The 72,089-nt window shown below is 39.7% G+C and overlaps 1 protein-coding gene and 1 long non-coding RNA gene across 40 annotated transcripts; one reads left to right on the top strand and one right to left on the bottom strand.

Annotated features, from left to right (window-relative positions):
• Window positions 18,771-65,927, bottom strand: LOC100516957 (adhesion G protein-coupled receptor E2-like). Of its 39 annotated transcripts, none has more exons than XM_021083636.1 (21): window positions 65,229-65,667; window positions 61,703-61,759; window positions 61,265-61,384; window positions 58,593-58,742; window positions 57,615-57,668; window positions 57,192-57,326; window positions 50,379-50,534; window positions 49,637-49,906; window positions 48,712-48,758; window positions 48,515-48,592; window positions 47,925-48,102; window positions 44,197-44,304; window positions 43,795-44,015; window positions 43,433-43,612; window positions 29,582-29,779; window positions 29,062-29,297; window positions 27,875-27,941; window positions 27,379-27,470; window positions 26,422-26,590; window positions 26,226-26,336; window positions 18,774-19,324 (listed from the first exon to the last, which is right to left on the bottom strand). In XM_021083636.1, the coding sequence occupies exons 1-21, from the start codon at window positions 65,278-65,280 to the stop codon at window positions 19,097-19,099; spliced, it is 2,907 nt and encodes a 968-aa protein (XP_020939295.1). In that variant the 5' UTR covers window positions 65,281-65,667; the 3' UTR covers window positions 18,774-19,096. The 39 variants fall into 39 exon arrangements, 35 of the variants coding, with proteins under 35 accessions (XP_005661284.2, XP_020939321.1, XP_020939301.1 ...); XM_021083634.1 differs by lacking the exon at window positions 65,229-65,667 and adding an exon at window positions 65,163-65,186; XM_021083658.1 differs by lacking the exon at window positions 65,229-65,667 and adding an exon at window positions 63,704-63,874.
• On the top strand, window positions 26,464-27,528 carry LOC110259332. Its single transcript, XR_002341614.1, has 2 exons — window positions 26,464-26,594; window positions 27,383-27,528. It is a non-coding gene; the product is annotated as an uncharacterized LOC110259332 (long non-coding RNA).

Below are 72,089 nucleotides of genomic sequence, written 5' to 3'. Positions count from 1 at the left end.
TAAACTGTGATGCAATAGAGCCTACCTTGAGTCTTAAATTACGACATCTTTTTAGTTAATTTATTGTAGCATAACAATATGCAAAAATTTCACATGTTAATATACTAAATTTGCTGATGAAACCTTACAAAAATTACGTATACATATTGCTTATTTTCATTGACATATAATTCAAGAAAATGCACAAGAGTTTTAATTAACTGGTTTTATTATATAAAGGGATACCTCATTTTGCTATGGTTCACTTTATCTTGCTTCACAGATACTGCTTTTTTTAACAAATTGGAGATTTGTGGCAATCACTCATTCAGTTTTGTTAGTGCTATCTTTCCAATAGCACTTGCTGATTTTGTGTCTCTGTGTCACATTTAGGTAATTCTCACAATATTTCAAATGGTTTCATTATTATTATGATGTTATAGTTATCTGTGATTAGTGATATTCAATGTTATTATTGCAACTGTTTGATCCATGAACTACACCCATGTAATACCATGAATAAATGTGGGTACTGACTGCCCAAGACAACATATATTCCCTGATCTCTCTCCCTCTCCTTCTATCTTTCTATTTGCTGAGACACAAGATAATGAAATTAGTTCAGTTAATAACACTACAGTGGCCTCTAGATGTTCAGGTGAAAGAAATACTCATGTCTCTCAGTTTAAATCAAAAGATAGAAATTAATAAGCTTAGTGAGGAAGACATGTCAAAAGCCAAGACAAAAAAAAAGTTAGTGTTCTTGCACCAAATACCCAGCGTATTTATTCAAAGGAAAATTTCTTGAAGCAATCAGAAAAGAAAAAGAAATAAAAGGAATACAGGTTTTTTTAAAAAAGTAAAATTCGTACAGTATTTTTCATGTAAAAACATCTAGTTTTTATATTCCTATTTTGAATCAGTGGGTTTAAGAACCTAACTAATATCCATGAGGATGCAAGTTCGACCCCTGGTTTCACTCAGTGGGTTAAGGATCTGGCATTGCCACAGCTGTGGCATAGGTCACAGATGTGGTTCAGATCCTGCATTGCTGTGGCTCTGGTGAAGGGTGGAAGCTGCAGCTCCAATTCAACTCCTACCCCAGGAAGTTCCATATGCCACAGGTGTGGCCCTAAAAGGAAAAAAAAAATCTATTTTCCGCAAAAAATAATTTGGTTGTTTTTCAGATGCATTGTTGATTTTGTAAGCCAAAGATGCCAATATCCAAGCATCTTAAAAGCATAGGAAATGTCTTTCTCAGACAAATACTGTATGATACCACTTATAACTGGAATCTAATATACAGCACAAATGAACCTTTCCACAGAAAAGAAAATCATGGACTTGGAGAATAGACATGTGGCTGCCCAGAGGGAGAGGGAGGGAGTGGGAGGGATCAGGAGCTTGGGGTTAACAGATGTAAACTATTGCTCTTGGCATGGATGTACAATGAGATCCTGCTGTGTAGCATTGAGAACTATGTCTAGATAGTTACATCCCAACACAACAATGGGAGGAAAAACTATGCATACATGTATGTGCAACTTGGTCCCCATGCTGTACAGCAGAAATAAGTAAATAAATAAATAAAAGAAAAAAGAAAATGCAAAACAACCCACTAGCAAATTATTAGAATAAATGAGAAAATAAAAAAAATGTCTTTCTCATCCAAAATTATAAATGCTCTCATCATGGTCTTAATGATATTTTGGGAGTATTGTCTTGCTTCAGAAATACATTAAAACAGATGACAGTCAAAAGATTTCTTGGTACAATGAAACAGTAATCAGTGCTCAATTTATTGCTAGATTTTTTTTGGTCTTTTTAGAGCCACGCCCATGGTATATGGAGGTTCCCAGGCTAGGGGTCGAAGAGGAGCTGTAGCTGCTGGCCTACAGCACAGCCACAGCAATATGGGATCCAAGCTGCATCTGCAACCTACCCCACAGCTCACAGCAATGCCAGATTCTTAACCCACTGAGCAAGGCCAGGGGTCAAACCCATGTCCTCATGGATCATGGTCAGGTTTGTTAACCACTGACCATAATGGAACTAAAAAAAAAAAAAAACCTAGATTTTAAGGCACCCTGGTATATATGAACATTTTTTTAATTTTACGTTACGTATTTCTGAATCCATTCTCCTGTGTGTATGTTGTTTTATTCTTTGGTTTATAGATTTGTGCAATATCTGGTACTAATGGGTCATCATCTGGACTAGGGTCACAAAGTAGAGAACACACAGACAATGAAACTTTTGATACAGCCAGGGGCCGGTGACCTCTGTGACCTCAGGATATTAAGCAAATGCTTCCATTACTCTTTGAGTTTGGATGGTAAACTTTTGTTGTGAAAGAAATCTTTGATGCTTTGAAAGAATAGTCTGTCGGTGGATGTACAGTGAGGAAAGGACTCTGCCTTGATATGTGCTATCAGGAGGCGCCATAATAGTTTCTTGCCTGTAGAACAAGTCATCTCCCACAAGTCCAGTGGAACAATGAGTAGGTGGGTCACTTTGTAGATCACTTAATTACTTCCTGAATCCACTTCAGTGCCATGGGTCAGGGAGGACATCAGGGACACTGGCCAACACTGGGGCAGCTGCAGAACTCAGGAGCATGGGACCATCACAGGTTCAGCTCATCAGCTACCAGGCTGGCTCATCCTCTTGGGTTCCTGGCTTCCTGCCCTCTCACTGGCTCAAGGCATCAGTGCTTGTTTTTAAGGAAAAATACTGTATGTGTTGCCTAAGATGTCAGTTTTAAAAACCTGTATTTAGATTTCATTCTCTTTAGGTCACTTTATAATTCATATTTTTTACTCTAAAGACTAAATATATTCTATTCACATGTGTGTCAACTTATTAATTTTTCCCATGAACAATATTGAAAAACCCCAATAGCTAAGAATGAAATGAATTAATTCTCTCCCTTGTCTTAGGGTATTTTGTAGATTGGCTATAGACTTCTTAAACCTGAAATGATCTTTACACTGTAATTCTCATTATACTGATTATGGAGAAACACTTGTTTTGAATTTGTTATGCTTAACTTTATTACATGTGAATTATTTGCACTGCTAAGTAGAAAGAAGTGACATGAAAACAACCCAAATATCCATTGACAGATGATTGGATTAGGAAGATGTGGTATATATACACAATGGAATATTATTCAGCCATAAAAGAGAACAAAACAATGCCATGTGCAGCAACATGGATGGAACTGTAGACTCTCAGAAAGAGAAAGACAAATACCATATGATATCACTTATATCTGGAATCTAATATATGGCACAAAGGAACCTTTCCACAGAAAAGGAAACAATGGACTTGGAGAATAGTCTTGTAGTTGCTAAGGGGGAGGGGGAGGGAGTGGGGTGGAATGGGAGCTTGGGGTTGAGGGATGCAAACTATTGCCTTTGCAATGGATTAGCCATGAGATCCTGCTGTGTAGCACTGAGAACTCTGTTTAGTCACTTATGATGGAGCATGATAATGTGAGAAGAAAAGAATGTGTACATGTATGTGTAACTGGGTCACCATGCTGTAGAGCAGAAAAAAAGTTGTATTGGAGAAATAATTTAAAAAATAAAATAAATACCAAAAAATTAAAAAAAGCAAAGTTGGATGTCTCCCATGTATTTATTTCAAACCACATTACAAAGCTATAGTAATCAAAGTAGCATGGTATTAGCATAAAGATGGAATATAGAAAAAGGGAACAGAATAAGCACCCATATATTAACCCAAGCATATGTGGTCCAATGATATCCAAGAAGAGCCTCAATCTGGGGAGTTCTCATGTGGGTTCAGTGGGTTAAGGATCTGGCATTTTCACTGGAGTGGCTTGGGTCACTGCTGTAGTGTGGATTTGATCCCTGGCCCTGGAATTCTGCATGCCACGGGTACAGCAAAAATAAATTGTTTTGAATCACTCAATTTGAAAAGAACAGTCTATTCAACAACTTGTGTTGTAGTAACAGGGTGTGGGCTCCTACATTACAACATGCACAAAAATTAACTGCAAATTGACCACTTAACCACAAGACCTAAAACTATAAAACCCAAGAAGAAAACAGAGAAAAAGAGTCTTTGTGTTATTCTTTGCAATAATTTCTTGGATATTGAGAAATGCAACTCAAAACTACAAAGAGATATTACGTCACACAACCTTGCAAGGATATAAAGAATTGGAACACATGTGAAGTGTTGACAGAGTGTAAAAGGTGCAGCCACTATAGAAAACAATATGAAAAATTCTCAAATATTAAAAATAGTTACTATGTGATCCATAAATCCAATTCTGGATATGTATCCAAAATAATTAAATGCAAGGTTTTGAAAAGATTTCTGTACACCTTTATTCATGGTAACATTATTCACAATAGTCAAGAGGTGGCAGTAACTCAGGTATCTAATGGAGGACGAATGGATATACAAAATATGATATAAAAATGCAATGGCATATTATTCTGCTTTAAAAAGGAAGGAAATTCTGTCATATGCTACAACATGGACGAACGTTGAGAATATTATCCTAAATGAAATAAGCCAGTTAGAAAAGGGCAAATGCTGAATGATTCCACTTATATGTGATATCTAAAACAGTCAAATTCATAGAAACAGAAAGTAGAATGGTGGTTTCCAGGGACTGGGGAAAAGCGGTTATGGACAGTTGTTGTTTATTCAGTGTAGAGTTTCAGTTTTGCAAGATGAAAACTATGAGGATCCACTGTCAAACAAGAAATATATATATATATATAATATATATATATATATATACAACACACTTATTTTAAAGTTGTATTTAAAAAAGATAAAACTACAAAAGTAAATGTTACTCATTTATTTTTTTTAGGGCCACACCTGCAGCATATGGAAGTTCCCAGGCTAGGGGTCAAATCAGAGCCACAGCTGCTGACCTATACCACAGCCACAGAAACACCAGATCCAAGCTGTGTCTGTGACCTACCAGACCTTAACCTCTGAGCAAGACCGGGGATTGAAACTACATCCTCATGGATACTCGTTGGGTTCATTTCCACTGAGCCACAACAGAAACTCTGAAATGTTACTCAGTTGTACTTTATTAAGATGAAGGATTTCTTCGACTCGTCAAAACACACCACTGAGAGTGAAAGAACTAGGATGTAGTTTCAATGCCAATATCCAAAATAGAACACCAAAATACACAAATAACTCCTGTGAACATAAAATAAATACAACCAAAGGGAAAGTTGAGAAAAGCCTTTCTTCACAAGGAGGATATACAAAAGATGAATATATGTTTTAAGAAAAATGTGAAACATCATTAGTCATCAGAAAAGGGAAAATGTAAACCGCAAGGAAAGCTCTAAATGCAATGTAGCTTCTTGTATTTGATTCTGAAAGAGGAAATAAAATCAGTGGGAGGAAATGGTGAAATCCAAATTAGGTCTGCAGTTTACTTAGGGGTAACATATTTCCCATGGTTTTATCAATGTTCATTTATTTTTTGCTTTTTAGGGCTGCACCCATGGCATATGGAAGTTCCCAGGCTAGGGGTCAAATCGGAGCTACAGTTGCCAGCCTACACCACAGCCACAGTCACAGCATCGAGGGATCCAAGCCACATCTTTTACCTACACCACAGCTCAGAGTAATGCCAGATCCTTAACCCACTGAGGTAGGCCAGGGATTGAACCAGCATCCTCATGGATCCTAGTTGAGTTTGTTAACTACTGAGCCATGAAGGGAACTCCCCAATGTTAATTTATTATTGACAAAATTATTATAGTTATGTAAGAAGTTACACAAAAAAAACCTGAGTGAAAGACATATGGGAATTATTTATACCCTCTTTGCAAATGTTCCGTACATGTAAAATTATTCCAAAATTATGATTATTTGAAATTTTAACAAAATGAGAAGCTACCACACACCCACTACACACCCAAAAGGATAGATAAAATTTTAAAGATGGAATGTAGTAACCATTAGAGAACATGTGGGAAACTAGTACTCACATATTGATGATAGAAATAAACACTTGTAGGACCTCTTTAGAAAAATGTTTAGTGCATTTACCAAAATTACATCCACCCTCTCATCAATCAATTTCAATATTTTTTGTTGGAGTAGGGTTGCTTTACAACATTGTGTTAGTTTCAGGTACGCATCAAAGAGATTCAGTCATACGTATACATATATTAATTCTCTTTCACCTTGATCTCCCATATAGGTCATTACAGAATAGTGAGTAGCGTTCCCTGTTCTATACAGTAAGTCCTTGTTGGTTATCTATTTTATACATAGTAGTGTGTATATATTAATCCCCAACTCCTGGTTTAGCCTTTCCCCACATTTCCCCTTTGGTAACCATAAATTTGGTTTTAAAACCTGTCTGTTTTGGTATTGTAAACAAGTTCGTTTGTCCCATTTTTTTTTAAATTCCACATATATGTGATGTCACATATTTATCTTTCTCTGCCTCATCAGTTTTACTCTTATAAACCAAAAATAACTGAGGGAGTAAGTGCACAAAAATGATAAATGAGTGTTCATAGCAGCTTGATCTATGAAAATAAAAAGTAAAACTGGAAAAAATCTTAATGACCATGGACAAGATGAATACATAAATTGTATTGTTTTCATGGAGTGTTACACTGCAAAAAGGGGGCAAACAATAGTACATGTTAACACATGGGTAAATCTCACAAACATAACACTTAATAAAAGAAACCAGACACAAGAAACACATTACATTCAATTGTAATAGGTTAAACAAACAGGCATATTCTATGGACTTAGAAAGGAAAAACATGGTGACCTTTGTGGGAAAAAAAGGACAGAATATGCATTAAAAGGAGGAATAAGGGAGTTCCCATCATGGCACAGGGGAAACACATCTGACTAGGAACCATGAAGTTGTGGGTTCAATCCCTGGCCTCACTCAGTGGGCTAAGGATCTGATGTTGCCGTGAGCTGTGTTGTAGGTTGTAGGTTGCAGACACAGCTAGGATTCTGCATTGCTGTGGCTGTGGGGTAGGCCAGCAGCTGTAGCTCCAGTTGGACCCCTAGCCTGGGAACTTCCAAATGCTGTGGGTGCAGCCCTAAAAGGCAAAAAAAAAAAATTAATTAAAAAATAAAAAGAGGAATAGGAAGGGCTTCTTGGATAGTGTCCATGTTCTTTTCCTGAAAGAATTTTGATTATGTATGTTTATGATGTGATAACTTGTTAACTTGATACTTATAATACTGACACATTTAAAAATGTAGGATATATTTAAATTAAATTTATTTTTATTTATTACATTATTTTTATGTGTACAATATTATATTTCCACTTCTGTATATACTACAATGTGATGACCATTTGTTCTCCACACATTACCGCACAGCTGACTCCCTTTACATACTGCACCTCCCCTCCTCCCCTTGGTAATCATTACTTTATTGTATGTATCTATGTGTTTATGATGGTATTAAACTTTATTTCAATAATTTTAAAAAAATAAATAAATGAAATAGGCAAATCTTAGAAACCATGATTCATTACAATTAATACAAAACAATATAGAGAATTTGCAGCACTATAATTTTCTCCAAACTTATTGAGATATAGTTGACAAATAAAAATCATATATATTTAAAGTGTAAAACATTACACTTTGACATATATGTACATTATGAAATGATTATCCCAATCAAGGTAATTAACATATCCATTGCCTCACATAGTTCCTTTTTGAGAACAAATAAGATCTCCTCTCTGGGCAAATTCTAGGTGTACAATTATAAAAAAACCATAGTGTACATCACAAGAACTTATTTTCCCTGCATAACAAAAACTTTACACTCTTTAAAAAACAAGATTTCTCCATTTCCACAATTCCCAGTACCTGGTAACAACCAGGAATTCCCTGCTTCTAGGAAGCGGAAATATTTTTTAATTTCATGTATAAGTGAGGTCATGAAACACTTATCTTTCTGTGTCTGGAATATTTCACTGAGAATAATGTCCTCCAGATTCATCCATGTTGTCAAAATTGACAAAATTTACTTTTTAAGGCTGAATAATATCCCACTGTGTACCACTGTGTGTATGAGTGTGTGTGCCCAACCTCTGAACAACATGGGTTCAAAGGCACTGAGCTCACACAATCAAAAAAAAGAAAAATGAGAAAATGAGAAGGCAAAGGAAGTGTCAATTAAAAGAGCAAGAGAAAAGCCCTCTTGAAGAAAAAAAAATAGAACACAAATACGAAATCTGCCAGATAAAGCATTCAAAACATTGGTAATAAAAATGTTAACTGGGGGGAAGAATCAAGATGATGGAGTAGTCGGACATGGAGCTCACCTCTTCCTACAAATACAGTAAGAATATATCTACATATTACAACATTGTAAATCAGCTATACTTCAATAAAACTTCTAAAAATGAAGAAAAAAAGCATATGTCTACAAATGGGACAATTCTCCACAGAATACCTACTGAACACTAGCAAAAGACTTCAAACACCTCAAAGGATAAGAAATAGTTCCGTGTAACCAGGAAGGATGGTAGGAAAAAGAGGAGGAGGGGAGTGGGATGCATATCTGGGAGGTAGCTGAAGGAGATAAACTCATGCGCCCTGGGAAGCCCTTTCTCTGATGGGGAAAACAGCTGGGACAGAAAAACAGCTTTGGAGGCTCAGAGGAAATAACAACAATTTGTTTGTGGCAGGCAGGACAGAGTAAGACCTACACAGATGGCCCATGCCACTAACTTGCACACACAAGCCTAAGATGCATGACCACTGGTACAGGCAGGGCCTGGGTGTTGGAATGTGGGGTCAAGAAAACAAACCTGGTGAGGAGGGATTTACCATCATGGCTCAGTGGTAAGGAACTCAACTAGTATCCATGAGGGTGCAGTTCAATCCCTGGCCTTGCTTAGTGGGTTAGGGATCTGGCATTTCCATGAGCTGTGGTGTAGGTTACAGATTTGGCTCAGATCTTGCATTGCTGTGGCTGTAGCATAGGCCAGAATCTATCTACAGATCTGATCTGACTCCTAGCCTGGTAACCTCCACATGCCATGGGTGCAGCCCTAAAAAAAATAAATAAATAAAACTGGTGAGAGGACTTCTGTTGGCTGCATGGAGACAGCCTGGAGGAGCAGGAGTGTGGAAAACTGCAACTAGGAATGTTTGCAGAAGTCTGGGCTGCCTTGTAAACAAAGCACCATTATTAAGTGGCATGCAAAGAGTGTGACCGCCATTGGATCCTCTTTTCCCATGCTCCTGCCCTGCCACCAAGGTGTCTAGAAAAGGCTCCTGCCTGGGTGAGCATGTGCACCCCCAGGCGCTGCCCAGTTGCCTCCCACAATCTGCTGGGGTCCAGCCCCAGCAGCCAGGAGACGAGGAACAGGAGGAGGGGCTACAAACAGGCGCGGAAAGAATTGGAGCCAACTCCCTCAGCAAGTGCTGCAGATGACCCGTTTATTGAAAGGAGAGCATCAGCTTTTATACATTTTACTTTTATGCATGATTATACAAACAACAATATATGTTAATTTATTATTCCAAACTATTCTTTTAGTTTTAGATTTTAAATGAAGATTACGTACAAACTGTACTTTTATTCTTAAAAAATAAGTAAATAGCAAGCAGAATAATAGGTATCTAATTTTTACTTTAACAATGATTTGGCATAAGGTGATAAATATTCTTGCCTAAGCTACCTATTGTGCTCCTCTAGCAGGCATGAATAGCCATTGATGGGGAGCAGGGTATTCACACGTGGCTTGCTTTCGAGGTCAGGCTGACCTCAGACCATTAGCAGGTTGTGCGAACATAAACTGTCTTAAATAAACCTTATCTATTATAAAAAGCTTTATTAATTATAAAATTTATATATCAAAAGAATCTTGCCAATTATAATAATAATTTCCACCTGCTGGGTCCCAACAGGTAGCGTTTATTGTGAAAAAACAATATGTCTGGTCTTATAATATCCACAATTGTTGGGCCATGGGCAACACCCAAACCACCCCCTAATCTGTCTCCATGGGGACGGACCAGAGTCCAACAAAGATCTCCAGGCCTACGTGGCAGTTCTGCATAATATTTACTATTACTCCTCTGAAGGGAAACTTCCCATTCTTAGGAAAGTTCTTTATGCATGGTTCAATTGTTTTCAACCTATTTAACAAGGGCTTAGGTTTATAAGTAAATAATGGCCCATACTTGGGTGGAAGCTCAGGAATTTGAGAAAGTTCCCACATTATGAGCCAAGAATGACTCACAACACACATAAGCATCAGACAGAAAAGAAGCGCAAGAATAGAAGAGGAAACATATTTCAGAAATTTTTACTAAACAGGATCAGCTGGGGGATTCTTCGAAACTGCTTTGCAGCTTCAGTTTCTTCAGCATCTGCTGTAGCTTTGCTTACAGTTAGGCCTCACGCAGGATTATTCTTCTTAGCCACTTTGTGGCTCCCAGCAACAATCTCTGGCTGCTGCCACTTACATACTCCCACCTGGGTGGGCTGAAGCATGCACCCTAGATGCCACTTTGCTCCCTCTCACCTGGGCAAGAGAGCTTCAGTTATATCAGAAGCAGACACTGCTGTTAGGTTGCCCATGCACAGAGGTGGGAAGGAAATCACACCGGAGTCTCAAGGACCAAGTGACTTGGGAAGAAGTGTTGAAATCTCTCCTTGTGGATACGTGAACTATAGATTTTTACTTTCCCTGCTGTCTCAGTAAATTCAGTGCCTGTGGCGTATCCAAATGGCCAGTGAGTGCTCCCACAGCTGGGACAGGTCTAGCATTAGCAGCTGTGGGTTTCATGGGCATGTACACATGGAGGCTGGGCCAGGCAAGTGTCTGAGATGCCACCATCATGCCCACAGTGGGCCCAGGTCCATGAATACTAAAGTTCTGTGACCTGACCTCAGTGGATCTGTGCTGGTGGCCTGGTGAAAATGCCTGAGAGACACGAGGGCTCATTGTCAGCATAGACATGGTTGAGGTGGGGCCAGTGGCAGTGACAGCAGTGTATTTTATGAGTTCAGATAGCAAGTGAAAGTTGAGAAAAGAGAGCACATTCACAGCTCCAGTGAAGGAAGAGTCAGTAGCTCCTCTCCCAGGGGGAGCACTCAAATACCACCTACTTGCACCACCAATCACGGATGCACCTCAGAAACATCATTTCTGAGGGTTTCTACACTCACAATTAGGGAGAAGATGCTGCCCCTCACAGGCTGTGACAACCATGGAGCATAGAGGAGCCCCACTTAACATCCAGTGCAGGCTCTGTTCACAAAACCTCAGTCACATGTTGTATCAAGGGGATAATGTCCAGCATACACTGAGGAAAGAGATGGTAGGAATCCATGCTAAAAACAGCCCTCATGGCAAAAAATATAAAACACACGCTGGCTACACACTGACGTTCCACGTAAAAATAGCCCTCTAAAACAATCTGATGGTTTGGTATTGGGAGAAGGAACTCCCAGAGCACTTAGTGTTGCAAGCTGGTGGGACTTGAGTGTAGGACATCCACAGAGCTGGGGAAAGCAGGGACTTCACTCTTGGAGAAGCCACACAAGATTTCATGAGACACACCACAAAGCAGTAACTCAATAGGAGCCTAAGCTAGATCTTCTTACAGGTCCAGGAGGATCTCCTGGGGAGGAGGTTCAGCTGCAGTTCACCGCAAGGACAAGAACACTGGTGCCAGAGGGCTCCAGGGATTGCTGATGAACATGAGTTCTCTCAGATGTCTCTGTTATGGCAAGTAAATCTGGCCACATCCAAGAGACGGCAGACTCCAGTGCTGGAACACTTCAGGCCAAACAACCAGCAAGATAGAAACACAGCCCCATAAATCAGCATGGCTGTTCAAAGTTGACCTGAACTCACATCCACTTCTTCTTTTTTTTTTTTTTTTTTTTTTTTTGTCTTCCTGCCATTTCTTGGGCTGCTCCCACGGCATATGGAGTTTCCCAGGCTAGGGGTCCAATCGGAGCCGCAGCCGCCAGCCTACGCCAGAGCCACAGCAACTCGGGATCCAAGCCCTGTCTGCAACCTACACCACAGCTCATGGCAACGCTGGATCGTCAACCCACTGAGCAAGGACAGGGATCGAACCCGCAACCCCACGGTTCCTAGTCGGATTCGCCAACCACTGTGCCACGACGGGAACTCCTCACATCCACTTCTAAACACACCCCTTGAAATGACCCAGCTCCACCCACAAGTGGGCAGGAACCAGTCCCTCCAAATAGGAAGGCTAAACAAGCCTCTGGAAAAATCTCACCTACCAAAAGGAAGACACCAGAAACAAGAGGAACTATGACTCTGCAGCCTTTGGAAAGGAGGTCACAAACAGAGAAACTTAGACAAAATGAGATAGCAGAGAAATATGTTTCACACAAAGGAACAGAATTTTTAAAAAACCCACAAAAACAACTAAATGAAGAAGAAATAGGCAATCTACCGGAAAAATAATTCACAGTAATGATAGTAAGTAAGGATGACCCAAGAATTGAAAAAAGAATGCATGCACAAACCAAGAAGTTACAAGAAATGTTCAGCCAAGAGCTAGGTTTAAAGAAAAAACACATATGAACAATGCAATAAGTGAAAGGAAAAGTACACTAGAAGAAGTTAATAGCAGAAAACTGAAAGGGAAAAATGAATAAGCGAGCTGGAAGACAGAGCAGTGGAAATAAATGCTATGGAAAATAGTAAAACAAATTAAAATAAATGAGGACAGTCAAAGAGACCTCTGGGACAACATTAAACATGACAACATTCACATTAGAGGAGGACACTGAAGGAGAAGACAGATAGAAAGAATCTGAGGAAATATTTGAAGACATCATAACTGAAAACTTCTGTGACATGGGTAAAGAATCATTCACTCAAGTCCAGGAACTGCAAAGTCTCACACAGGATAAATCCAAAGAGGAACATGCCAAGACACATATTAATCAAACTGACAAAATTAAAGAGAATCAAAGAGCATTCATTCTAAGATAAGGAACAAAGCAAGGATGTCCACTCTCATCACTTTTATTCAACATAGTTTCAGAAGTCCTAGACATGGTAGTCAGAGAAGAAAAAGAAATAAAAAGAATCCAAATTGAAAAGGAGAAGTAAAAGTCAATGTTTGCACATGACATTTTACTATACATAGAAAATGCTAGAGAAGCGCCCAGAAAACTACTACACCTCATCAATGAATTCAGCGATGTTTCAGGATATAAAATTAATACACAGAAATCTCTTGCCCTCCTATATACTAAAAACAAAAGATCCGAAAGAAATTACATCAACAATCCCATTCACTCTCACATCAAAAATAAAATGCTTAGGGGTCTCTTCTTCTCCTTCCCAGCTGTGCTGGGAGCTGTTTGCTTTCCTGTTATGAAGACTTGCTTGCTTGCTCCCTGTGTGTTCATGAAGTTCATTCTTTGGCTCCCTGAACAAGAACCCGGATTCTGGTAACATCTTCCAGTGTCATATTTTGGGGTCTCGTCCAGGATCCAGATCCAATACACCAGCAAGCACAGGGTAAGCAGCAGTCAACTTGTGCTTTTGCTTTCTGCTTTATTCAGTTTCATTTGCCTCTGAAAGGAGGGTAAATGCGTGAATGAGTGTGCAAGCCTGAGATGTGTCCTGGACACAAAGCAAATGTGGAGTCCCCATCCGCAGTTCTGTTTTAGCTCCTGAGGGACCTCATAGGGCTAAAAGCAGCCCTCCTGAGTCCAATTGAGCTAGGAGTCTGGTCATGGTTTTATACCATCCTGCCACATGCCAAAAAGCACCAAATGGAGTGTTCCGAGAGAGATAGCCAGAGACGGATGAAGCAAGTCATGAGGCAAACTTTGCTTCCCATTCCCCCACCCTGAAATCTCCTCTCTATTTACTCTAGCCTTTGAAAAGCATTTGTGAAATTACAGGTCACCATATTTCTGAAGGTTAGCAATTTTTGAAGTGCATGTGAGAAACAAAAATGTTGTTTTTGTGAGTTCTTGAAGGGTGAGTTAAGAGTAACCATCTCTGACCCCTTACAAGACTCTTGACTCCACCTTCACTGCTTCCTACAGCATGTTAGAGACAGCATTTCACAGTAAATTATGTTAGTTGAGTGGCTGGGGTCCAATTTTTTTATGGAAATCCATCTTTTATTGGGGTCCCTAAGAGGACAAGATGCAAGGAGACCTCTTGCACTGTGTGGGGGAGGGGGGAGACATAAAAGGCTTTATGGCCAAAAGTCCTCATAATCCAGTTCTGTAAGCTTAGGGATTTTCCCTGGGCATGGTCAGTCTTGCTTTTTGCTATTTACTTTCACCCTGGTTGGAGAAACTGACAATGGATTCATCCAATATACCTATTAACTCTAGCTTAGGAACTTTCCTAACATTAATAGAGGGACGTCACAGTGAGCGTCTTAGGATTCCGAACCTTGGGACACCTGCATGTCTGGGTTAATTCACCTCTGTCCAGAGAATGGTAATGGACCGACACTATGGGAGAAAAGGCTAAACTGGTAAGGGAGTGGTTAATTCCAGCTAAGCTAAGGTTGGATGGGACATTTTACCACTAATGTCTACCTGCTCCTTACAAGAGAGGGGATGCCCTCACATAACTGAGAAAGGACAATAGGCGCTGGACACTGGTCTTTTCTCTTTTTCAAATGGGAGCCACATCCTCGAGCCTGACTTAAGGCTCAACAGCAACTCCTCTGACATGTGCCTTGAAAAATGGGAAAATTTGACCCTCAGGCTCCAAGAAAGAAATGTTTAATTTTCTTATGCATGAAAGCCTGGCCTCCATATAACCTGTCAGATGGAGAGTGATGGCCATCTGAGGGCTTTCTGGCTTATAAAACTATTCTCCAATTAGACCTATTTTGTAGATGAGAAGAGGTGCTTTATATTCAGATCGTCTTTACAATGAGGGAAGACACTAAGCTGAGGAAGGCTTGTGGATATCCCCAGTGCATTATACCAAATCCCTCAGGGCCAAGGTGCCCACCGAGTCCTGGCTAAATTGGGTCAGACCCTCCCAAAGTTAATCGGCCTTCTACAATACTACTCAAGGCTCCTCTTCTCCCCTTCCAGTGCCAAAGTTATATACCTCTTTACTCCCTTTGCAAGAGGTAGCAAATGGACAGTGGGGACCAATGCAGGTCCATGTGCCTTTTTCTCTTCAGGATTTAAGGCAGATAAAAACAGATTTGGGAACCTTTCCTGATGATCCAGATAGATACATCGAGGTGTTTCGGGGTCTCACGCAGTCCTTTGAGTTAGCCTGGAAGGACATCATGTTACTACTAAACCAGACATTGACTCTAAGTAAAAAAATAAATAAATAAGGTCTTAGGAAATGCTCATGGCTGGGGAGATGAGTGGTATGCTGTAAATGCCAGAGGCAGATCAGAAAAGGAATGAACCGGATTCCCCACGGGGTGTCAGGCAGTTCATGATAGCATGCCTGGATTTGATAAATCCATGTGTTTCAAGTGCTCCTACTCTTTAAGTTTACATTACCTTCCACCTTCAATTATTTCTGACAAGAAGTAGACAGAAATCTGTTGTTTCCCTGCATGTGACATATCAATTTTCTCTGGCTGCATTTGAGATTGTCTCTTTATCTTTGATTTTCAGCACTTTGATTATTATATGCTTAGTTGTGCTTTTCTTTTCTTTTCTTTTTGTCTTTTTTTCCTTTTCTGGGGCTGCTCCTGTGGCATATGGAGGTTCCCAGGCTAGGGTTCGAATTGGACCTGCAGCCGCTGGCCTACGCCAGAGCCACAGCAACGCAGGATCCGAGCCGTGTCTGCAACCTACACCACAGCTCATGGCAACGCCAGATCCTTAAGCCACTGAGCAAGGCCAGGGATCAAACCCACAACCTCATGGTTCCTAGTCAGATTCGTTCACCACTGCACCACATGGGAACTCCAGTTGTGCTTTTCTTTGTATTTATTATGCTTAGGGTTTCTGAGCTTCTTGAGTCAGTAAATTACGTCTTTCAATAAATGTGGAGAATTTTTCCATTTTCAACTATTTTCCACTCTGTTTCTCTCTTCTCTTTGAATACCAGATATTTGGAGTCTTGGAAAAACTCTAAAAAACATTACTTTTAATGCAGAAATATATATTTTTCCTTGCACAGTAGATTATTTGTAATTTTCTAATTTAACTGGCATGAATGGCTATCAATGTGCACTCATATATTCATAAAAGGGCTTATATTTTGGACTGGGTTATGGTCTTTTGTAAAGACTCTGTGAGCCTGGTGGTGGGATCACAACCAACACAAGAAAGACCATGTTAATGCAGAAGTTTCAGGGGGCAAATTAGGGGAGAGAAGAGAAAGTGGGATGCCACAAGAGAAGATGTGGGCCCCAGCCAAATTGCTCTACTATTTATTTTTTTAAATTCTTTTTTAAATTTAATGATTATTATTTTTTCCCATTATAGCTGGTTTACAGTGTTATGTTAATTTTCTACTGTACAGCAAGGTGACCCAGTCACACTTACATATATATACATTCCTTTTTCTTACATTATCATGCTCCATCATAAGTGACTGGATATAGTTCCCAGTGCTATACAGCGGGATCTCATTGCTTATCCATTTGTTCTACTTTTTTAAAAGGCTAATATTTTAAGAGAAGTTTAAGATAAATAGCAAAATAGAGAAGAGTACAGTGATTTCCCATATCCTCTTGCCTCTAGACATGTATAATCTCCACTGTTATTAACATCACTAACCAGAGTGGTACATTTGCTACAGTTGATGAATGTATATTGAGACATCATAATTACCCAAAGCCCATAGTTTATATTAGCGTTCACTCTTGGTGTTCCACATTTTATTGCTTATATTTTTTTTAGCCTTTTACTCTTGTAAATTTACTGCAAAAAAAAAACCTTCTTGTAACGATCTTTCTATGAACAAAAAAGTTTTTCTTAAAGGTATATCAAAAGAAGCAGGAATTTGGGGTGTGTGTGTCTTAAATTTTTATAGGAAGTAAAAATTGCTGAATAAAGTGTTTATATCAGTTTATCCTAGAGCCATATGGGAATATCCATTTCACCCTGATCTAACCAATACTGAATGTTATTCAGCCCTTTAGATTTTTTTTTTTTAGTAATACATTTTTAGATTTTTTTTCCCACTGTACAGCAAGGGGGTCAGGTTATCCTTACATGTATACATTACAATTACATTTTTCCCCCACCTTTTGTTCTGTTGCAACATGAGTATCTAGACATAGTTCTCAATGCTATTCAGCAGGATCTCCTTGTAAATCTATTCGAAGTTGTGTCTGATAAGCCCAAGCTCCCGATCCCTCCAGCTCCCTCCCCCTCCCATCAGGCAGCCACAAGTCTCTTCTCCAAGTCCATGATTTTCTTTTCTGAGGAGATGTTCATTTGTGCTGGATATTAGATTCCAGTTATAAGTGATATCATATGGTATTTGTCTTTGTCTTTCTGGCTCATTTCACTCAGGATGAGATTCTCTAGCTCCATCCATGTTGCTGCAAATGGCATTATGTCATTCTTTTTTATGGCTGAGTAGTATCCATTGTGTCTATATACCACTTCTTCCGAATCCAATCATCTGTCGATGGACATTTGGATTGCTTCCATGTCCTGGCTATTGTGAATAGTGCTGCAATGAACATGCGGGTGCATGTGTCTCTTTTAAGTAGAGTTTTGTCCGGATAGATGCCCAAGAGTGGGATTGCGGGGTCATAAGGAAGTTCTATGTATAGATTTCGAAGGTATCTCCAAACTGGTCTCCATAGTGGCTGTACCAGTTTACATTCCCACCAGCAGTGCAGGAGGGTTCCCTTTTCTCCACAGCCCCTCCAGCACTTGTGATTTGTGGATTTATTAATGATGGTCATTCTGACTGGTGTGAGGTGGTATCTCATGGTAGTTTTGATTTGCATTTCTCTTATAATCAGCGATGTTGGGCATTTTTTCATGTGTTTGTTGGCCATCTGTATATCTTCTTTGGAGAACAGTCTATTCAGGTCTTTTGCCCATTTTTCCATTGATCGATTGGTTTTTTTGCTGTTTAGTTGTATAAGTTGTTTATATATTCTAGAGATTAAGCCCTTGTCCATTGCATCATTTGAAACTGTTTTCTCCCATTCTGTAAGTTGTCTTTTTGTTTTCTTTTGGGTTTCCTTTGCTGTGCAAAAGCTTTTCAGTTTGATGAGGTCCCATGGGTTTATTTTTGCTCTAATTTCTATTGCTTTGGGAGACTGACCTGAGAAAATATTCATGATGTTGATGTCAGAGAGTTGTTTTGCCTGTGTTCTCTTCTAGGAGTTTGATGGTGTCCTGTCGTATATTGAAGTCTTGTATCCATTTTGAGTTTATTTTTGTGCATGGTGTGAGGGTGTGTTCTAATTTCATTGCTTTGCATGCTGCTGTCCAGGTTTCCCAGCAATGCTTGCTGAAGAGACTTTCTTTTTCCCATTTTATGTTCTTGCCTCCCTTGTCAAAGATTAATTGACCATAGGTGTCAGGGTTTATGTTCGGGTTCTCTATTCTGTTCCATTGGTCTGTCTGTCTGTTTTGATACGAGTACCACACTGTTTTGATGAGTGCGGCTTTGTAGTATTTCCTGAAGTCTGGGAGAGTTATGCCTCCTGCTTGGTTTTTGTTTCTCAGGATGGCTTTGGCAATTCTGGGTCTTTTGTTGTTCCATATAAATGTTTGGATTGTTTGTTCTAGTTCTGTGAAAAATGTCCTGGGTAATTGGATAGGGATTGCATTGAATCTGTAGATTGCTTTGGGTAGGATGGCCATTTTTACAATATTGATTTTCCCAATCCAGGAACATGATAATGTTTGGCAATATTATCTCCTTGTTTTATTAATTTCATTATTTTTATTACATGTATTTTTAGCATGTTGCTTTTCTTTTTCCAATAATTACCTATGAATTTCTGTCTCCAATATTTTGTTAGCCTTGTTATTATTGAATTTTAGAAGTTCTTTGTACATTGTAGATATTCATTACTTATTAACATTGAAAATATTTTACCTTGCCTCCAGGCTTTGTTAATGGTGTTTTTTTTAATCATCCATTATGTCATTTCTTAGGGATGGTTCATTTCAGTGGTTTATGTTTTCCTTTACAAGTCTGCAGCGTGGAGGTCAGTCTTCTTGCACCCCATGCTTCATAGGTTTTAGAGCAGAAACTTCCTGTTGTGTGGTAGATGAACAGCATGCTAGGATTCAGCCCCCTTTCTGCTAATTTCCAGAAGTTGTTATCCTTAGGGTCTGGAAACTGGAAGTTTGAGGCTAGAGGAGTCTGGGAACCAGAAATCCTGACTTCCTGTAATGGAAACCAGAGACAGTGGATATACCCTAAATGGAATCAAAATTGCAGTATTGGTCTTCTGGGGATGCAGGGGCATGGCTCAGGAATCCAAGGCTTAGGCATTGGGTATTCTGAGAACCTGGGAAATAGTGGCTTATGTGAGAAATTGGAAGAATGTAGAGCTTAGAAAGGAGCTGGAAAGAGTCAAAGATTGGGGGACACTATTATGGACCTGAATTTTTTTTTGTCTTTTTAGGGCTGCATCTGTGGCATATAGAAGTTCCCAGGCTAGGGGTTAAATTGGAGCTGTAGCCTCCAGTCTACACCATGGACACAGCAATGTAGGATCTGAGCTGCATCTGCAAACTAGACAACAGCTCACTTCAACACAGGATCCTTAATCCCAATGAGCAAAGCTAGGGGTTAAACCCGCATCCTCATGGACGCTTGTCAAGTTCATTGCCACTGAGCCACAATGGGAACTCCTTAGGCTGATCTGATCAGCTAGATGGCAGTGGAGTCCAGATGAGAAAATGTGAAAGAGTGATGATGAAAAGGGCTAGGTGGGAAAATCTGATGCGGCCCTATAGAGAACTGGGGGAGAAAAGGATAAGGTTAAGGATGAGGAAGCTAAGACATATGCTAGGAAATAATTTGTCTAAGGTGAATAAATGGGAAACAGATGAGCTAGTGCTTAAACTGAGGTCAGTACAAACTGAATTTCCCAGTTCTGAAATTCCATGAGGGTGTGATAGGAGGCAAACTAGGATTACTGCTTGGGCCATTGTTTAGTAGTTCCTTGGGACCCTTGTTTTTAGGAGGTTTGCATATTGGACAAATACTGTGAACTGTCTTCTTCAGAAAGTAGAGATTTTTAAGCAGTGAAGTCAATATAGCATATTGGGTGTGACTGGGTGTTGTTTACAACTTCTCTTCCTTTCACATCCAAAGGATATTGTATGCTTTGGGAGAATTAATGGTTTCTGGGGGAGAGATGAGTAATTGGTATGGAAAATACAAACACACCAAAAAATTGTAAACTTCCCCTATAATCCAGAGAAGGAATCCCCTCTAGATGTGAACACTTAAGTGAGAAGCGGCTAATTATCCATATATACGAATTTCTTTCTTTTTTCTTTGTAACATCTTAGAGTTTTATTTTTATTTTTCAAATCATAAAATATGATTTTTTTGTTAAAGGAGTTAAACAATGTATGTTTGCAGCAAAACATGAAAAGAGTTCCCTACTCCACAGCTGATTTCTTCAACACATGGGCACATGTGGACATACATTTTCTTTCTTGCTTACAAAGGTACTCATGATTTATACTTTGTAATATACCTATTAATTTCTGTAAATTTTAATACAAAGACATGTATGTATCTACCTATTTAAAAAATCTTGAATCAAACTATCCATAAGATTCTGTGACTGATTTTTTTTGCTTCATGTTTTTTTCCCAGAGTTATGTTTTTGTCCTACTGTATTTGAACTCTGATTTGTTTAACTGCTCCTTCTTAGCAAATATTTTAAAGAAAGAATCACAAATTTGGAATGGATTCCAGCTGATTATTTGATAGGTTTATGGACTTGCTCTCTAGAGTAGAGAAGGGCAAAGATCCCATATCTGTCTTGAAATCCTTGCTTGCTATTACCCTGGTATGCAAAAAGCAAGGCCCATGATCGACTACAGAACACAGGGCTTCAGTGTTGGGAGGCAGAAGAAGTTGAATAGCTTAAGAATTCTTCTTAAGGGGAAGGGAGAAGGTGAGCCTATAAATATTCTTATCTTATGGTTCCCCCTCCACCTACAGCATCATGGCCTTGCACTAAGGTGAGAGCAGTGGCTCCATATAATCACACATATAAGACTTGGGGAAAGTGGCACCCCAGAGCTGCCTGTGTTCCAGACTACTTGCTCTTCTTTATAAATTTTAATGTTATACTTTTTTTTGCATTTATCTTTATCTTCACGTCAAACTAAAAATAAGTAGTTATTAAAAAAATTGAACTGTTTATCCAAACATCTAGAAATTTCTTATTCTTTATGCCATTTATTGTGAAGTACACAAACACTATGTGCTTATGCTGTAATTTTAAATACTGCATCACAAATGAGAGATACTGCCAACTTTCTTCTAGACCTCTATCCCAATCCCTGTACCCTTAGCAGAAATATTATTCATTATGAATAGAATGTGTATTCTTCCTTACAGATTCAAAGCAAATCCTTATAACTTTTAAATCACATTAGTAGTAATATATTCTTGTTGCAACATCTCAGATATAACAAAGAAGATACTAAACCTTTAATTACTGCCAGCAAACATAAGCTCTTGACTTTGCAAATCTAAAATATACATTACTCTTTTGAAGAATAATCTAGATAACACTGTGCATGTTATGTTTCAGGTTGCTGTTTTCTTTCACATAACAATGTACATGGGCGATATCTTCATGTCTTTATAGAAGCTATGCTACATTTGCATTTTATTCTTTTTAACTTATACAGATAATACCCCCATTTATTTTGTCATTCATTATGAGTTGATGGTTACATATTTAAAACAAATTAAGAAAAATTTCAATTAAAAATTAGAATCTAAGTAATTGAAAGCACAACCAATTGAAAAATTTTGATGTTTTACATCTGAAAAATCATCCTTTTCCATGAAATCTAGGGAACTTCAATTATTAGCAATATACTGCAATGCAATAACTTCCCAATTTTGATGAAAGAATATGTTATATATGTAAATAAAACTTCAAAAAAGTGAAAAAGCAATATACACTTTTTTAAAACCCAGATCAGCTTACACAGTGTGAAGATGTAGAGACTCTATTGACAGGGTTCTGATTTTATGCTGAGGAAAGTGTTTTATTTTTATATGTAAGCTCTGTGAAATCAGAAGCTAGATCTGTTTTAACTTATGTGCAGCACATGGTAAGTAATAAAATACATTTTTTCTAATGAATAAATTAGTAATTTTAGAAATGGAGAGTAAGTTGAAGCATGATGTATGGAGACCAACTGTCCTAGGTTGCCTGTAATGCAGGTGTTACCTAGGAGATAAACCAAGAAAAACTTGGTAAACCAAACTCGTTCTTTATCCTATAAGTAGATATCTGAACCTTATTGCCTCTCATATGGTATTTTAAGATAATCATTTCGGCTCATTTTCCTTGTCATATATCTTCAACTTGAAGAATTTCTTTGTAGCAAAGCAGTTGAAGCAGACGATTTAATCCAAGGCAACTGGGGAATTGGGTAATAGGTACTTGACTGCTGGAAGTGAGGTGAGCATACCATATGGAGCAGAAAACCAGAAAACTCCAGTAACTGAATGTGAAACCTTCCCTTTGTCCTTTCTTCCTCAATGGAGCCTCGGAATTACTTGTAACAAACATGAAAAATTATTTTTTTTAACTTTTTGCCCAAAGATAACAGTTCAGAATTTTCCTCATCATCTGCCATAATAGATCATCTTGTTCAGCTGCTGACTTAATTATCCTGAGAAAGAATGTGTAAAAAAGGTACTACGTTAAAAAGTGCAAGACTTTTACACTGAAAGTCATAAAAGATTATCAAAAGAAGTCAAAGAAGATCCAAAGAAATGGGAAAAATCGCATGTTCATGGATCGGAAGACAATTTAGTTAAAAAGGCAATATTCCCCTAAAGTGACCTACATATCCAAAACAATCCTTATCAATATCTCAGTTCATTTCTTCTCAGAAATTAACCAGCACATATGAGAATTTATACAGAACTTCAAGGGATCCAAAAGAGCTAAAATAATTTTGAAAAAGAACAAATTAGTGCAGTCAATCTCCCAATGTCAAATTTACCACAAAACTACAGGAACCAAGAGAGTTGAAAGGAAGAGCCATGTTTTCAGATGAACTTATTTTGACAAGAGTGTCAATACAATTCATTGGGGGAAAGAACATTTTTTTTCACTAAGTGACAATGGGAGAACTGCATGTCCACATGCGAAAGAATGTGGACCTCAAACAAAATTAGAAAACTCAAACCATTAAAAAATTAACTTCACATGGATCATAAATCTGTATGCAATTACTAAAACTATAGAACTCAGAAAAAACATACGTGTAAATCTTTGTGATCTTGTATTAGGTGATTTCTTTTAAGATACGACATTCAAAGTACAAGTGCACAAAAAATAGATAAATTGGACTTCTTCAAAATTGAAAACTTTTGTACATCAATAGACATGGTCAAGAGAGTGAAAAGTCAGCCCATGGAATGGGAGAAATTAATTGCAATCACACATCTGGTAAGAATATGTATCTAGAATTAGAATTCTTACAAGTTATCAATAAAAGAAAAATGACTCAGTTAAAAATATGGAAAATATTTGAATAGATATGTCCCTGAAGAAGGGATGCAAAAGGCTAGTAAGCACATGAAAATGTGCTCAACGTCAGTGGAGATTAGGGAAATGGAAATCAAAACCATGATGAATGATGAAAAAACATTGCACACACATTAAGTTACAGAAAAAGCAGTAAGAAGCTTTGATAAGGATTTTGGGGAAATTTGAACATATTTTGTTCTTGCTCCTAGTGGCAATGAAGAACCATTTGGGGGACTTTTATGCAGGGTGGTATATAATCATAAAACTTTTTGAGGTGGTAACACTGACTTTTATGTGGAAAACCCCTTTGACTGGGGAGAAGAGTGGAGGGGGAGAGCAGTTTGAAGGAATTGCAATCAAGCCAAGGGAAGATGGCAGCTGGAACTAGGAAGAAGGTGATGAAGATGGTGTCAACAGATAGATTTATGAGCTACTGAGGAAGATACAATAGCACACTGTAGCAATGGGTTTATTTGGGTGAGACAAGGTAGGGGAAATGATAATGTCAAAGATGTTCCAAGTCATGACTGGGTCAATTATATGAATGGAGATGTCACTCAAAAAGATGAGAGAACTTGAAAAGGATTATGTTAGTAAAAAATATGGTAATTATTGTTATGACCAGGTTGACCTGATTCTAAGACAAGTATATGTATGAAATAGACAACTATGAAGAGTGATCTGGTGATGACTGGTAATTCAGGGCTAGAGAAACATATCTGGGCATTGCTCCTTCTGCATGGTGCAATGAGACTCTGTGAATGAGATTGCTTAGGGTATGTGTTGGGGTAGAATTTTTTCTGGAGTCAACGGGTAGAGTAGATGAAATAAAAGAAGATGAAGCAATCAGAGCTAGGGAGATTGGAAGAATTTCAGGGAGTGCTGAGACAGGTACAAAAAAGTTGTTTCATGATGGAGCAGGTCCAATACTACCAAGAGATACAAAAAATGGTTATTTCATCTGGTGATGTAAGGGTCATTGAAGGTTTAGAGAGTGCTGTTTGGTGAAACGATGAAGGCCAAGGCCAGTTTTGAGTGTGTAGAGGAAGAAGAGGTATAATGTTTAAGAAGAGAAAGACTTATCATGTTGCAATGAAGGTGGAACTGTTGATAAGGTGAAGAGTGCATAAGGTGGAGAGAGAGAGAATGTATGAACAAGGAAGTAAAGATCTTGGGAAGTCAAGAGGGTCAGGAACCAAATGTAGGTGGAGGGATTAACATGTAAGAAGTATATTTTGTCTATCTGTGGTAAGAACATGGAGGGAGGAGAGAATGAACCAGATGCCAAATGCCTGGTGTTTTTGAGAGCACAATGCCGACCTTGTTTTTCATCCTGCTGACTTGATTTTCTTGTGAAGAAGTTGGTAGGAAAATCTGCTTGGAAGAGGAAGGAGGTTGAAGGAAGAGACAAAGATTGGATATTTTTGGAAGGGACAGGTGTAGAGAGTGGACAAGCAAGTGGATGAAAATGCATAAGGTTTGCAGGCAGGGTGGTGGGCTCATGAACAAGGGGAGAAAGGATTGGCTTAAGTCCTTGCACAATTAATGTTGACTCTGTAGATCAAGTGCGAACATAATAAAACTTGCCTCCAAGTTTTTTTGTTTGTTTTTTTGGCAGCACACATGGCACATGGAGGTTCCTAGGCTAGGGGTAGAATTGGAGATGTAGCTGAAAGCCTACGCCACAGCCACAGCAATGTGGGATCCTAGCCACATCTTTGACCTACACTGCAGCTCATGGCAATGCCGGATCCTTAACCCACTGATCGAGGCCAGGGATTGAACCTGCGTCCTCATGGATGCTAGTCAGATTCATTTCTGCTGAGCCATTATGGGAACTCCTTACCCCCAAGTTCTGGAGTGAAGGACATAGGCATAAAAATATGAGAAATGTTCTTGTAAAGCATAAAATGCAAATGCTTGATACAGTCCACTTTGTGAGAATCTCTCATGTGTTTCTCCTTGGTTTTCCATTGTTTGGGTGTGTTCCAAATACCAGGAATATTTGCACACTTTTGAGGAAATTCTCCAATCCAACTTAATCTTATTTCATTTTATTTTGTGACCATAACAACAGTTGTTTCTTGTTCTTTATATAGAGGGGTAGTGTGGGTGACATGAGCTAAAGGATTGTTGTATGACCCTGAATAGCTTGTAGATCCTTGTTTCAGGTTATGAGTTCATGCTTCTTGAGCTTACCAAAGCAACACTCTGTGCTTCTGCAAGTATTTTGTGTCTCCTCACCAAGTGAAATGAAAAAAACCACGCAACATGTTACACAGAATGGGTGCTCAACCCGAGTGGGGAATAAGAAGATAGTTATGTACAGGAGTCCAAGTGAGCCTTAAAACACAATGAGCAGAAGCAGAGGAAGACTTTCTTTTATGACAGAGAAATGCTTCAAGTGAGTCTAAGTGTAAACCAATGTGAGCCATCGTAGGGTATGACATGCTTTATACCTAATTGTCCAATGTGTTATGAATCTACTGCTCAATGGATCAGTTAACAAAGTGCTCTGGGAGGAGTGCATGAGCTTACCATACTGTGTTTAGAGGGATCAGATATAGTCTTGCTGGAAAGCGTGTACTCCTCAGACTCAGTTTTGGTTTCCTTGACTCTTTTGTACCATTTCCTGTATTGATCTCGGACCTGTAGAAGCAAATCATGCTCTGGGTCAGCTCACTGAGAGGAGTGAGGATGAGAAGAGTCCTGAGTGGGAGTCAGACAGCAGTACCTGTTGGCTGAGGAGGCAATACACCAGGAAGATGAAGACGCCCTGCAGGCTATTGATGATGGTGAAGAGGTAGGCCATGACGTGGGCAGCTGGCCCCACCTGCAGGATTCCCAGACACCATGTGCATCCCAGGATGAAGAGCTGAGCTGTGGCTTTAAATGTCAGCACCCTGAGTAGGAGGAGAAAGGAGGCTCATGATAACACCCAGAGCAACACAATAAAGGCCATTTCTTCTTTCCTCCATGGGTGCCTCTGACTGAGTTGTGGCCACTTTGATCTTTACTGTCAATGATTCTCTAAAATAAATTCTGTTTGGGTCCAGGGTGGCTTTTTAACTTGGACTGAAGTTGTAGTGAGACTTCATAATGTGGGTTTTGGTAATATCATGATGTTACTTGCATATTTACAATTTAAATCAATTGACTTTACTGAGGATGTTTTGTTCACCTTACTGTGTGCTGAGCTTTGTGCATTATAAATAACAAAGGCAAGATTTCTGTTTTCTCAAACCTTAGAGTTTAGTCTCTTAGGAGATGTGCTATGTGGATAATGAACTTGATTTCACCAGGTGGAGCAGTGGGTAAGAACAGAGGGAAGAGCATGTATCATGTTTTGGACACAAAAGGACATGCTGGGTTCTGGTCAGTTATATAATTTCCTAAAAGGTTAATAAAGATGTAAATGTTCTCAGGACCTTTATCATAGGCCATGGAAGTATCAGAATGAAGTCAATTCTCTGTGGCAGAGCTAGTTTCATTCTCGAATTATAGACGAATGGAATTTTTTGGCTTTGGTTTCAGCAGCAAAACATAGTATCTGAGCTGGCTGCCCAGGAGGGTGGCTGCAAATCCCTGCTCAAGCCCCCACTAGAATACTCATTAAAAGTTATCAGGAGCTGGGCACCACGTGTCCTGTCTCCTGGATCATGCTTTTCATGGGGTGTGATGTGTACTTCACCTAGTGTTCCGGAGAGTGGACACATCATTGTTGAGTGAGGAGAGCTTGTTTTTCAGAATCCAGAAGGTTATAAGGAAGAAGACTAGATTAATCTGCAGAAACACCATAAGACATATTGAATTCATCCACCTTTGCTAACCTTTCCTACTGGTTCATCCAACACCTAACCCAGCAGGTGGGGAGTTTTTGTATTTCACCATGGTCATAGAAAGCCAGACCAAGCTCCTAGTAATTTAAACACATTCTTGTCCTGTAACAAGGTGGCCAACTTGTCCCAGTTTGCATGAGAACTTCCATGTTTTAGCATTGAAAGTTGCACATCTCAGGAAACCCCTCCATCCTAGTTTGAAAATGGAAATTCTTGCATCCTGGGAACCCCTCATCCCTCAACAAACTGGAATAACTGGTCATCCTTCCTGTAACCTTCCTTATACTCCTGTTCTTTGAGTGGCCCTCAGCTTGGCAGGAGGAATGCTCTGTGTCATCCATTACTCACAGAGAAGATGGTGCAGACAGGACCAAGAAAGGTCCATATAAATCCTTCTTCTGTGTGGAGCCAGCATCTATGAAGGAAATGGGAGGAGATTCAAGAATATTTTGGCCTGAGTAGTCAAAGCATTAGTCAATAAACCTATCCCACTTTCCCCCAATTTTTTCTGCCTCTATTATTATTATTATTACTTTTTTGGTGAGAATATTTCACATAAGTTCTACCTGCTTGGCAAATTTTAGGTATACAATATTATTAGCTAGAGGTGCTAAGTTCTATAGTCCATCCCCCAAACTTATCTACCTTGCATAATTTAAAGCTTGTATATGCCCTTAATGCTGATGAAGGTCCATCTGTATACTTATTCCCAATTCATTGAGCTACATACATTGATTATATACAGCTTTTACATATCAGTCACCTTAAAATGTGGTTTATAAAAGGTAAGTTCCTTTTAAGTATCTCTTCTAAGTTTTGGCCCTCAGACCATTGAAAATAAACTGTTTTAAAGAAAAATAAAAGTAACATAGAAAGTAATTTATGCTTTATTGGACAAGCGTAGAGTTTTCCCTCTCATATCATGATCCATACTTGGCTCAGAACACCCAGTTGTGATTACGATAGAATGTTATTTGTCATCAGGGAGTTCCCAGCTAAATGGGCAAGTGGACAATTAGACAATAGATGATGAGTTTTATGATGAAGTATGAGGAACTATGGGAACATGTAACTGGCTCCATAACCTAGTTTGGGTTATAGAAGATTGAGATATTGAGAAGGGTTCCCTGAGAGAACTGAATGGTCTTTAAGCTGAGATGTGAAGGAGGAGAAAGACAAAGTATGATTTCATACCAATAAACCAATAAATGAACAAAACAAGCCACCCCTCCTCCCTTATTTCAGAGAACAGACTACTGGCTATAAGAGGGAAAGGGATGGGTATGTGTGGAGGTGAAATGGGTAAAGGATCAACGGTATGGTGATGGTGATGGATGGAAACTGCTCTTTGGATGGTGAGCAAGTTGTAGGGTATACAGAGGTAGAAAGAGAATGTTGGACACATGAAACTTATACAGTTTTAGAAACCAATGTTACCTCAATAAAAAATAACTTAAAAAATGAAGTGGTATGTTGGTACTATGATGGCCACAGTTATGCTGGGGAGGATAAGAACAGAGGGAATGTGCTTTTACCGGCTGGATGTTCCATAGAGATGAGGCCGGGTTGCTGCAGATATGGTCACAATCACAGCCGGGACTCCATAGCCCACAGGGAACATGAGCTTCTTCATGAACCTGTTCACACTGGAGTAGTTGACCACCATCAGGTTGCGTGCAGTGAGGAAGAGGTGCAGGCCCTCCAGCAGCATCCAGGTGAAGGAGGCCAGGTAGAGATAGTGTAAGGCACCTGCGATGATGCTACACAGCACCTGGGGGAGCAGTAAGGTGTTACAAGGAAAGGTTTTAAGTATGGGGCATGGCCCCAGAACCTCCTTTATACCTTGCCACTAGGGAGAATGGTGATGTATATGAAGGGGTTGTCAGTGGAGTGTCTATCTTCTAGTTGTGTGTGTCACTGTGAAGTTGGCTACTTACCCATCTAACCTTACCTAGATCCCAGGCCATTTTTTTTAAAGGTGTCCAAGGCAGCATGACTTCATGAACTCAGCATCCCCTGGGGCAGGGCAGTGGCATTTTGGGGCAGTATAAGTACCTTGATCTCAGTTCTGTCGATGGCTATTAGGAAGAGCAGGTGGGCCAGGAAGAGGCAGATGGAGAGCTGCAGGTGGAGTGAGGTGCTGGTGTTCTGGATGGGTTTGCACAGCAGGAAGGTGAGGGCCGCCAGGAGGAGGCACAGCAGAGAGAGGGTCAGCCCGATGTAGGTGATCACATTGAGTGAAGTATTCTCTTCCTGGGACCCAGCGGAGAGCAGATCACCATCACACTTTCCTGCTCTTGGGTAATGTCCCTTCCACCATTTTTATTTTTATTTTTAGGCAAAGGATAATCAGGAATGGAGGATCCAGCTAAATTTGTGATATTTAGAATGTTAGACTCCAGGTTTAGAATGTTAGTTTTAGGGGTCTGAAATGACTATTTCTCTTCTTGGAGGAATTGAAGTACAGGATAGTCTTTAGTCAAGACAAAGTCCTGGTACTCACAAGCATTTATTTTCCAGTAGACTTTTGGGCATTTCTAAAGTTTTGGTCCCCCTGAGAAGTTCACTGAGGCGTGAGGCTCCACACGTGGAGCACCATCCTTCATTCCCATCATGTGCTGATGTCTCTACCTGGAGACTTGATGTCCAGGTATCAACTCCCCAGCATGGACTCCAGTGATCTCATCTTTGCAATACTTTTTTCTTGGTGTCACTAATCCTTAGAGATTTAGAGCTTCATAGTTTGATAAAGGGGGAAACGCTTACACTTTGGCAATGGTGTTGGCTAAAAATTCCTATTTTCTGCCTCTTTTTGAAAATCGCCATAGATCCATGAGGAGAATGAAAAGAAAGTACCCACCAATGTCATTTCAGTGAAAGTTGAGCAGAGGGAGGGAGGGAGGGAGAGAGAAAGAGAGAGAGAGAGAGAGAGAGAGAGAGGGAGATAGAAAACAGGCAAATTACAAAGAAAATGGAAGTAAAAATGTTTAAAGTAGATACATCTAAATAAAGAGCAATTGGGTATTGTTGGTATATTTTAATTTTGGAAACATCTATCAGTTTGACTTTGTTTAGGAGTAAAGTGTTAAAAAATAAATCATGATTTTGAGAAAAAAAGGGTGTATACATGTATGTGTAACTGGGTCACAATGCAGTGCAGTAGAAAATTGACAGAACACTGTAAACCAGCTATAATGGAAAAAAATAAAAATCATTATATACATAAAAAATAAAAAAAATCATAATCTGTCCAGTTGATTTTGATGCATCATAAATTTTGAGAATCTTTGGTTTCACAAATAAAATAAAAAAGAATCCCCCAAATCCATGAGAAATATAAGAATAAGCAAATGGAAAAATATACCTAAGTTGTGAAAAAGTTTTTCCAGAGGTGGAAATACTAATGTCTCCTAGATAAAAATGTTCCATTCTACTAATCATAAAAAAGTCACATTTTTCCCCTAGATAATATATTTAACTCTTAAATGTGTAAACATGGAAAAAATTGATAGTCACCTTGGGGGAAGGGTGTAATAAACACACACCTTTATGTAAAACTGAATGCAGTGTTCACAGGTATGACTTAGATGTGCTGAAATTTGGAAAACTCTATTAACATGCAATGATGAATTTGACCCAGCATCCATCCTAACTGCATATTCAAACACAACAACAGTGAAGTAAGTCTAAACATTGCATCATTATTGGTAATAGCAAATGATCTAACAAAAACATCCACTGTGAGAGGCCTTGATATATAACGTACAGCAAATTCCCCCTACGGAATGCAATGTGGCCAAAGAGTGATGGAGAATCTCTTTGTAGAATCAAAGGACTAACTTACCAGGTGTGTGAAAAAAGGACAAAGGAAGAAATACAGAATTATTTTTATATGTATAAAATATCCATAAAAATGTTCAGGAGAAACTAAAAACTTTGCTTGTTGGAACCAGAGGAACTAGGTGTATGGTGTTGGGCTTGGGATGGAGAATCTTCAGTGTTCACTCTCTTGTTCTATTGGGATTCAAAACTTAACTATCTTAACTCTATAATAAATAGGAAGCAGTATATAAGTAAAAGTATGAATATCGCGGTATTTAGTGACATGGCTGTAGGTCACATACCCTTAGAGTATTGGTCAAAATTCTGGGGGCTCTTATGATGTCTGACCATTGCTGGGATACTTTTCATGCCTCATTTCATGTGGGTGCCACATTTATTTCAGTAAATACTCTATTCCTTGAAATCTCCAGAGAGTTTTTGGTTTGGGTGAGCCAGAAAATTTACCAGCTCCCATGGCTAGGTGAGGAGGCAAAGACAGCTCCTGACTCTCCTGTACTCACTAGCTCCCCTGGTCCCCTTCACCTCTGCCATCATCAAAGTTCCCTTCTGCAACCCATGAACAGTCCAGTCCAGAAGACACTCGTGGTCAGCAGAAAAATATACCCCCCTCCCCTGGGGTACACATGAACAGTTCTAGCTTTGAAGTCAAACACCCATCTAGGTGCTGCTGTGAATTGATTTTGCAGATGGAATTCAAGTTCTACAACTGACTTTAAGAAAAGTCTATCATTCTCTGCAGTCTAATAGACACTGAGTTCAAAAAGGAGGTAATGATTATACTGAAGGAATTAAGAGCAGATATGAACTGTAATGCAGTTTACTTTAGAAAGGAGTTAGATATTATAAGGAGGAGGTAGGAAAAATTAGAAAATTCATTTGCAAAGACACAAGCTGAGTTAAAGGAATTGAAGAGAAGAATGAATAATGCAGAGGAATGAATAAGTGACTTGGAAGTATAATAATGGAAAGCACCCAATCAGGACAGCAGACACAACACCAAAGGAAAAAACATGAAAGCAGTATAAGAGATCTATGGAATAATACAAAATAGGCCAATCTACACATAATAGGTATTCAAGAAGGAGAAGAAAAAGGAAAAGGGATTGGAAATATATTTGAAGTAATTATGGATGAAAACTTTCCAAATATAAAGGAAATAGACATCAAGATACAGGAAGCACAGATGGCCCCAAACAAGTTGAACCCAAACAGATCTATACCAAGATATATTATAATAAAAATGGCAAGATTAAATATACAGAGAGGATTATATAGGCAGCAAGAGAAAAACAAAGCACTTGTTGTAAAGGAACCCTCATAAGGCTATCATCTGATTTTTCTACAGAAATGCTACAGGCCAGAAGAGAGTGGCAAGATATATTCAAAGTTCTAGGAGTTCCTGTCGTGGCGCGGTGGTTAATGACCCAACTGGGAACCATGATGTTGTGGGTTTGATCCCTGGCCTTGCTCAGGGGGTTAAGGATCTGGCATTGCTGTCAGCAGTGGTGTAGGTTGCAGATGTGGCTCGGATCCCTCGTTGCTGTGGCTCTGGCGTAGGCCAGTGGCTACAGCTCCAATTGGACCCCTAGCCTGGGAATCTCCATGTGCCGTGGGAGCGGCCCTAGAAAAGGCAACAACAACAACAACAACAACAACAAAAAAGACAACATTCTAAAAGGGGAAAATGTGCAGCCTAGAGTACTCTATGCATAAAGAATATAATTTAAAATAGGAGAAATAAAGAATTTCTCCAACAAACAAAATATAAAAGAACACAGCAATACTAAAACCACTATAAAAGAAACTGAAACGTGTCCTCTAAATAGAAAAAAGAAGATATAGGATAGAGGAAATCGGAAATGCAAAGTAATCACTTAAATAAGTCAGTATACAGGGCTAAAAGGAAAAAAGCCCACATATTTGTAAAAGTGACGATAAACACAAGGAACAACAAAAGGATGAACATGATGATGTTAAAAAAGGACTTCAAAATCATAAAATGTGGGATGGAAAGTAAGAAAATCTAGACGCTTTTTATTTGGGATGTGTTTGTGCCTCTATGACTATCAGGCTAAAGCAAGCAATATAAGAAGGGGTTAGCATACTTGAAAAACAGGGCAAGCACAAATCAAAACCAAATAATACATTCACAAAAACTAAAAGTAAGAGGACACATTCATAAAATAAAAGGAAATTATCAAACCAGAAAAGAAAGGAACAAAGGAGAAACATAGACTGAACTGGAAAACAAGGTTTAAAGTGGCAATAAATAACATATTTATTAATAATTACCTTAAATATCAATGGGCTGTATGCTTCAATCAAAAGACAGAGAGTGGCAGACCAGATTAAAAAAAAAACAAGAACCTACAATTTGTTGCCTACCAAGAGACTCATCTTAGGGTAAAGGACACAAATAAATTGAAAGTGAAGTGATGGAAAAGTATATTTCATGCAAATGGAAATGAGAGGAAAACAGGAATTACAATACTTATATAAAAAATAGACTTTAAAATGAAGGCCATAAAGAAAGACAAAGAAGGACACTATTTGTTGATAAAAGGAATATTTCATGAAAAGGATATTACAATCGTCAATATATATGCCCCTAACATAGGAGCACCCAAATACATACAACAAATACTAACAGACGTAAAAGGAGAAATTGACGGGATCGCAGTAATAGTAGAAGACATTAACACCTCACTCAGGTCAATAGTCAGATCCTCTAGATAGAATATCATTAAGACAACAGAGATCCTAAAAGACAATAGAACAGTTAGACTTAATTGATATTTTTAGGACATTGCATCCAAAAAAACCCAGAGTATGCATTCTTTTCAAGTGCACATGGAACATTATCTATGATTGACCACATACTGGGGCACAAAAATAACCTCAACAAATTTAAGAGTATAGAAATTATTTCAAATATCTTCGATGACCACACTGGCATGAAACTAGAAATCAACCACAGGAAAATAAATCAGAAAAAACTAACTACATGATAACTAAACAGCATGCTATTAAAAACCCAATGGGTCAATGAGGAAATCAAAAAGGAAATTACATAAAACAATGAACACAATCATTAAAATCTATGGGATGCCACAAAAGCAGTTCTTAGAGGGAAGTTCATAGAGATACAGGTCTTCCTCAAAAAAGAAGAAAAACCTCAAATCAACAACCTAACATACCACCTAAAAGAATTAGAAAAAGAAGAACGAGCAAAACCTAAAATTAGCAGTAGGAAGGAAATCATAGATCAGAAAGCAAATCAATAAAATTGAGATTAAAAACAATAGGAAAAAATCAATAAACCAAGAGCTGGTTCTTTGAAAGGTTATACTAAATTGACAAACCCCTGCCAGACTCAAAAGAAGAGAGAAAGAACCCAAATAAACAAAATAAGAAATGAAAAAAGAGAAATCTCAAGTCTGGGAGATATGCTCCCTACTTTGCTTTTTTATCCTTAGGCGTGATTTGTCAATTCTGGGTTTTTTTTGTGGTTCCATATGAATTTTTAGATTGTTTGTTGTAGTTCTGTGAAAAGTATCATAGGTAATTTGATTGGGATCACATTAAATCTGTAGATTGCTATGGGTAGAATGGCCATTTTTGCAATATTGCAATGACATATTAGAAAGGGAATATAAAAAAAAATACCTTTTAAAATCACACCCCCCAAGGACAAGATGGCAGAGGAGTAGAGGGACACGCTTGCCCTCTCCCACAAACACAACAAAAAAAGCACATCTACAGAAGAAATGACTCACACAGAACAGCAACCAATCGCTGGCAGAGGAACTTAAACTCCAATAACGGCAAGAAGTTTGTGACATTATTGGGCAGAACGGGAGAAAAGAGGAGAGTGAGAGAAGGTGAATCCGAGTGGGACGGGCGCTCCTGAAAGGGAACTGCGGAGGAGAAAGGGATCCCGCACCCTGGAAAGTCACCTACTGGGGGAAAGATCAAACGAACCGGAGGAATCTCCAGATGCAGAGAAGAGTGTAGCAGTAAGTAGGAGTACGGAAAAGCCGATCAAGAACCCAACGGACCATCTGAACTACGGGCACAGTCACCAAAAAATTGAGACGCCTGGGTGGGGGCTGGGCACCGAATCCTCAGCTCCAGAGGTTAGTCCCCGGGAAAGGGCCGGGGGACCCCTGGGTGGGGGCTGGGCATCGAGACTTCGCAGCCAAGGTTAATCCCTGAGAAAGGGCCTGGGGATGCCTGGGGGAGGGGGCTGGGCACCGAGACCTCAGCTCCAGAGATTAGTCCCCAGGCTAGGGGGGCGGGGCAGAGCAGAAACTGCTTGGGAGGTCTAGAAACCATTTGATGGGGCAGAGACTGCCTGGGAGAGGAGAAAACAAAGCTGTCGCAGAGGAAGGGAACAATACTCTAGGGGCGGGGAAGTGGAAAGCCCCATCAGAGGGAACCTAGGAGAAGAGCCTGGTCTGTGCCCGTGCTGGGGAGGGGAGAGAAGAATGGGTGGGTCCCCATAGAATACCCCCCACGCCACAGCAAGCTTACAGACCTGCTAGCTAGCAGAAAGCTGTGCTTCCCAGTGCATCCCCTCCCCCCACCCTGCCACACCCTACGCTCTCACCGGACCTGGGGCTGCCTGCCATCCAGGAGGGCTGGCCTCAACAATTGTATGAAGCCTACCACCGCAGGGGCTGTCCCTGCACAGGCCTGCTTGCCCTTTGGAGGGGCTACACTTCCGCAGAGCAGCACCAAACACCACCAGCCCCCGAGAAAAGGCCTGCAGCCCAGAAAAGCTAGAACAAGCTTAGCCAGGCTGTGAATAGATCGGACTAATTCTTGGACGGTTTTTCTGAGTCGGGTTGCCCCGGGGAGGAGCCTCTTGGGTCTCCAATGGCCCTGCTACCCGCCCAAGCCTCCAGGGGGTGCCCCACTCCCGTAAAATAACTGCTCAGCACCACCAGCCCCCTGGAAGACCCCCTGCAGCCCAGAAAAGCTGCAACAAGCTCGGCCAGACTGTGAAAAGATGCGCCTACATTCTCAGGCTGTCCTTCTGAGTTGGGCTGCCCTAGGGAAGAGCCTCTTAGGTTCTCAGTGCCCCAGATAGCTGCTCCAGCCCCCAGGGGGTACTGCATTCCTGAGGAACAGCTGCCCAACACCGCCAACCCCCTGCAAGAACCCCACAGCCTAAAAACACCAGAGCAAGCTCTGCATGACCAAGTGAAATCTGCTACCATCGTGGTGTGGACCTCCCAGTCCTTTCTGCCCTCAGGAAGCCATCCTTTGCTTCAAAGAAACACTGTTCGCCCCATCAACACTCCAGAAAAGCCACACTGCCTCAAAAAAGATTGACCAACAATGCCAGCCCTCAGGAAATATTCCACGGCAGTGACAAGGCAAACACTGCCCATAACGGAGAGTACAACTCCCTCAGGAGAAAGAAAACAACAAGCAAGATGAAGAAGCTGAGAAACCACCCCCAGTCAAACCAACAGGAGAACTCACCTAAAACAGTCAACAATGAAACAGATCTCTGCACTCTGACAGACCTGGAGTTCAAAAGAGAAATAGTGAAAATACTGAAGGAATTAAGAGAAGATATGAACAGTAATGCAGATACCCTCAGAAAGGAACTAGAACATATAAGAAGGAGCCAAGAAAAACTAGAACATTCATTTGCAGAGATGCAAACTGAACTAGGGGCAGTAAAAACCAGAATGAAAAATGCAGAAGAACGAATCAGTGACATGGAAGATAGATAATGGAAATCACTCAATCTGGTCAACAGACAGAAAACCGAATCAAAAAACTGGAAAGCAATATAAGAGACCTATGGGATAATATAAAGCGGGCCAATCTACGCATAATAGGAATCCCAGAAGGAGTAGAAAAAGATAAGGGGATGGAAAATATATTTGAAGAAATTATCGCTGGAAACTTCCCAAATCTAAAGGATACTGAGTTCAAGATACAAGAAGCACAGAGGGCCCCAAACAAACTGAACCCAAACAGACCCACACCAAGACACATCATAATAAAAATGGCAAAAGTTGGTGATAAAGAGAGGATCCTAAAGGCAGCAAGAGAAAAACAGAATGTTACCTACAAGGGAACCCCCATAAGAATATCAGCTGATTGCTCTACAGAAACACGACAGGCCAGGAGGGAATGGCAAGGGATATTTAAAGTGCTAAAAGGAAAAAATATGCAACCTAGAATACTCTATCCAGCAAGAATATCATTTAAAATAGAAGGGGAAATAAAAATTTTTTCCAACAAGCAAAAACTTAAAGAATACAGCAACACAAAACCCAGGTTAAAGGAAATATTGAAAGGGCTTCTCTAAACCAAAAAGAAAGGAAGGAAAGGGAAGAAAAAAAAAGAAGAAGAGGAAGAACTAGGACTGAGGAAACCGAAATCAGAGAGCAGTCACTCAAATAAGCCAGCATACAGATTTAATCATGAACATGCTTCAAACAAAATAAAATTAAAAAGAAAAGAATAAAAAAGAGTCATCAAAACCATAAAATGTGGGCAAGGGATGTTAGGAGGTAAATAACCCTTTTTGTTTGTATGTATGTCTCTCTTCTTAATTTTAATATAGTAATGAAGTGTTTGAACTTACAGGACCATCAGGCTAAAACACACAATTATGGGAAGGGCTTAGCATACTTAAAAAACAGGGCAACCACAAGCCAAAACCAAATATTGCATTTGCAAAAAATGAAAAAAAATACACTCAAGCAGATAATAACAGGAGACCATCCAACCAAAAAAAGAAAAAAAAGAGAAAAAAAAAAGAAAGGAAGAATGGAGAACCATAGAATCAAATGGAACACGAGGTTCAAATAGCAATAAATAATCATCTATCAATTATCACCTGAAATGTCAATGGACTGAATGCCCCAATCAAAAGACACAGAGTGGCTGAGTGGACGAAAAGGCAAAAACCTTCAATATGCTGCCTACAAGAAACTCACCTTAGGACAAAAGATACGTATAGATTGAAAGTGAAAGGGTGGGGAAAAATATTTCACACCAATAGACATGACAGAAAAGCAGGAGTCGCAACGCTCATATCAGACAAAATAGACTTTAAAACAAAAGACATAAAGAAAGACAAAGAAGGACACTACTTAATGATTAAGGGATCCATCCAAGGAGAGGATGTTACTATCATCAACATATATGCCCCAAATATAGGAGCACCCAGATACATACAACAAATATTAACAGACATAAAGGGAGATATTGATGAGAATACAATCATAGTAGGAGACCTAAATACCCCCCTCACATCAATGGACAGATCCTCTAGACAGAAAACCAATAAAGCAACAGAGATCCTAAAGGAAACAATAGAAAAGTTAGACTTCATTGATATCTTCAGGACACTACATCCAAAAAAATCAGAATACACATTCTTCTCAAATGCTCATGGAACATTCTCAAGAATCGACCACATATTGGGACACAAAGCGAATCTCAATAAATTTAGGAGCATAGAAATTATCTCAAGTTTCTTCTCTGACCACAATGCCATGAAATTAGAAATCAACCACGGGAAAAGCAAAGAGAAAAAACCTACCACATGGAGACTAAACAACATGCTACTAAAAAACCAATGGGTCAATGAGGAAATCAAGAAGGAAATTAAAAACTACCTTGAAACAAATGATAATGAAGACACAACCTCTCAAAATCTATGGGATGCTGTGAAAGCAGTGCTCAGAGGGACATTTATAGCAATACAGGCCTTTCTCAAAAAAGAAGAAAGATCCCAAATGGACAACTTAACCCTCCACCTAAATGAATTAGAAAAAGAAGAACAAAAAAGTCCTAAAGTCAGCAGAAGGAAGGAAATTATAAAGATCAAAGAAGAAATCAATAAAATAGAGACTCAAAAAACAATAGAGAAAATTAATAAAACCAAGAGCTGGTTCTTTGAAAAGGTGAACAAAATTGACAAACCCCTGGCCAGACTCACTAAAAAGAGGAGAGAAAGAACCCAAATCACCAAAATTATAAATGAAAAAGGAGAAATCACAACGGATACAGCAGAAATACAAAAAACCATAAGAGAATACTATGAACAACTATATGGCAACAAGTTTGACAATCTGGAAGAAATGGACAATTTTCTAGAATCTTACAGCCTGCCAAAAGTGAATCAAGCAGGAACAGACCAACTGAACAGACCCATCACTAGAAATGAAATTGAAGAGGTCATAAAATCACTCCCTACAAATAAAAGCCCAGGACCAGATGGCTTCACAGGTGAATTTTATCAAACATATAAAGAAGAATTGGTGCCCATCCTCCTGAAACTCTTTCAAAAGGTTGAAGAAGAAGGAATACTCCCAAAGACATTCTATGATGCCACCATCACCCTCATTCCAAAACCAGACAGAGATACCACCAAAAAAGAAAACTATCAGCCAATATCATTGATGAATATAGATGCAAAAATTCTCAACAAAATCTTAGCCAACCGAATCCAACAACATATCAAAAAAATTATACACCATGACCAGGTTGGGTTCATCCCAGGTTCCCAAGGATGGTTCAACATATGCAAATCAATCAGCATCATACACCACATTAACAAAAAAAAGTCAAAAATCATATGATCATCTCAATAGACGCAGAAAAAGCATTTGACAAAGTTCAACATCCATTCATGATCAAGACCCTCACCAAAGTGGGTATAGAGGGAACATTCCTGAATATAATCAAAGCCATTTATGACAAACCCACAGCAAATATACTACTCAATGGGGAAAAACTGAAAGCCTTCTCACTCAAATCTGGAACAAGACAGGGATGCCCACTCTCACCACTGCTCTTCAACATAGTTTTGGAAGTCTTAGCCACAGCAATTAGACAAACAAAAGAAATAAAAGGCATCCATATAGGAAGAGAAGAGATCAAACTGTCACTGCATGCAGATGACATGATACTATACCTAGAAAACCCTAAGGACTCAACCCCAAAACTCCTTGAACTGATTAATAAATTCAGCAAAGTAGCAGGATAGAAGATTAACATTCAGAAGTCAGTGGCATTTCTGTATACCAGCAATGAAACATTAGAAAAGGAATACAAAAATATGATACCTTTTAAAATTGCACCTCACAAAATCAAATACCTCGGAATACACCTGACCAAGGAGGTAAAGGACCTATATGCCGAGAAGTATAAAACTTTAATCAAAGAAATCAAAGAAGACGTAAAGAAATGGAAAGATATTCCATGTTCCTGGATTGGGAAAATCAATATTGTAAAAATGGCCATACTACCCCAAGCAATCTACAGATTCAATGCAATCCCTATCAAATTACCCAGGACATTTTTCACAGAACTAGAACAAACAATCCAAACATTTATATGGAACAACAAAAGACCCAGAATCGCCAAAGCCATCCTGAGAAACAAAAACCAAGCAGGAGGCATAACTCTCCCAGACTTCAAGAAATACCACAAAGCCACAGTCATCAAAACAGTGTGGTACTGGTACCAAAACAGACAGACAGACCAATGGAACAGAATAGAGAACCCGGAAATAAACCCTGACACCTAGGGTCAATTAATCTTTGACAAGGGAGGCAAGAACATAAAATGGGAAAAGAAAGTCTCTTCAGCAAGCATTGCTGGGAAACCTGGACAGCAGCATGCAAAGCAATGAAACTAGAACACACCCTCACACCATGCACCAAAATAAACTCCAAATGGCTGAAAGACTTAAATATACGACAGGACACCATCAAACTCCTAGAAGAAAACATAGGCAAAACACTCTCTGACATCAACATCATGAATATTTTCTCAGGTCAGTCTCCCAAAGCAATAGAAATTAGAGCAAAAATAAACCCATGGGACCTCATCAAACTGACAAGCTTTTGCACAGCAAAGGAAACCAAAAGGACAACAAAAAGACAACTTACAGAATGGGAGAAAGCAGTTTCAAATGATGCAACTGACAAGGGCTTAATCTCTAGAATATATAAGCAACTTATACAACCCAACAGCAAAAAGACCAATCGATCAATGGAAAAATGGGCAAAAGACCTGAATAGACATTTCTCCAAAGAAGATATACAGATGGCCAACAAACACATGAAAAAATGCTCAACATCGCTGGTTATAAGAGAAATGCAAATCAAAACTACCATGAGATACCACCTCACACCAGTCAGAATGGCCATCATTCATAAATCCACAAATAACAAGTGCTGGAGGGGCTGTGGAGAAAAGGGAACCCTCCTGCACTGCTGGTGGGAATGTAAACTGGTATAGCCACTATGGAGACCAGTTTGGAGATACCTTAGAAATCTATACATAGAACTTCCTTATGACCCCACAATCCCACTCTTGGGCATCTATCCAGACAAAGCTCTACTTAATAGAGACACGTGCACCCGCATGTTCATTGCAGCACTATTCACAATAGCCAGGACATGGAAACAACCTAAATGTCCATCGACAGATGATTGGATTCTGAAGAAGTGGTATATATACACAATGGAATACTACTCAGCCATAAAAAGGATGACATAATGCCATTTGCAGCAACATGGATGGAAGTAGAGAATCTCATCCTGAGTGAAATGAGCCAGAAAGACAAAGACAAATACCATATGATATCACTTATAACTGGAATCTAATATCCAGCACAAATGAACATCTCCTCAGAAAAGAAAATCATGGACTTGGAAAAGAGACTTGTGGCTCCCTGATGGGAGGGGGACGGAGTTGGAGGGATCAGAAACTTGGGCTTATCAGACATAACCTAGAATAGATTTACAAGGACATCCTGCTGAATAGCATTGAGAACTATGTCTAGATACTCATGTTGCAACAGAAGAAAGGGTGGGGTTAAAACTGTAATTGTAATGTATACATGTAAGGATAACCTGACCCTCTTGCTGTACAGTGGGAAAATAAAAAAAACAATAAAAAAATAAAAAAAATAAAAAAAATAAAAAAATAAAAAAAATAAAAACACCCCCCAAAATTAAATACCTAGGAAGAAACCTAAGGAGGTGACAGACTTATATGCTGAGAAATGTAGAACATTAATCAAGGAAATGAAAGAAGATTCAAAGAAATGGAAGGATATACCATGCTCCTGGATTGAAAGAATTAATATTTTAATTTAGGCATTTAATTTTGGGGGTGTGTTTTTTATATTCCCTTTCTAATATGTCATTGCAATATTGTAAAAATGGCCATTCTACCCAAAGCAATCTACAGATTTAATGTGATCCCTATCAAATTACCTATGATATTTTTCACAGAACTAGAACAAACAATCAAACACTTATATGCAACAATAAAAGACCCAGAATTACCAAATCGATCCTAAGGATAAAAAAGCAAAGTAGGGGGCATATCTCCTAGACTTCAGACAATATTAAAAAGCTACAGTAATCAATACAGTGTGGTACTAGTACAAAAACAGACATACAAATCAATTGAAGAGAAATGGAAGATAGTATGAGTAAAAGAACATATATATGTGTATGATCAGTCGGGTCACTTAGCTGTACAGCAGAAATTGACGGAACATTTAATCAACTATAAAAAAAATTAAAAATGAAATGAAATGAAAAACAAAAATATACATGGACAAACAAACAAAGAAATATATGGCTAGATGGGCTTGACTTACTCAGAAGAGCTCTTAAGTGATCTTGGCTCTTCCTGGTGAAAAGGATTCTAAGGACAAGAGAGTTTTGATATAAGGGATCTTCTCTTGCTAGTCTCCAGATAGCATCATGTAAGAAGGAATGTGGGCAGCCCCTAGGAGCTCAGTCTGGTCCCCTTCTGACAGCAAGAAAAGAGACTTCAGTTCTTCTACCACAAGGAACTGATTTCTGCCAGCTTTCAGGGAGCTTAGATGAGGACCCCAAGCTTCAGAGGAGAGGCAAGACTCGTAATACCCTGAAAAGACAGCCCATTTTTTGACCAGAAGAAACTGCAAGGTAATATAATTTTTTTTCTTTTTTACTTGATACATGTGTGTGGATATGTTACACAGCAGGAGATACTGAATGCAGCCCCTCTCAGGGCTCTCACCTGTACTTCGTAGTGAGCCATGAGGATGGCAAAGCTGCTGAGGTGGGTGCACTGGCAGATGGTGCTATTGTCTTTGGTGCCCACCATCTTGCAGCCATTGGTGGCCCAATGACCACTTCCATTCTGGCTATTCTCCCAGAAGACACAGAACACTTTCTGCCTTGGCCCAAGGGTCACTGACTGTAGGAAAAAGAAATGGGTTTGAGCTAGTTGTTCTAATGCTCAGAAATGATCACCCAAAGCTTTCTTATGGAGGGCTTTCCTGAGGGCATGGTGAGCTCCTGAAGGAGAACCCTGAAGCCCAAGACTGTGCAGGACTCAGGGCTCTTCCACACCCACAGCTCCATCCCACCAGGACTCACATGCTGAAAGATGAAGGTAACTGGGGAGTTGAGGTTCTGTGTGTTATTGAGGTTGATAAAGGCGGATACCACATTTGACAGCAGGATGGGGGAGATTTCCTGTCTCAAGACCATTTGTGACTCATGCAGAACTATCTCCTCCTCAGTATCCAGGACCAAAGAGACATTGGCAAGCAATTTTCTCATCCCTGGTGTAGAGACAAGGCCCACCACAATAGGACCTGCAGGACAGGAGCAAAGTTGACATCTTGGGGTGCCCAACATGACCTCTTCTTTAGATGGACTCTTTCATTTTGCCTCCGATATACCGCAGTTCTAGTTAAACTTCATTTTTTTGGTCACATCTTTGCAAACTTGTCCCACTGTGAAGCCTCAGTGTCCTTTATCTCCCTTAACTGTTACCTGAATCACTAGATTCGTGCAGTGTATCCCAGGTCAGCAGCATCTTTGTCTGATTTTGAGTCAAGGTGATAGTCCTATCTTCTTCCTCCATAACCTTCAGGGAGAATTCTAAAAGTTAAAGGGGTTATACAAGGAAGTTAGGTTAATAATTGTGTGAGTAGTGTTTGACATAACACTGTTTTATGCATATATATTCATATATAATATAATACATAAATACTCTCTATATTACATAAGATATTATACATAAATGATAGTTTTATTTGTTATATGTAATAACATTTTTTTCCCTTTAGGGCCACATCTGCAGCACATGGAAGTTCCCGGGTTAGGGGGTGCTTGGGTTTGAATTGGAGCTGTAGCTGCCAGCCTATGCAACAACCACTGTGGGTCCTGATCTGACCTTCATCTGTGACCTAAGCCATTGTGCGATTCTGGATTCTTAATCCACTGAGTGAGGTCAGGGATCAAACATGCATTCTCATGGACACTTTGTTGGGTTCTTAACCTGTTGAGCCTCAAGAGGAACTCCTGTTATAAGTAATAACATATGATACATATAATGCATGTTTATCATTTGCATTTACAATGGATCATAACACTATGAGCAATCATTCAACAACATGTTAGGAAACCTAGATGAAATGGAAAAATTCCTAGAGACACACAAAATGCTAAAAATCATATAAGAAAATAGAAAATTGGGGAAATGAGAAGAGGGCAGAGTAGTAGGGTTTCAGGCTCACCTACTCCCACAAATACATTGAAAATACATCTACATGTGGAATGATTCACATAGAAAATTTGCTGAACCCTGGAAAAAGACCTCAGCATTCTGATTGCACAAGAAAATCTTCATGAAACTGGGTAGGGTATAAGATAAAGAAAAAAAGGAAAAGAGAGAAAATGAGAAAGGAAGTGGGATGGGACTTGCACAGATAGGAAGGAGCTGGTACAAAAGAAAAGCTTCTGCACTCTGGGAAGTTCTCCCACCAGCCAGGAGATCAGCTGGAACAGATGAGGAACTTTAGAGTCTTGGGAGAGAACAAAGGAATCAATCTGAAATAATTAAAATGAAAAGAGCCCTCCAAAAATGGTCAGTGCTACTGCTCTGAACTTCCCAATCATCTGCTGGTACATGCAGGGTTTGGTAATTAAAACTCAGGCTTTGGAGATCATACTCAGAGAGAGAACTGGAACTGGCTGAATGGGAAAAAGCTGGCATTGGCGGCAGAGCAACTAGAGTCTAGGGCTATTACATTTGAGGATTAAAGCTGAGGAAACCCAGATGGGCTTGGGGGCCAGGCACCATTGTTTGGGGGGTGCTGGAGGGAAGGGGTGGGAGCCTCCACTATGGCCTTATTCTCTGGGCATGGTCTCAGGAGGCAGGACACTATGGGCTCCACCTCCAGGAGCCATAGCAGGAGGAGCTGCTGGCTAGCAAAAGGAGGAAATCATAAAGAACTACCATATGACCCAGCAATTCCACTCTTGGGCATATATCCAGAAAAAACTTTCATTCAAAAAATACAGGCACCTGTATGTTCATAGCAGCACTATTCACTACAGCCAAGACATGGAAACCACTTAAAAGTCCATCAACGGTTGAATGAATTAAGAAGATGTGGTATATGTCTATACAATGGAATACTACTCATCCATTAAAAGAATGAAATAATGCCTTCATCAGCAACATGTATGCAACTAGAGAAGTGAAATAAGTAAGTAAGTCAAAAATAGAAAGATAAATACCGTATGATATCACTTACGTATGGACTCTAACATACGGCACACATGAACCTATCTACAAAACAGAAACAGACTCACAGACATAGAGAACAGACTTATGGTTGCCAAGGGAAAGGGGAGAGGGAGGGGGATGGGCTGGGATTTGGGGATCAGTAGATGCAAACTATCATTTAGAATGGGTAAGCAATGAGGTCCTACTGTATAGCACAGGGAGTTATAATTAATCTCTGGGGATAGATCATGATGGAAGATAAGGAAAATTATACATATGTGTGTGTGTGTGTGTGTGTGTGAGAGAGAGAGAGAGAGAGAGAGAGAGACAGAGACTGGGCCACTTTGGTGTGCAGCAGAAACTGGCAAAACAGTGTAAATCAACTATATTTTAATAAAAAATAAACCAATGAGACCTAATTAAATTCAAAACCTTTGCACAGCAAAAGAAACCAGAAAGACAACCACAGAATGGAAGAAAATCTTTGCAAATGAAGCAACCAACAAGGGACTAATCTTCAAAATATACAAGTATAGTATACAGTTATATCAATAAAATAAGCAACCCAATTAAAAATGGTCACAAGACCTAAACAGACATTTATCTAAAGGAGAGACAAATCAAAACTATAATGAGGTATCACCTCACACCAGTCAGAATAGCCATCATTAACAAGTTTACAACTAACAACAAATGCTAGAGAGGGTGTGGAGAAAAGGGAACCCTCTTCCAATGTTGTTTGGAACTTAAGCTGGTGCAACCCCTTTGGAGGACAATATGGAGGTTTCTTCAAAAACTAGCTATAGAACTACCATATGATCCAGCAACCCTACTCCTGGGCATATGTCTAGAGAAGACCATAATTCAAAAAGATATATGCACCCCAGTGTTCACTGCAGCACTATTTACAACAGCCCAGACATGGAAGAAACCTAAATGTCCATCAACAGAGGAATGGATAAAGAAAATGTGGTACACTGATACAATGGAATATTACACAGCCATAAAAGCATGAAATAGTGCTGTTTGCAGCAACATAAATGGACCTAGAAATTACCATACCAAGTGAAGTAAGTCAGAGAAAGGCAAATATCCTATGAGATCACTACTATGCGGAATCTAATAGAAACGATGCAATAGAACTTAGAAAACAGAAACAGACTCAAAGATTTCAAAACCAAAGGGGAAATGTGTGTGTGAGGGGGAGAGGGATAAATTTGGTGGTTAGGATTGATATATACATACAACTATTTATAGAATAGGTAATGGGGACCTACAGTATAGCATAGGGGAATTTACTCAGTACTGTGTGCAACCCATATGGGAAAAGAATCTGAAAAGGAATGGATATATGTATTTATAGAACTGATTTACTTTATTGTAAATCAACTGTAATTAACACTACTTTGTTGGTCAATCATATTTCAATAAAATAAAAAAATAAAAAATACTGTATGACATTATTAACTATTGTTACCATTCTGTACATTACACCATTAGGACTTATTTATTTTATAACTGGAAGGTTGTACCTTTTGACACTTTCCCACTTCCTGGACTCTCATCCTGGTCTCTGGAAACCACAAATCTGTTCTCTGTATTGATGAATTTGGTGATTTTTTAAATCTCATATATGAGGGATCTTATGATATTCATCTTTCTCGGTATGATTTATTTCAGTTAGCATAATTTTTTAAAATTAATGTATTTGTTTGTCTTTTTAGGGCTGCACGTGTGGCATATGGAAGTTCCCAGGCTAGGGGTCCAATCGGAGTTGTAGCCCCTGGCCTATGCCAGGGCCACAGCAACGAGGGAATCAAGCTGTGTCTGTGACCTACACTACAGCTCATGGCTATTTTTAAAGTTTTATTTTTATTTATTTAGAACTTGAGACACAAGCTCTGGTAACTTGGCTCCAGTGAGGCTATGAAAGGAATGAGCCCAGAATGGGCAGAGGGGAAGCCAGAGGGCGGTCCCAGGTACTTACCTGTGCCTGCAGATGAAGTGAATGTCGCAGACCCATTGTGCAGGGCCTTGCTCAGCCCTCTTAGGACATTCTCCAGGCCAAAGAGCAGGTTAGTGGCCACAGAGTGCTGCTCTGTGGGGGCCAGGTTTCCCAGGTCCCCGGGGCTCTCCAGCATTTCATCCACTTCCTGTATGACTTCCTAGAGTTGGGGGGATGAGAACATAGATCCCATGCACCAGAGAGGCTGCATGAAAACGGTACCCACTCAGCCACAGAGAATGACCCTAGAGACTGGGTGGTAAATGTGGTACCAGATGGAATTCCCTGGGTGGTCATTGCCCCTGGAATCCAGTAATTCAGAAGCCAATCCTGGTCATGAGTGCCAAGGATAACTTAAGTCCAACATCCAGAAATAGCAAGGAGAAAGGTCATAGTAGGTGCACATGGTGTCTATCCCAGCACAAATACCTCCTTCCCCCTCTTCTGACCCACCCTGGGAAAGGTGGGGCCTCAGAACTGTGTGTAATTATGTCAGGGTGTCGTCTCCTCCCAGATCAAAGCTTCCCCAGGGCTCTATGAGATGTCTCTACCTCCTGTGGTCCTGGCCTTACCTGGACAGTGCTCTGGACAGAGGCTGAATTGAAGTTTCTACTCAGATAGTGGACCCTGTCAAAGAAGCGGGAGAGCCTCTGGGAAGAAGGAGATGAGGGTGTCAGAGAGATTTATGTGAGGGTGGGGGAGCCTGGGGGAAATGGGTAGGCTGTGCAGAGGGATTTCATACCTCCTGGTTTCTTCTGGGGGCACTCACCTTGCTCTTGACTCTTGAGGGTGCAGCCCAGGTGGGGAAGATGATCCCTGCAGGGCACAGGATGGCACTTAATTAGGTGTAGGTGCACATGTGTGTTTGTATGTCTGTCTATGTGTTGAAGACAGGGTCTAGGGTCAGATCAGACCAGGTAGCATCCCAGACATTAATCCCTGAATATTTGGTTATTCAACCTCTCCATTTTGGTATAGAGGCATCTGGAAGACCTCATTGTATCCTTCCTGGTGAGTAGGAACTTTTTCCTATTCACATGGGGGCTTCCCTAAGTGAGCGTGGTGGCCTAGATGCTCTGTTGTCCAGATGTGGATGGACTCAACCTGAGTCCTACCAGTCTGTCAGCCCAGGTGTGGACATCATGGCCACCCATGTTCTATCCTGAGCATTTGGAGAAAGGCCAGAGTGGGTTGTCTTGGGAAGTGAGTGCAGGAGAAATTCTGCATTTCCCAGCCAGGACTCATTTTTGCTCCCAATAATGGCCTTTGTACTTATCCCCAGAATGGCTGCTCACTGGCTGAATTCTCTTTGGAATCTCAATGACTTTTTCAGGGACATGCTGTCCTATCCATACTGACTCTGACAACTCAATAGAGATAGACCCAGAAGTGTACCTGATCTAGGCTCCCCAAGGATGAAACTATAAGGCAAGAGCAGGGAGAATGAAGAAGATGCTGGAAAGGCCAGGACCATCCAGACAGTGGCACTATATCAAGTGGGGAAGTCCTGGGTGCCTTTTTTTGATCCCCAGGGAGGCATCCCCTGCACAAGCAGGAAGTGGTGAGAATCCACGCATGAGGAATGTCAATGGTGGGTGAGGGCAGGCTGGCTGGAGTGGGGAGAAAGGTCTGATGGGTGAGGGGTAGCAGGTGTTTGTGTCATATGGGCCCTGTGCTCCACCAAGGATACAGACCTTTGGCTTCTTGCCAGTGGGGCTTAGCCTTCTTCTGTCCCCCATCAGTCTGGCCCCCCATGGAGCCTGGTTTGACCTCCTTGGGAGAGGTTTGGCCCTGTGGCAATGGTTCCTTATGATGATCTCTGTTGCTGTCTGGTCCAGATGGGAGCCTCTTCTGTTTATCCAGATCTCCAAGTGTGTATGTTGGGGTGTTCTTGTCATCCTGCTCAGGTCTGACACAACATTTTTCTGAGTCCTGGTCCTTTGTGGTATTCTCAGGCTTGACAACTGAAATTATTGAGATGTATTAGGGCAGAACTTTGTGTGGGAAATAGAGACAGAGTGGTTAAGAAGTAACGTCAGGTTGCTGGTGTTTTTGGCAGGGACTGGGTTGCCTTGGGAAGGTGGGCACCCTTGGACATCCCCACTCCGTGGTTTGAGGTGTGAAAGAATGCCTGGTATGGCAGAGCCTGTATGGGCTTCAGTGGGGAAATGTCTCTCCTGGTAGTTACTGATGATGGTTAAGAGGATATTTATTGTGCTGGAACCAAATGGGCTATGACCTCCTGGGGTACTTTGAATGACATCCCTGTCTTTTGTTTTGTGAAAATAAGATGCCAGGGGGTCAGATGGATATTTCAAAATTCTGGAAGTGATACTTAATGTTCAGAGTGGATGTGTGACTGAGTAGGTGTCCATGCCAGCTCTTTGATACATTCGAAGTCCACAGAGGAGATAGAAGACACAGGTTGGCTCTTACCTTGACATGTGTTCTCACTTTCTTTCCTGAACATCGTTGCCCCAGAAACAAGTTGGTATCCTGGGCTGCATGTGCAGTAGTAGCTCCCATCTGTGTTCCAGCACTGTGCAAATTTTCCACAAGACACCGTGGAGGGGGGTTCACACTCATTGATGTCTGGAACACAATAGGACAATGTTAACCTCGTGATGGTGTGAAGGCACATGGTAGAGGCTGTGGTCTCTAGCCTGATCCTATCATGAGGACTGGACAGACTGAGCTCCCAGGAGGTACTCATCTTTCTTCAGAAAGATTGCTGACTTCTATGCTCATCTCTCCACACTAGCTGACCCAAATGGACCTGAATTTATACACTTGGCTGCTTCAGGATGGGAAAAGCATGATGGAAGTCTGCACCCCATTTCTAGGCCTTGAGGGGTAGATAGAGGCACTTACTGAGGTTTCAGCCCCTCTCCTATGGTGCTCTTTGCACTATCATGGCTCTGTGTGTGTTGTCCCAAGGTGGGTAGTGGCAATGAATTATGCCCTTAAGTGGAGGGAGTCATGGCCAGGCACTTTCCAGTGTGAAACTCATTATTTACAATTTAGGATAAATCCAGGAGATCTGGCCCCTTGCCATTGATGGCTTTGACCTACTATTACTCACTGGGCCCAAGAATACCCCCAAATCCTCATCAATGTCCCAAAGTTAAACCTTTTCAAGAGGGAGTCTTGCTGTCTCCACCCCTGGGGGAAGTCCTCACTGATCTAATGCAGTTGGGGATTTGAAATCATTAAGCAGTACAATTGTTCTCACAGCTGAGTCACTGGGTATTTTCTGGCAACTTCGGTGTCTCTGTTCTCTGAACATAAAAGGAAAGATGCTCATGAGTCAGATTGCCTTTGAGGAGCTCAGGGAACCACAAAGTAAGGGCTGAAAACTAATGGCCAAAAAGAACAACAGTTTAATAAGCACGACAGACACAAGAATGAATCAAAATGAAGACACAGAATGTTCTACTCTGTACTTTCTGATCAGGGAATCAAAGACTTTAGGACCTTGGACTCACAACATTGTGGTGAGTCAGGGCAGACAACTGTTTTCCCTCAGATCTGAGTTCTTTCTGCACCTGCAGATTTAGTTTATTTCTTTCTTTTTTTTTCCCACTGTACAGCAAGGGGGTCAGGTTATCCTTACATGTATACATTACAATTACATTTTTTCCCCCACCCTTTCTTCTGTTGCAACATGAGTATCTAGACAAAGTTCTCAATGCTATTCAGCAGGATCTCCTTGTAAATCTATTCAAAGTTGTGTCTGATAAACCCAAGCTCCCGATCCCTCCCACTCCCTCCCTCTCCCATCAGGCAGCCACAAGTCTCTTCTCCAAGTCCATGATTTTCTTTTCTGAGGAGATGTTCATTTGTGCTGGATATTAGATTCCAGTTATAAGTGATATCATATGGTATTTGTCTTTGTCTTTCTGGCTCATTTCACTCAGGATGAGATTCTCTACTTCTATCCATGTTGCTGCAAATGGCATTATGTCATTCTTTTTTATGGCTGAGTAGTATTCCATTGTGTATATATACCACTTCTTCCGAATCCAATCATCTGTTGATGGACATTTGGATTGTTTCCATGTCCTGGCTATTGTGAATAGTGCTGCAGTGAACATGTGGGTGCACGTGTCTCTTTTAAGTAGAGTTTTGTCCGGATAGATGCCCAAGAGTGGGATTGTGGGGTCATAAGGAAGTTCTATGTATAGATTTCTAAGGTATCTCCAAACTGTTCTCCATAGTGGCTGTACCAGTTTACATTCCCACCAGCAGTGCAGGAGGGTTCCCTTTTCTCCACAGCCCCTCCAGCACTTGTTATTTGTGGATTTATGAATGATGGCCATTCTGACTGGTGTGAGGTGGTATCTCATGGTAGTTTTGATTTGCATTTCTCTTATAACCAGCGATGTTGAGCATTTTTTCATGTGTTTGTTGGCCATCTGTATATCTTCTTTGGAGAAATGTCTATTCAGGTCTTTTGCCCATTTTTCCATTGATCGATTGATTTTTTTGCTGTTGGGTTGTATAAGTTGCTTATATATTCTAGAGATTAAGCCCTTGTCAGTTGCATCATTTGAAACTATTTTTTCCCATTCTGTAAGTTGTCTTTTTGTTTTCTTTTGGGTCTCCGGAAACTCTTTCAAAAGTTTGAAGAAGAAGGAATACTCCCAAAGACATTCTATGAGCAACCATCACCCTCATTCCAAAACCAGACAGAGATACCACCAAAAAAGAAAACTATCGGCCAATATCATTGATGAATACAGATGCAAAAATTCTCAACAAAATCTTAGCCAACCGAATCCAACAACATATCAAAAAAATTATACACCATGACCAGGTTGGGTTCATCCCAGGTTCCCAAGGATGGTTCAACATATGCAAATCAATCAGCATCATACACCACATTAACAAAAAAAAGTCAAAAATCATATGATCATCTCAATAGACGCAGAAAAAGCATTTGACAAAGTTCAACATCCATTCATGATCAAGACCCTCACCAAAGTGGGTATAGAGGGAACATTCCTGAATATAATCAAAGCCATTTATGACAAACCCACAGCAAATATACTACTCAATGGGGAAAAACTGAAAGCCTTCTCACTCAAATCTGGAACAAGACAGGGATGCCCACTCTCACCACTGCTCTTCAACATAGTTTTGGAAGTCTTAGCCACAGCAATTAGACAAACAAAAGAAATAAAAGGCATCCATATAGGAAGAGAAGAGATCAAACTGTCACTGCATGCAGATGACATGATACTATACCTAGAAAACCCTAAGGACTCAACCCCAAAACTCCTTGAACTGATTAATAAATTCAGCAAAGTAGCAGGATAGAAGATTAACATTCAGAAGTCAGTGGCATTTCTGTATACCAGCAATGAAACATTAGAAAAGGAATACAAAAATATGATACCTTTTAAAATTGCACCTCACAAAATCAAATACCTCGGAATACACCTGACCAAGGAGGTAAAGGACCTATATGCCGAGAAGTATAAAACTTTAATCAAAGAAGACGTAAAGAAATGGAAAGATATTCCATGTTCCTGGATTGGGAAAATCAATATTGTAAAAATGGCCATACTACCCCAAGCAATCTACAGATTCAATGCAATCCCTATCAAATTACCCAGGACATTTTTCACAGAACTAGAACAAACAATCCAAACATTTATATGGAACAACAAAAGACCCAGAATCGCCAAAGCCATCCTGAGAAACAAAAACCAAGCAGGAGGCATAACTCTCCCAGACTTCAAGAAATACCACAAAGCCACAGTCATCAAAACAGTGTGGTACTGGTACCAAAACAGACAGACAGACCAATGGAACAGAATAGAGAACCCGGAAATAAACCCTGACACCTAGGGTCAATTAATCTTTGACAAGGGAGGCAAGAACATAAAATGGGAAACAGAAAGTCTCTTCAGCAAGCATTGCTGGGAAACCTGGACAGCAGCATGCAAAGCAATGAAACTAGAACACACCCTCACACCATGCACAAAAATAAACTCAAAATGGATACAAGACTTCAATATAAGACAGGACACCATCAAACTCCTAGAAGAGAACATAGGCAAAACACTCTCTGACATCAACATCATGAATATTTTCTCAGGTCAGTCTCCCAAAGCAATAGAAATTAGAGCAAAAATAAACCCATGGGACCTCATCAAACTGACAAGCTTTTGCACAGCAAAGGAAACCCAGATTTAGTTTCTAAGGCCCCATATCCAGGCTGTGGGTGTCAGCTCTAAGACACGACAGGATTTGGGAGGGATGCACAATGGAAGGATTCATGTTCAGCTTCTACCTGGTCATTGGAACTTCCTTCTCTATTCTTATATGGTGGTGATAGTTGGAGATCTGTCTTAAAGTTTGACTGTGTGGGGTGGAGTCAAGTGGGGGAGAGATGGAATGGAGGTTGAGGAGGAGAAGATATGAGGATAGGAAAGTCTTCAACCAGAAAACTGTGCTCCCAGCAAAGATCTGAGATCCAGTAATATTAGCTGGAGGATCTCCTCTCCATGTTCAACAGTCTACAAATTTCTGTGAGACACACTCATGCAAACGCACAAAGAATTCCTTAGGAATTTCTCTAGGGTCATGGAAGGGCTAAGTGTTAGTCACAAATCTGTTTTTCCTTATAAAATTTACTTTTCTTCCAATGTTAAGTAACACATAGATACTTAAAAAATGAAGAAAATGTAAAAAAAGAAAACAAAGAAAATTGTCCTTAGGTCCACTGGACAGACTCCTAGAAAATTTTAGTTATACATTTCATTGTCTCAAATATATTAGGAGTATTTTTACTTATTAGCAATAAGCATGCATCTAAAACTACTGAGTAGATGAAGAGTATTTATTGTTGTAAAAAATCATATAATTTTATCTTCCTCCCACTTTTTAATTGTTTAAATTATAAATAACATAAAGTTTACCTCTTAACCATTTAAAATAATGTTATTTCCTTTTATGATTGTGTGGTGTTGAAAAATAAAGTATTTAGCTTTAGACCTTGAGCTTGGTTCTACCACTTTATTATTAATTGTTTGGATAAATAAATCAAAATATTTGTGGTCAATTGTGATAATTTAAAAATGATATTACTTTGAAACCATAACATTCCTAGAAGATAACATACGGGGTAAACTTTTTGACATTGGTATTGGAAAATATATTTTATATTTGGCTCCTGAAGCAAAGGCAACAAAAAAAGAAATAAATAAGTAGGACTACACCAAATTAAAAATTTTCCAAATAGTGGAGTAAACCATCAACAAAATGAAAAGTCAATCTACAACTTGGGAGCAAATACTTGAAAATCAAATATCTGACAAAGAGATAACATCCAACATACAAAAAGGACTACACAAACTCAATAGAGACAAAGTAAAAAAAAAAGTCTAATTTAAAAATGGGGAGAGGATCTGAATATATATTTTCCAAAGACTTCCAAATGGCCAATAGGAACATGAAAAACTTCACAATATCACTAACAATCAGAGAAATGCAGTGAAAACCACCATGAGATAACGCTTCACGCATATTAGAATGGATATTATGGAAAAGACAAGAAATAACAAGTGTTGGCTAGGAGGGAGAAAAGGGAACACTTGTGTACTGTTGGTGGGAACAAAAATTGGTATATATACTATGGAAAACATTATAGAGTTTCCTGAAAAAGTTAACAATAGAACTACTATATAATTCCACTTATGGGTATTTATCTGAAGAAAATGAAAAAACTTACTTGGAAAGATATCTGCACCCCCCCATGTACATTGCAGCCTTATCTACAACATTCAAGTCATAGAAAGAACATAAGTGTCCACTGAACATGAATGATAACAAAAAAGTGGTATATATGCAGTGGAATATTATTCAGACATTAAAGCAAAGGAACCTTTGCCATTTGTGACAATATAGATGGACTTTGAGGGCATTATGCTAAGTAAAATTAGTCAGATGGAAAAAGTCAAATGCTACATGATCTTGCTTGTATGTGGAATCTAAAAATCCCTCGAACTCATGGATACAGAGAGTGGTCATTGTTGGTGGTGAGGGTTGGAGGTTGGGCAAAATGATTGAAGGTGGGAAAAAACCCACAATCTTCGCTCTGCTTGCTTCCTGGGTCTGCTGTGAGGACTGAGGTGGGAACCATGATTGTGAGTGGGCAAGCGTTCTTGGAGAACTTGAGCTACTAAAAGAACCTGAGCTTCATGGGCCTAGGAGTTTCTTTCCTTTCACTGGTGCATTATTTACCCCATTTCTTTGTGCTATAAAAAATAGTAACCATAGTAATGATGCTAATAGCCTGCATTTTTTGATGATTTTCTCTGTATTAATACTTTACTTTTTCCTCAAGAAGGTAAATATTAAATCTCAGTCCACTGGCTAACTGTATGCCCTCTTTGAAGAAATGTCTATTTAGGTCTTCTTCCCATTTTTCTTTTTTTCTTTTTTATCTTTTTGCCATTTCTTGGGCCGCTCTCCTGGCATATGGAGGTTCCCAGGGTAGGGGTCTAATCGGAGCTGTAGCCATCGGCTTACACCAGAGCCACAGCAATGCTGGATTCTTAACTCACTGAGAAAGGCCAGGGATCGAACCCGCAACCTCATGGCTCCTAGTCGGATTCGTTAACCACTGAGCCATGACGGGAAATCCTTCCACCCATTTTTTTCACTTGGGTTTTTGTTGTCACTGTGGTTGAGTTGTATGAATTGTTTGTAAATTTTGGAGATTATGTCCTTGTATGCTGCATTGTTTGAAAAAAATTTTCTCCCATTCTGTGGGTTGGGGTTATTAGATGTAAATTGTTACTTTTGGACTGGGTAAGCAATGTGGTCCTACTGTACCGCACAGGAAACTATGTCCAGTCTTTTGGGTTAGAACATGATGGAAGATAGTATGATAAAAAAAAAAAACAACTCAGTCCTTGGATGTGGGATCAGTACAATGAATATCCCGAATATATAGACAAACAAAATGAAGCAGAGACAGGAAAGACAAGTTCCTAAATATCAGGGAGCCAGTGTCAGAGCTATACTTTGAACATAGGCAGCCCAGTTCTGCTGTGTAAGATCTCAACACTCCACCTACTAAAATCTTATTTCCTATTCCCCTCATACTTCCCTGAGCTGTTACCTCTCTCTTACCCTTGTTAAAATGCTTCTGTGCTGCTCTCAGGGATGAGGACTCTGGAGGCCCCACTATCTCCTCCCACAACTTTGGTATGCCACCCTCCCTCCAAGCCTCTGTACCGTCACAACTCTCTGAATGGCTGGTGATGATTTCTCCAGATGATGAATTGAATCCCAAAGTGCAGCGACAGCTATTAGCATTGACACATTTGGAGTTTGGAGGGCACCACTGGGCACATTCTGTGGGGTCAGAGGCTGTGGGGAGGAACCATAGTCAGAAGACCCAAGAAATAGAGGAGGCCAGATGCAAGCTGGAGGCCCAAAAGTAGAGGAGGGGAAAGAAGAGAGGGATAGCTACCAGCAGAAGTGGAAGAGTTCAGCAAAATCTGGACATTTGGGGAGGAAGTAACAGCTTCTCTTATCCTTAGAGGACCATCACTTGCAGAATAAGCCTCCCTCCCCTCTGTTGTTGGTGAGAGGACCCAGACCATAGCAGGCACTCTCCAGCATATGTCACTTATGGGGTTGGGTAGGCAGACTCACCTTTAAGCTTTTCAGCTGCAGTTTTCAATGTTATAATCAGCAGTGCCTCTAGACCTAGGCAGATAGACAGAGAGATTACAAAGAGGGGAGAGTTGAGCTCTGATTTCAACCACATATGCATTGGCCATCGCCTTCTTACTAGGTGGCTCAGGGGGTGCTGACGTGTGGGCCTCTGCTAAATGGGCTCAGTGTCCACCCTGCCCTCAAGTGGTATGGGTCAATATGGGGCCTGTGTTGACTTCCTTAATAAACTAAGGTTGGGCTAGGACAATGGTCCTCAGTGATGCACTCATTTTTTATTTGCTCCAGATAAGAGCTTCATTGAATGTACTTGGGTTAATCCACATCACCCTATCTATTCTGACATAACATCATCCCAGGCCCCAGTCATTTGAGTTGCCCACAGGCCTGTGAATTGAAATTATTGGGCAGGGGCAAGGTGGAACCTTGCATGGGGAAATAGACAAAGGCTTAGTGGCCAAGGAATTGGGTCAGGGTGCCAGATGTGGTTGTTGGCCAGGGGCTGGGCTGGCTGGGGAAGGTGGGCCCAGTCTCAAATCTCCCCCTTCCTGTTTCTGGACAGGATTCTTGGGTCTATCATGGCAGAGGAGTCTCGGAGGGCTCCTGACTTGGCCAAGCTTTTGTGAGCTCCAGTGGGGGAGGGTCTTATCCTGGCAGTCAGTGATGAAGAATACAGACAGTATATTGGAACTCATTGCACTGGAAGTCAACTCCTGCAGCATGTTGAATGCCAACCTCTCTGTTTGTTTTAAGAAAACAAGATGCTAGCTGGCAAGAAGGCCATCCCAAAATGGCAGAAGTGACATTCTGTGAAGGGTTCTGACCCTCAGGGTTTGGAGACAGGGGGGATATCAGGCAGATGCTCAGAACAGTTCTCTGTCGCTTGGAGAAAGTGGGCTGGGTGACCACAAACTTCATGAATGACGGGATGTAAGAAAGATGTGGATTCCTTCTTACCAGAGGTCATGCTTCTACACTCATTCACAAACATTTCATGAGAAAGAAGACTGTTTCCTTTTTTGCAAAGGGAGTAGCTCTCGTTAAAGTCCTGGCAGTCTATATGTATTTCAGAGGACACATTCCAGGATGGTCCACACTCATTGATATCTGGAACACAACAAGACAAAAGGTCACCTCCCAAATGTGTGAGTCCCCACAGGGCAGAGATATTGACCTCCATCCTGAGTTTGACACAAAGACTGGGTAGAATTCAGCTTCTGAGTGGCATTCCTGGGGCTGGTCTGGACTGGAGCAAGCTCCTCCAGAAAGCCTACTGGTTGCCCTGCTCATCTCTTCTCTGTCTGGGTCTGAAGGCACCTAGATTAAGACACTGCTGTGCCTGATGGGGCTGGAAGGAGGTCTGTATCCCCTTTGTAGGCCTTTTGGGGTAGACAGAAGCAATGGCTCCAGACCATCCTCTTGGTTGCTGTTTGTGCTATCAGGAAGCAGGGGAGACATGTCTGAGGGCTTTCCAGTATGACACCCATTATTCACACCTGAAGTAAAAACTAGGTGGTCAGGATCCTGCCTATTGCTCACTTCCACCTCCCCTTTACTCACAGTGGCCCTGGTACACCCCACAATCCTCATCAGGCACTCCACCAGCTCCCAGGGTAAGGACTTTTCATTATGCCCCAGGATGTCTCTGGAGGAGTCCTGCTGTCTCCAGCCTAGGGAAATCATATTTTATCAGAGTCTGTCATGGATGGTAAATGAGGAAGAAATAAGAAGCTGCTCACAGCTGAGTCATTGGGAATGTTTTCTGACATCTTATTTTTCCCTGTTCTCTAAACATGGGAATAAAGAAGCCATGAGCTAAGTTCCATTGGAGTAGTTTGGAGAACTGTAGACCAGGGGTCAGACACTATTGCCAAAGAATGACAACTTGGTAAAAATGCAGAGGCAAAATGTTCAGCTTTTGCACATTCCAAGCAGGGGATCAAAGAATTTTAGAGCATGAAATAATGTACAAAGTCATGATGAGTCAGGGCAGGCAACTGTCTCCCCCAGAGCAGAGTGTTTTCTCTGAACTCAAGGATTTCCCCAGACCCAAATTGTGGGTGAAGGTACCGGGACTTGAGTGTAAGGGGGAAGGATGTATACTTGAGAGATTCATGTTCAGACCCCACCTGGGCAATGGGACTTCCTTGTTTTCAGATGGTGGCAATGTCTGCAAATCTGTATTCAGGGCTGTTAGGTTGAGGTGGGGTGGAGTTGGGGGTAGCTGGGAATGGAATGATGTGTGTGGGAGGGGAGAGCATGAGGATGAGAAATTTCTTAACCAGACAAGTGTGCTCCCAGGGAGGGGACAGGATCCAGTTACATTAGCAGCAGAATCTCCTCTTCATGTTCACCTAGTATATAAATCTCCATGAGACACTCATACGCAAAAGCACAAAGGAAACTTTAGGATACCTTTTGGGTCATGGAAGGACTGTGCAGTTATCGCATCTTTTTTTCTCTGATAAAACTTACTTTTCCTTCAATATTAAATGACACACGTATACTTAGAAAACAAAGAAAGAGTAAAAAAAAGTGAAAACAAATAGAATCACCCATAAATCCACTACACAGCTTCCTAGAAAATGTTAGGAGTATTTTTCACTCATTTTTTAAAGCAATAGGTATATTTTTATTATCAATAATTATATATCTAATACTATTTTGAGTAGATGAAGAGTCTTGATGTCGAAGCTATTTTCTTTTCTCTCATTTAAAAATGGGAGGGGGAGGGAGTGGGAGGGATCGGGAGCTTGGGCTTATCAGACACAACTTAGAATAGATTTACAAGGAGATCCTGCTGAATAGCATTGAGAACTTTGTCTAGATACTCATGTTGCAACAGAAGAAAGGGTGGGGGAAAAATGTAATTGTAATGTATACATGTAAGGATAACCTGACCCCCTCGCTGTAACAGTGGGAAAATAAAAAAAAATTATTTAAAAAAATGGGTAAAATACCTAAAACAAAAATTTCCACCATAACAATTTTTTTTTGTCTAAAAAGAGGGCCATACCAACAGCATATGGAGGTTCCCAGGCTAGGGGTCTAATCGGAGCTGTAGCTGCTGGCCCACACCACAGCCACAGTAATGCCAGATCTGAACTGTGTCTGCAACCTACACCACAGCTCACGGCAACACCAGATGCTTAACCCACTGAGCGAGGTCAGGGATGGAACCCACAAATGCATGGTTCCTAGTTGGATTCATTTCTGCTGTGCCACGATGGGAACTCCCATAACAATTTTTAAGTATTATAATTTTCTTTTGGTGATTCTGTTTTGCTTTAGACCTGGATCTGTTTCTACCACTTTATTAGTTGTGTGACTTTGGAACAAGTCACTCAATCTCTTTGAGCTCAAATTTGATAATTAAAAAAATAAGGCTACCTTGAAACCTCATAAAACTATAAAATTTTCATAGCCTATAAAATTAAAAGAAAAAAAATTAACTCTCTATCTACTCATCATGCAAACCTGATTGCCCATTTCACTTATACATTCTTATTCTAAAGTCTCTGCTTTATTGAAAAGTGCCTCTGTGCTTCTCTTAGGGTTGAAGGCTATGGATGCACCACAATCTCTCCCCAAATTTGTGTGAACATTTCTACCACCCCAAGGCTCCATACCATCACAACTCTCCAAGGGGCCAGTGAATGTCACCTCAGATGAAGAACCAAATCCTGGAAAGCAACGGCAGTTATCGGCATTGATACACGGAGGGTTTGGAGGGCACCACCAAGCACAGGCTGCGGGCAGAAGATGTGGGGTTAGAGACATAGTCAGAAGGTCAAGGAATGAACAAACCTAGCTGCAAGCTGGAGGTCCAATAGTAAGGAAGGGAGTGGATGGATGGTTGGCTGCCATTGGAAGAGGAAGAGACAAAATCTCTGGGCATTTGGGGTGGCGGGGTGGGGGGAGACATAGCTTCTCTTATGTTCAGAAAATGTTCTCTGAGTCTTACTTGAAGAATACGCCTCTTTTCCCCCCTTGTCGGTAAGAGGACCCAGACCCCAGCATGTACTCCAGAGCTTATGTCACTAAAGGGGCTGGATGGGCAGACTCACATCTTGTTTCCAGGGCTGCAAATCCCAATGGCAAAAACAGCAGCAAGAGTCCTGAGGCTAAAAAAACAAAGATGACAAAGAAAGTAGAGTCGTGGTCCAGCTTCAACTCCTGTCCTCATAGCCATTGTCTCCTGAGAAGATGGCTCGTGGCCCTTCACCCTTCAGCTTTCCAGCAGCAATGCCCAGGCTCCTGTACTTTACTCAGAATTGAGAACTCAGCTTCTCACCTCCATCTTTTAGGACTCCTTGAGGAGTCCATTACCAACAGACACAGGCCTCATGGAACTTAGGTGCTGCAGGTAAAGGACAGAGTATACACAGACAGCTGATAGCAGAGGCACATCTTAGATACTCCAAATTCTACCAATAGAGGGGTTAAATTGTAGAGGAGAAAGTCCTTTAGACTGGTATGCTTTTGCCCATACTTAGGTTCTTTATTCTTTGGCAATGGCAGCAATCTTCTCTGAGGATTTCTCTTCCAGGATCACTCCTCTTATTTAACACTCATATTTCAGGGCATTGGAGTGAAAGAGCCCCCAGTTTGAGACCTAGCTCACAATGATGTCAGCAGGGCATGGAGCCCTGGAATCAAGAGATAGGAATTGAGGACAGATGGTGAGTAAGAACTAAGGCACCTGCAGGTAGAGACACTATCTACTGGTTAAATGGCTGCCCCAGGTACAACACCTGTGGCTTCTAGTGTTCCTTCCAAATGAGTTCCTGGCCCTCCTACAGTGCAGAGAGGACACAGACTTTCTCCTTAATCTCCCAGTTTGGTCCTGAGAAAATGAGTCACAGACCAAACTTGTGGTATAAAAACCACTCTGGGTGCAAAGGAATGAAATTTACCCTGCGGGCTGTAAGTAGACCATCTATTAGAGTCTCTCACCCCACTCATGTGAGGCAATGACCCCTATGAAAGTCTTTTCAGATTGGTGAGTCTGTACAGGATTTTCCCTCAATGGGTACAGCATTAAAAAATCTTATTCCACAAATGGTCACTGTATGCGGATGACATGATACTATATATAGAAAACCCTAAGGACTCTTCCAAAAACTACTTGAACTGATCAACAAATTCAGCAAAGTACCAGGATATAAGATTAACATTCAGAAGTCAGTCACATTTCTGTATACTAACAATGAAATATTAGAAAAGGAATACAAAAACACAATACCTTTTAAAATTGCACCCCCCAAAAATCAAATACCTGGGAATACACCTGACCAAGGAGGTAAAGGACTTATATGCCAAGAACTATGAAACATTGATCAATGAAATTAAAGAAGATGTAAAGAAATGGAAAGATATTCCATGTTCCTGGATTGGAAAAATCAACATTGTGAAAATGGCCATTCTACCCAAAGTAATCTACAGAAATGCAACCGCTATCAAATTACCCATGACATTTTTCACAGAACTAGAACAAACAATCCAAACATTTATATGGAACCACAAAAGACCCAGAATTGCCATATCAACTCTGAGGACAAAAACCAAGCGGGAGGCATAACTCTCCCAGACTTCAGGCAATATTACAAAGCCACAGTCATCAAGACACTGTGGTACTTGTACCAAAACAGACATACAGACCAGTAACAGAATAGACAACTCAGAAATAAACCCAGACACCCATGGTCAGTTAATCTTTGACAAAGGAGGCAAGAACATAAAATGGGAAAAAGAAAGTCTTTTCAGCAACTCTTACTGGGAAACCTCGAGAGCTACATGCAAATCGATGAAACTAGAACACACCCTCACATCATGCAAAAAAATAAACTCAAAATGGCTAATAGACTTCAATATAAGACAAGACACCATCAAATTCCTGGAAAAGAACATAGGGAAAACATTCTCTGACATCAACCTTACAAATGTTTTCTCAGGTCAGTCTCCCAAAGCAACAGAAATAAAAGCAAAAATAAACCAATGGGACCTAATCAAACTGACAAGTTTTGCACAGCAAAGGAACCCAAAAAGAAAACAAAAAGACAACTTACAGAATGGAGAAAATAGTGTCAAATGATGCAACTGACAAGGGCTTAATCTCTAAAATACACAAGCAATTTAAACAACTCAACAGCAAAAAAGCCAACCACCCAGTGGAAAAATGGGCAAAGACCCAAGAGACATTTCTCCAAGGAAGATATACAGATGGCCAACAAGCACATGAAAAAATGCTCAACATCACTGATTATTAGAGAAATGCAAACCAAAACTACCACAAGACACCACCTCACACCAGTCAGAATGTCCATCATTACTAAGTCCACAAATAACAAATGCTGGAGGGGGCGTGGAGAAAAGGGAACCCTCCTGCACTGTTTGTAAGCTAGTACAACCACTATGGAGAACAGCATGGAGATACCTTAGAAATCTTTACATAGAACTACCATATGACCCAGCAATCCCACTCTTGGGCATATATCCGGACAAAACTTTCCTTAAAAAAGACACCTGCACCTGCATGTTCATTGGATCACTATTTGCAATAGCCAAGACATGGAAACAACTCAAATGTCCATTGATAGATGATTGGATTAGGAAGGTGTGGTGTATATATACACAATGGAATACTACTTAGCCATAAAAAAGAACAAAATAATGCAGCAACATGGAACTAGTGACTCTCACACTGCATGAAGTAAGTCAGAAATAGAAAGACAAGTACCACATATATCACTTATATCTGGAATATAACATACGGCACAAATGAACCTTTCCACAGAAAAGAATATCATGGACTTGGAGAATAGACTTGTGGTTTCCAAGGGGGAGAGGGAGTGGGTGGATTATGAGCTTGGGGTTAATGGATGCAAACTATTGCATTTGGAATGGAGTAGCCATGAGATCCTGCTGTGTAGCACTGGGAGCTATGTCTATTCACTTTTGGTGGAGCATGGCAATGTGAGAAAATAGAATGTGTACATCTATGTGTAACTGGGTCACCATGCTGTACAGTAGAAAAAAATGTATTGGGGAAATAACAATTAAAAAAGAAAAGAAAAGAAAAGAAAAGAATCATATTCCACATATCAGATAATAAACATGGCTACTTTCATAAAAACCAGGAATCAATTTGCAACAAATGAAGACAACATAGAAGGAACAATTAACTTACTAGCAACAGGTATTATCCTAAATATTGAAGGAAATAAACACTAATCAGAATTAAGATAACTTTGTTAGTATGTTTCCCACTGGTTAACAGTTATTTTCCTTCAAATCATTTCATCCCACATAAAGCCTATAGCCTAAATAACAGTGTTTCTCTTACCACATTAGAGCTTTCAAATAGTTTATCTATTCTTCTGAAAAAAAAAAACATATTTTTTCAATTTGTCTTAGCCATAGTACCCATATATTTGGTCAAATACCAGTTTAGATATTGCTGTGAAGGTTTATTTTTTTAAATAAGATTAACACTTAAATCAGTAGACTTTGAGTAAAGCATATTACCTTCCATTATGTGAGTAATCCTTGTCCAACTGGTGGAAGGTTTTAGAGAAAAAAGACGAACCTTACCAGGAATGGGGATTTCTGCTTTCAAATTGCTTTTGAACATGAAATGCAACATCAGATCCTCCCTGGGTTTCCAGCTTGCTCCTTTGCATGCATGTTTTGAACTTTCCAACCTCTGTAGTCTTATGAACTAATTCCTTAAATAAAACTCTTCCTGTCTCCATAGATATACATCTCAGTGATTCTGTTTCTCTGGAAGAACTGAACTAATACTGGTAGTAAAGTGAGAATCTTTGTAAAGTTCTCAAGTTTGCACGAAGAATAAATTTCACTAGCTTTCTCTTTTGAAAATGACTATAAATGTGCTAATATCCTTAAAATGTTTACACTTGTCCCATAGAGATAGTTGGGAAACAAGTAAAATATCCTGACAAAGAGACAATATGCTCAAACTGGATAGAGAATCCTCACATAGATTTACTCGTATATCTCATTGTTATAATCCCACCTACCTGGCAGCAACCTTAAGTATCTATTTCTCATTGTGTGGAGACCAGCAAGCGCAGCCATGGAAGAAGTCTGATCTGGGTCTCTGTGTCTTGAAAAAAGTTTGTTTGTTAAGTACATCTTCTGTCCTAGAGGAGCTGATTTGTAAATTGCTGGTCTGGATTTTTTTCTTCCTCCTAATCTGTCTTATGATCAACTTCTCAGAAACTGCAGTACTTTTTAAAAGTATTTGCATAGTATAAATAGTATTTGTACCAAATGTCCCTTGAGGTTAGTTTTTAAATATTTTCATATAGAGCTATGTGATCCTGTGTTATTAGAAAACCTCCCCATCATGAAGAAACGCTACTGGTCTTTTCACCCTATGAGGGCCTTAGGTCAGAGTGAACAGAATGATATATTTATTAATGGACACTTTAAAATTGAGGTATAATTGACATACAACATTAGTTTCAAGTGCAGAACTTAATTATTTGATATTTGTATATATTGTGGAAGGGTTGCCAAAATAAGTCTAGTTAACATCCATCACCACACATATTACAGTATTTTTTTGCTTGTGGTAAGAACTTTTAAACTTTGCTTTGTTAACGATGTTCAAAGATGCAATAGAGTATTATTGCCATCATAGTTGCCATGCTATACATTACAGCAGCATGACCTATTTATTTTATAACTGGAAATTTATACCTTTTGACTCCCCTCACCCATTTTACACACTTTCCCTCTCTGGTCTCTGTTCTCTGTACTTATCAGCTGTTTTTTTGGTCCTATCTTTCTTCTCTCCACATTTTAACCCTAATTTTATCTTACATACGTATATTTTGTTGTTGTTGGTTTTGTGTGCGTCCACAGCATTCTGAAATTCTTGGGCTAGGGATCAAAACTTCCTCACAGTAGTAACCAGAGCCATGGCACTGAAAATGCCAGACCTTTAACCTGCTCTGCCACAAGGGAACTCCATCTTTTAAAAATGTTTATTTTATATATATAGATGTTTACATATACTTCAGCAGAAGATGTGTTCTAACATAAAATTTTTCATGCTGCAAACTTTGTTCTCAACTTGTCCTTTAGTCATCAATTTCTTGGGGGTTTATTTAATGGCACTGCATATAAATTTACATTTTTCTTTTCATCTGGATTACACAACATGAAGAAATTATTATTCTCTGTTTTTATGCACATTTAGATGGCCTCCTGTTTCCCACTGCTGCAGTAATACTACAGTGAATATCTCAAAAACACCATAGGGAAAACATTTGTTATTTTCTTCAGAATAGTTATCATGTGGTTCTAATCTTGGGTTGTGTATATGTTTTATTTTATTTATTTTTTGTATTGCACCTTTTCTTTTTTTCTCTCAATGAATTTTGTTACATTTAGAGGTGTACAAGGATCATCACAACCCAGTTTTATAGCATTTCCATCCCAAACCCCAGCCTAACCCCCGACCCCATGTATATGTTTTACATTGTAAGAAATTCTGCAACTTTTCTATTTAATGGAACTGTATCAAATTACCAGGAGCTATAGGAGAGGTTAAACTTACTGTATGCAAGCAACACTATTGCTACCATTAATTTTTTTATGTTTCATTTTTAATATAAAATTTTTGTTGTCATTTGGCTTAAGTGACTTCTATGCCCTGGTCTATCATTTATCTCATTTAGAAGGAAATTAATAGAATAGGAAAGATACAAATATTAAGAAAGATATGAATATTAGTTATAAACTTACAAATATTAGAAAGTTATATTCATTATACATCTGTGGATAGGGAAAAGGTCAAAACTTCAAGATGATGAGTCAGTTTCTCTGAAGGAAGCACAGGTTCTTTGTTCAAAAGAATACAAGGCCAGTCTATATGATTCATAAAGAACCTTTCAACTTTACTGTTCTAAGATTCTATAAGACTAGGCTTTAAACATTAGGAGACTTAGGGAATCCCAGATGTCTTAGAATCTTGAAATTATTCTTTATCAAATATTTTCACTTTCCCCCAATGTGGTGGTAGATAATTTATCTTAATGTCAGACAAATTTGTGCTTCTTTCATTACCAGTGTAGTTGAGATTTTCATATATTTTTGTTTTTTCATGGTACTCTCTGTTTTTATGCACATAAAAACAGAGAGTACCATGAATTATGAATTATGTACTCATACCTTTTGCAAAGTTCCTATTTTATTCATTGTATTTACTTATTGATTTTAAATTATTAAGAATATATACACGTGTATGATGGTGTATATGCTTTATGCATGTATATCTATGTGTCAATTTTTTTTAAAGCAATGCAAAACTTTTAATTGTATCACGTCTTCAAACTCTGATTATGATGTCTTTTGTCACCATAATTTTTTTTTTACTGTAAACCTGTTACCTGCTTTATTTCTGAAAAAAGATAAAGGAAGGAGAGAAAATATTCACTTGAGGAGTTCCTGCTGTGGTGCAATGGAATTGGTGGCATCTCTGCATTGCCAGGACTGGCCCAACACAGCTGGTTAAAGGATCTAGCATTGCCGTAGCTGTGGCAGAAGTCACAACTGTGGCCTGGGAACTCAATATGCCTATCAGTGGGGCGGGCAAAAAAATTCACTTAAATTTGAGAGGCAGCTATGTTGGAAGCAATAGTATCAACACTTTTAAGCCTCTAAGAATATTCTGATCAGTAAGAGAGTGCTGATACTTCCTTGTTTAGAGATCTGAGCAGGGTCATTCATTTTCACTGGGATAAGAGAACAAAAACTCAATAGGATGGAATAGGATTTCAACACAGAAATTAGGGCCAGGTTACTCCTTTCAAATGCAGATTTTAACATATATATATATGTGTGTGTGTGTGTGTGTGTGTGTGTGTGTGTGTGTGTGAATATATATATGTCAGAGTTGTATTAGCTCTGGATTCAAACCTTCTCCTACGCCTAGCAGGAGCCCCAAGGACCTCAGGAACATGTGCATTATTAACCAGCCATTCCTTCCTTACTGAGATCTGATTACTGATAGACCTGCCTAGTTCACGGCTGCCTCCAGGAATAAGAATTGGAAATTAAGTTGGCAGGGAGACAGATAATAAGGACGCACCAGTCGAAGTGTTGAACACTATGCAATGGGTCCAGGATGACTTCCACACCCTGTTCACTGCACATTTTCTGACCTCTATGGTCAGAAGTATCTTGAAACACCAGGCTCACTTGATGATGCTACATGTTTTACTCACACTGATAGTAAACAAGGTAAATATCATTCCTATTTCAATTGTAATAAAAATGAAGTTGAGAGTGGTGTCACCATAAATGTTTACTTCTATTTCCATCCAGTTTTTAAGTTACTTACTGTATGGATTTTGCTTTAGTTTTGCAGAGGACACTGTCTTTCATTTCTAATATTTAAAAAATTTTGGTAGATTTTTAATATTCCTGGAATTTATTCAGTCAATTTTTCCTGAATGAATAACCTATTATCCTGATGTGATTTATTGGAGAGACTGCTGTGATTTCCTTGACTTCATGTGCCATCTTTTATATACCAATTTGAAATGCCATATCTATTGAACATTAAATTACTGTACATGACATACTCTTTATTCTGTTTCATTAATCTATTCCCATTCCCAGATAATACCATGTTTATAAAATGCTATAGTTTTATTTTTATAGATGTGATGATACAAGTCTCTGTATTTTATGTCAAAATACAAATCTGATTGAATAAGGAGAGACTTTAATCAGAAAGTCTGTTGCAATAGGGAGAAGGCTCTGATCTCAGAAATCTGTGAGAGTCTCAAAATCATACAGAAAAATGTTTGTCTTTTGTAGGGTAAAGGAGGAAGTAGGCAGAAATAAGCTTAATTTTTGAAAGGGGAAGCTGGACAAATAAGGGGAAATGATTTGTGATAGGAAATTGATCTCACTGTGGTCAGCTATTTCTTGGGAGAAACTGAAAGTGAGCCATTGTCTACTTTATTTTTGTGCTTGCTCAAGCTTGTGGCTAAGCTCAGATCAGGAGTCTGTAAGAAAAAGAGAAGTCTGATTAAAGTTTGGTCAAGAAAGCGCATTGGTGAACATATGGTAACTTATTCTTTACAACAGTGCTGTTTCCTCTTTCACGTTTTTTTTCCTTATACATAAACTTTCTAGGTAGTGTACTAAATTACTAAAAAATGTCTTGGGACCATGTTTGTGATTGCACTAATTGTGTAGATTAATTTGGTGGTGACAGCTTTCTTATTAAGATTTTTCCACCCCATCAGTAGGTTTTGATTTTTTTTTTCAGTTAAACTTAATGATATCTTTTTGAGAACATCATGCATCTCTTGGAGGATTATTCCTAGGTATTGCTGAAGTTTTATTTTTAAATTTCAAACAACTTTCCTATGTAATATCCTTTTGAGAACATCGCGCATCTCTTGGAAGATTGTTCCTATGTACTGCTGAAGTTTTATTTTTAAATTTCAAACAACTTTCCTATGGTGTTTTAAAAATAGTTTTCCTTTGATAGAAATGAACACCAAAAGCCAAAAGGCTGAAGAAGAAGGAACATGTGCAAAGACATTTTATGATGCTGTCATCATCCTAATACCAAAACCAAAGATATGACCAAAAAAGAAAATTATAGGCCAGTATCTTTCATGAATATAGACACAACAATTCTCAATGAAATTTTAGCCAACTAAATCCAACAACATATAAAAAAGATCACACACCATGACCAAGTGGGATTCATTCAAGTTTCACAAAGATGGTTCAACATACAAAAGTAAATTGATGTCATAAACCACATTAACAAAAGAAAGTAAAAAAAAAAGATCATCTCAATAGATGCAGAAAAAGAATCTGAAGGAGTTCAACATCCATTAATGATAAAAACTCTTACTGAAGCGGGTATAGAGGGAACATACATTTACATAATAAAAGCCATTTATGAAAAACCTACAGCAAATATGATACTCAATGGAGAAAAACTGAAAGCCTTCCTGCTAAAATCTGGAACAAGACAAGGATGCAACTCTTACCATTTTTATTCAACATAGTATTGGAAGTCCTAGTCACAGCAATCAGACAAACAAAAGAAATAACAGGCATCCAAATAGGAAGAGAAGAAGTAAAACTCACTGTATGCAGATTACATGACACTATACACAGAAAATCCTAAGGACTCCACACAAAAAAACTATTCGAATTGATCAACAAATTCAGAGAAGTAGCAGGACACACGATTCACATTTGGAAATCACTTGCATTTCTGTATACTAAAAATAAAATATTAGAAAAGGAATGCAAAAATACACTACCTTTTAAAAATCACCCCCAAAAATTAAATATCTAGGAATAAAGCTGACAGGAGGGAAAATACTTATATGCTAAGAACTATAAAACGTTAATGAAGGAAATTAAAGAGGATTCAAAGTAATGGAAAGATATTCCATGATCTTTGGTTGGAAGAATTAACATTGTAAAAATGGCATGGTGCACAAATCAATCTACAGATTCAAGGCAATCCCTTTAAAATTACCCACGGCATTTTTTCGCAGAACTAGAACAAACCATCCAAAAATTTATGTGGAACCACAAAAGACCCAGAATTGCCAAAGCAATCCTGAGGAACAAAAACCAAGCAGGTGGCATAACTCTCCCAGACTGAAGGCAATATTGCAAAACTACAGTAATCAATACACTGTGGTACTGGTACCAAAACAGACATACAGACCAGTGGAACAGAATAAAGAACCCAGGAGTTCCCGTCGTGGCGCAGTGGTTAACGAATCCGACTAGGAACCATGAGGTTGGGGGTTCGGTCCCTGCCCTTGTTCAGTGGGTTAACGATCCGGCGTTGCCGTGAGCTGTGGTGTAGGTTGCAGATGCGGCTCGGATCCTGTGTTGCTGTGGCTCTGGTGCAGGCCGGCAGCTACAGCTCCGATTCGACCCCTAGCCTGGGAACCTCCATATGCCGCGGGAGTGGCCCAAAGAAATAGCAAAAAGACAAAAAAAAAAAAAAAAAAAGAATAAAGAACCCAGAAATAAACTCAGACACATAGGGTCAATTAATCTTCAACAAAGGAGGCAAAAACATAAAAGGGGGAAAAGGTCTTTTTTTCAGCAAGAGGTGCTGGGAAGACTGACAGCAACATGTAAATCAATGAAGCTGGAACACACCCTCACACCATGCACAAAAATAAATAAAGACTTAAATATAAGAGAAGATACCATCAAATTCCTAGAAGAGAACATAGGCAAAACATTCTCTGACATCAACCACACAAACTTTTTCTTAGGTCAGTCTGCCAAGGCAACAGAGATAAAAGCAAAAATAAACCAATATGACCTAATCAAACGGACAAGCTTTGCATAGCAAAGAGAACCATAAGAAAATACAACCGAGGGAATAAGAGAAAATAGTTTCAAATGATGCAACTG

This window comes from Sus scrofa, chromosome 2 (assembly GCF_000003025.6).
Source record: "Sus scrofa isolate TJ Tabasco breed Duroc chromosome 2, Sscrofa11.1, whole genome shotgun sequence".
Taxonomy (NCBI): Eukaryota; Metazoa; Chordata; class Mammalia; order Artiodactyla; family Suidae; genus Sus; species Sus scrofa.
Note: the sequence above shows the minus strand (reverse complement) of the source record. Positions and strands in the feature narration are given on the sequence as shown.

What these genes read in the sequence shown, in the direction of transcription:
- LOC100516957 (XM_021083635.1), bottom strand. Translation starts at nt 65,792, where the DNA reads ATGTACTTAACAAACAAACTTTTTTCAAGACACAGAGACCCAGATCAG. An exon ending in ATACTTAAGGTTGCTGCCAG is followed by an intron (nt 61,760 to 65,677) that starts GTAGGTGGGATT and finishes TTGTTTTTTTAG; the next exon opens with CCTCAGGACTCTTGCTGCTG. An exon ending in ATTGCCTCCTCAGCCAACAG is followed by an intron (nt 26,337 to 26,421) that starts GTACTGCTGTCT and finishes TTGCTTCTACAG; the next exon opens with GTCCGAGATCAATACAGGAA.